General features: G+C 39.2%; 1 protein-coding gene across 1 annotated transcript; it reads left to right on the forward strand.

Annotated features, from left to right (window-relative positions):
• The first annotated feature begins 417 nt into the window (after positions 1-417).
• On the forward strand, positions 418-33251 carry htr7c (5-hydroxytryptamine (serotonin) receptor 7c). Its single transcript, XM_059336250.1, has 2 exons — positions 418-1160; positions 32201-33251. Exons 1-2 carry the CDS (start codon positions 709-711, stop codon positions 32937-32939), a joined length of 1191 nt encoding a protein of 396 aa, XP_059192233.1. The 5' UTR covers positions 418-708; the 3' UTR covers positions 32940-33251.
• Positions 33252-63970: the final 30719 nt, after the last annotated feature.

Here is a 63970-nt window from a genome sequence, read left to right on the forward strand (position 1 = left end):
CAGGGATTTCCAACCAGCTCAGTCTATTGAGGAGGCGATCTTACGTGTGATATTATGTGTGATTTTTGTGACATTAACTCATAGCCAGATATGAAATACACAAATGCTAGATTATATCAATATAACTGCGCATATAATGACAAGCCGCTTGGAATATTTATTCTCTAATTTTCTACATTAACAGTTTGGAGAGGGAACCCTGCTCCCAAAATGCATAAACAACCACTAAACTATTTATGTTTTTGCACGCTTGGAGTTCCTTGAATCCACTTTGAAAACCGCTGCTGTTTCCCTTATGTCAGTTAGGAGGCTGTCTGTGCGCCCTAAGTGATGCGTCACATGGATAGGTGCGGTTTGCGCAGCGCAACTCCCCAAATAGTCCATATTTGTTCAGTCAGTGAACTGAGAAACAAGCACTTCGGGAGCTGATAGATGCTGTAACTTTTTTTTTAATTTTGTAGTGTTGGAGTAGAAGTTTTTTTTCCTGTGGAAATGGAGCACGCGCCTGCAACACTTGAGACGGATGATTCTTAAACAGAAAGCAGCCTTATGAGTTGTTGGCAGCTGTGATGTGGTGCAGCTGCAACAGCCTCGATTTAAAACCGCTGGACAGGAGCCGAGAGCAGGTTAGACATATCCAAATATGCGCGTAATTGGAGTGCACTGGCGAGGCGTCCCTTGCACCCCTTCAGAGATCTCGTTGTCGTGATGTTCAATACTTCGGGAATTGAGCTCACTTTTAACAAGAAAGAGGATATTTCCGAAGTTATCAATGGCACTCACAGCGTCCTCGGCACCGCCAGTCCCACAGCCATGTGGAACGAGACGTGCGGGGAGCTGCAGGATTTCGGGCGCCCGGAGAAGATCGTTATCGGGGTGATGCTGGCGATCATCACGGCGGTCACCGTCATGGGGAACACGCTGGTGGTGATCGCGGTGTGCGTGGTGAAGAAACTAAGGCAACCTTCAAACTACCTTCTGGTATCTCTAGCAGTGGCGGACCTGTCAGTGGCCATAGTTGTGATGCCGTTTGTAATAGTGACAGACCTCACCGGGGGCAAGTGGCTTTTTGGAGAGGTGTTCTGCAACATCTTCATCGGCATGGATGTAATGTGCTGCACTGCCTCTATCATGACCCTGTGTGTGATCAGCGTGGATAGGTAAGTTTCCAAAGTTAGCAACTAAGGCTGCGTTCATATTGAAGACTGTATAATCAGAATGGCACCAAAATTACGCAAACAGTGCAGCTGCATTTAAAATGACACGCCGGAGACAAATATATGGCCTTTTATTAGCTGCTCTAAACCACTTCAGTGGACTGAGGGCAGGAACAGTTCAAGTGCCAAATGAGGTAATGAATTCGTTTTGGCGTCAAGAATAAATGCCTGATTCAAGATCCTCTGATTATCTGCGTGTTTGAAGCGACTGAACCAGAAAATTAATACATAGACTGTGATTAATTTATAGCACGCTTAATTAATTTGTCTGACCATGGGCAGTGTTTCCTGTAATTACGCATTTAGGATCAGTGCCCATCGACCTTACAGCTGCTATGACTTTGATACATGATTTCCCATCGTCCTACATTACTGTTATATGGATACATCGCACCTGCGCTGTATTGTTACGCCCCTTTAACAATAAAATTAAAGTGCTTAAGTAAAGATGACTTCTGAGTAATCTGAACTACAAATATTGTTTGTCTGTCTCAATGCATACACAGCGGCGATTTCAGGATATTTTGAATGAGGTGGCACATGGGGGCCTATATTGGCAGACAATGGGGCACCTGCGTTTTGTCTTATATTTTTAAGGCCACGCCATAGAGCACTTCATCTTGTTTTCTCCATTTAAAGGGTACTTTATCACATATTCTCCACTAGAAGGACACACTAGAGGACATTTCATCATTTTTTCTCCACTAGTAAGACACGCTAGAGGGCACTTTGTCATGTTTTCTCCACTAGTAGGGCAAACTAGGGCACCATTTAAGAGACCCTTTATTACATTTTAGCCACTGGAAGGGCATGCTAGAAGGCACTAATTATGATATTTTAGAGGGAACTGGTACAACCATGTACCCTCCCCTCAAGACACGCCCCTGTACATACATAGATATAAGGTGTACCATATTGGTATTTTGCATCAATACAGAGCTCACTTCAGGAGGAGTTTAAACTCATTCAACAAACTACCTCGCTGAAATTCTGTTGTGTGCTAGGGTGTTTGAATGTTGTCATGGAGATATTTTCTGTTATTAGCGTCTTTGAGTTACTAGAAAAGCACTATATAAATTTAATGTATTATTATTTGTTGTATGTTGGGCAAGTGTGTTGTATGTTGCTGTGTTTGGAATATGACTTATCGGTGTGTCTTTTCTTTATTGAAGGGACTGTGAAAACAAATCTACCTTATGGACCATAAAGTCTTAAGTCTACATTCTCCCGAAATTATTAATTCAGGTTAATTCTGGTTAAATAAGCACTCACCCACACCCATTAAGATCTACTGTGCATTTCAGGTATACTACAGCTTGTCACTGCTCATGATGCCAGAGCTCCGCCTGATAGCTTGTGACAAATGACACATGTCCACTGGTCCCACAGTAATCCATTATGAAATAAAAGTCAAGTGATCGGTGTCCTTGTTCTGCCTCAGTAACCAAATGAAGATAGAAGCACATTGTAGTATTGATGATCTGATTATTACTTCCGCTTTCATCAGGCGTTTTCAACTCAGTACATTACACCTGGCATTATACATGTTTCCTGCCTGTGGTTGCACTGAGATCAAGGGACTTAAGTATGCCTAAAACGCTATTGATATTATGGGAGGAACTGATTACAGATGTCATTCTATGATATAGTGTGATTGACAGTGGATAATAAGGTCAGCTGTGTTGAGGTTAACAGGCCCTCAGGGTGTTAGGTTTGAGGTCATAGAGGACACAATGATCACTGAAGATGGATGTACTGTGTAGGATTTATAGTGATAACAGTGATTTTTCCAGCTGGAATGACATTAGACCTTTCTTAGATAAATAACGTTATTGAGAAAGTTTAATTATTATATCATTATAGACTGTACAAACAATTCTTTACATTGACAACTACACTGCCATCTTAGAGAAGTAGTGCCACACTTTACTGCCTGTTTGCTGTTACATTTCAGCCACAAGATAAGGAAAGAACCACAAACTACCTTATGATGACACCATTTCTCAAGCCTTGTTTTCTGCATTATATGTCCTGTAAAAAGTTGCATATCTGAAAACATATACACTAATATATATTGTTATGTCTATGATGGGCCAATATCAGCCGAACTTGCAATAATAACTAGTCCATGTAATGACTTTATGTAACTGAATTACAAAATAAATGTAATTTGTTACACACACACAAAAAAAATTTATTCTGTTAAGGTGTTGAGACAAATTTGAGTGAACACCGCCAAGGTGAAGAAGGTTTATAAGGTCTCTATGTCCATACAGGCTCCATTCATTTGGTAGTATGTTAAATATTTTCGATTGGTTCTCTCATTTGCATTTGCACCGCCTCTCTTCTTCATCCATATCAATGCACATTAGTCTGCCAAGCCTGCAACCAGCTGATGGCCCTGTTGTCAGACAAAATGCTTCTCTGTGGAAATGGAACAATATTCCTTCGGAAATCTGAAAGAGCCTCTAAGATTAATGTACAGTATAAAGCTGGTTTGACAGCTATGACAATGCAGGAAACATTTACAGGCAATGAGCATGTAAACACCATATCCCAAATATGATCATACAGTACGTGGAATAACCCTCATAAATGGGTCCTTCATGTAAACACGTTCAATGCTTCTTGAAGGTAGATTCATACATTCGTGGCCACTCAGTTAAGATGAGTCTAATCATGAGCTGGCCTCTTCACTCACTATGTAACCAGTTACAGATCGTTCTGCTAATCCCTCCAAATTATCATCTTTCTCCATCATGACCTCAGCAAATGAGAACATCATCTAGATGTAAAAGAACTAACCTGAGTAGAGGGCTGCACGGTGGCGTAGTAAGATTGTCACAGGTTTGAATCCTGCTTGTGGTGAAGTTTGAATAGGAGGAGTGAATTAGAACATAATGGGCGGTCTATCTCTTTGTGTCCGCCCTGTGATAGTCTGCCGACCTGTCCAGGGTGTACCCTGCCTCTCGCCCATTGACAGCTGGAATTGGTTAAGGATAATGAATGAATGAATGAATGACCTGAGTAGAAATATCCAATGTCAATGTATTAAACCAGGCAAAGTTAGGAAAACTGGCACTGTCGGATCTTATGGCCATTGTCAGTGATAAGAGAAGTGAATTGCTCATAATATATACTCAGACAGGACAAAAGCACCACCTGTGTGCACACCCACCAAGCCACACCATTCTGGAGGATCTTTCCATGTCTTCCTGCTTCTTGTCGACCACAAGACTGACTGAGAATTAAAAAATAATTTTGAAGTCTTTTTGTAATTACTTTCATCCCCACACGAGCTGTACAGGCAGTGCTGCAAACTGTTTGCGCTGATCAGCATGAAAACAGCTCGTTTTAATTAAACAATGCAAAGCGTGTACGGCATATGATTCACAATGGGAATCATAGAGATAATTCATTAGGATTGGAATTGCCAATTAGATACATGATTAGCTGTAATTAGGGCTCTCTCACTGTCATTTAGGATTCCCAAGGACATGCATTGTCAAATTAAGCTCAACATTAGGGAGTGTTGCAAACGAAGCTCAGGATTGAGCTGGTTTGTTTGTGGGGTTATGCTGTCCCTGAAGACTTGGTGCTCTGCTGCAGAGGGGTATTGATTGACTCTCTGAGCTCCTTTAGGTTTACAGGGAGGAAGCTGCAAATACATACATGCCAATATGGACAATAATACGCTACAGTTGTGGTCCCTAGTATATGGGGCCAATGGATTTATGATCCTGCAGGGACTTGACAGGCTTCAATTAATGCTCTCAGAGAAAATGATTTCTATTTTTGGCGGAATGCAGAATCTCTGACATTCACAATCTACCTTGGGTCTAATCAGCACTCTATTAATGAACCTGGGCTATTAATATAATATAATATAATATAATATAATATAATATAATATAATATAATATAATATAATATAATATGATATAATATAATATAATATAATATAATATAATATAATATAATATATAAACTGAAATGATAAAGATTTAATACTACATTTTAACACAGGGCACTATGCTTACATGACAGGGTCTCAAGATTATCTCCAGGGTTACTTTAGCTATGTATTACCTCACCTTTATAAAGCTATGGAACAAAAGAATGATTAAAATCAATGCAGCAGAGCGTGAGTTATTCTGACTGTTGGTTTTAAGTGTAGGTGAAGCCCTAAAAACAAAGAAAAAGTGTCTTTCGTTAGAACCCCCTTTGTTAGAGAGTCAGAACTTTTTGCCAAGATTATTATTTATAGGCTGTTGTAGACACAGTTTTAAAGCTACAAAGAAGAAACTAGTTGTATATTATCTTGTTAGAAAATAATGCTCCAAAATTATGCAATTTTTTATTGAAAAACTGACATGGCCATTTTCAAAGAGGTTCCTCCACCTCTGACCTCAAGTATCTGAATTAAAATTGGCCATATGGGTACCAATGAGTCTCCCCTTTACTGACACACACACACACACACACACACACACACACACACACACACACACACGCAGTCTAAGGTAAATCCCACAAAGCGTTTCTTGTGCTTTATAAATTGGGTATCACTGAAAAGCTGACATTATTGTGGATTCAGCTGTACTGTAACTGTTCCTAAGCAGTTCAAATAGATGACAACTGTTCTGCAAGAAAATGGGTATTTCCTTTCTCAGAAAACAGTGTGAAAATAATATTCTAACTGTGGTTTAGTAGAAGTCTTAACCCGGTTACACAAGATAATCAAAGACGTTGTGAGCGGTTTCATGCAGGGACTATTTCCTTTCTACGATATCCATGACTGTCACCACAACGAAGGAAGCCTGATATCTCCAACACTCAATCTATATTGTTAAATAGCACTACAGGTTAGAGGAAAAATATGTATTTTTGATCTTGTGGTAAACTGTAACATGAGAAGTGAACAATATAATTAAATTTCTTTATCAAAGTATATACCATTTCAATGCAATACAAAGTCAACAGTAATCAATGCAAAATCACCTGTGATATTGTGAATGGATAAAATACGCAGAGGATAATTCTATGTAACTATGTTTTATCTCAGTTAACAATCAAATTAATTTATCCCATTCATGCAAATATCATATTCAAATGAAACAGTCCTGCTCGCTGATTTGCAACATTTCCCCCAATAGCCTAATATACATATCAAACCATAATACTCATGTCAAAATCTCTATTGTTTGACAAATCTATATTTTATATATTGGATTTGCAGCCAAGCCTGCTAAATGACCCTGTTCACGCTTGGTTTTAAAATGCATTGTGGGTGATTGGATCACATGTGGGCATTGCTAAATTCAAGAAAAAAAAGTGTAAATGCACCTGATGCTTTCAAGACCAGGATGTAACAGGAAAATATGTCATCAGTGCATTATAGAAGGAGATGTGTCGGTTGCTGCTGACTGCCATATCTCCGGTTGTACTGATACAAACTCTAAAGTCATTAGCCAGAATGTGGACGTAATGACTGTGTGCAAGGCCATTTGACTTCTAGCGGACATGACGTAGTCAGTAATGAAATTTGAGTAGATGTGGTCAGCTCACGATAAACAAAAGTGTGAATCGTTATGTGTCTTGGCTGTCCACCTGTATTTTGATTGCTGGAACAAATTTTAAAACAAAGTATGAATTGGGTTATTATGTATTATGTTTCTATTGGAAGTTACAATACCAACATTAATCTCAGAATCTGAATGTCCAACGTATTGCCTCTTTTCCTCACCTGCAATATGCTTATATAATATACTATAGCAATAACATCCCTTATAAATCTTAGATTAGTAGCCTTTTTCACCTAATAACAGTAAGGTCCTGAGTCCTGACGGATTTGAAGAAAAAGTTACCCGTCCTGTACTCAAAATAACTGCAGAATATTTTTCAGTGGTATTGATTTTGTTCTGTATGTGCAAATGCTGATTTATGGCTGTGAAAGCCATGCTTATGGATGAGTACCCATTCAGCACCTCCAGCCTCTTTAAGTGGAGATTCAACAGTGCAAATTGAACCTAACACACCGCAGCATTGACCCAGTCACATCAGAAGAGTCCGGTCTGAGTGTTGGGGAAGTGGATAAAAGGGAAGTTATATATGAATGTAGGTCTGCTCTTTCACTAGATATCCCAGCATGCAATGTTCGGCTTAGCCCCTTTCGTGCCCACTTCCCTAAAAAGTTGGTATCTCTTTTGGCTTCAGTCAGTTTTTACCTTCACTGAGAGTAATATGTTGTATGTTTAATAATTCAAAAGTCAAATATGAATGTTTTATTCACAACAGTGGGAGGAGAGGGTAGTCCTTTTCTGTAGTCCCTCAGACTTCGGAGAAAAGACACCGCAAAAGGAATGGACTTAAATTTGCAAATCAAATATAGCCCGGCTTAACTATCAGTGAATGTGTGGAAGATGGATGGGATGTAGGTCAAGAAAAAAAAATCACACAACTGCAGTAAAGTTTTCCACCAAGGTTCAGACTAAAGAAAATACAATGTAAGTGTAATCATACCCGTAAGCTTCTGCAGAGGATTTGAGGCAGGAAGTCATACTAGCTGGGGCCCTTAGATGGCAGCCGGGTTAGCCACAGCCTTCACATGCTTTCTACCAACTGGTGTGTTAACAGAGAGCCGAGGTCGCACATTGACCCGTCCTCCACGTTTGATGATATTTCTGTGAGGTTGGCGCGAAACTTCTCCCAGGAGAGACAGCGCTTGGTTAGTGCAGCTGGCGAACATCCACCCGCAGCAGCAACAGACACAGATGACTTGAACTAGCTGATGCATCCTCAGGTAATGTGATGTGACGCCTAAGCTCCGCTCTCTCAGGCACTATTCACTTCCCACTTGTCGGCCACCTCGCAGAATTGTGGAGGATTGGACATCTCCTGCTAGGCCAGTAGGATCAGATCAAAGACAGTTCATGCTTGTAAGGAAATGCTAAATCGGGACAGAAACTGTGTCTTGCTACTAAAAAGGATGTTACACTGAATTCTTATATCTTGTGATCACAACCAGTTTACAGCGAGTTCTACATTTTAAAAGGTGTCAAAACCACAAGAGACATTTCATGTTACACTACAGATGTTTCATACAAGCCACTGTCATCTATAAAGAGGAAACAATATTTAGACTTAAAATCCACCTCTGCCCACATCATAAATACAAGCACTTGTTTTACAGCAAAACTGCTGTCAATGAAAATATTTCAGAGCACCATTAAATAAATATGCTAGGAGAAGGCATTTGGCATGTTAATCATTGATAAGTGCTGCTTGTAGTATCAACCACAGCTTAGTTCCCGTTCTGTTTGACTGTCTGTTTGACTTCTATTACAGAAGCACATGAAGTGAGAGACAAATTGTCTGCTGATCATGTGGTCAGATAGTACGTTGTGCATGGGAATGGTCAGGGGTGTAGTGCTATTTGTTCAAGTATCGGAGCACACCTATTACGTGGAAGTGCATGCATGCACACAAATGGTTAAGTTGTGGCCTGTTTCAAAGGTTATGTACTATGTAGTTCCTAAAAAAACAAAGGGATTTTATTATTGATTATTTTAAGTAAGTGGTATTGTTCTGACCAAGCCCCCTGCAGAAGCGCAAATTTGACAGTATCCAAACATGGAACAGTGGAATTACAACTTTCGGGTCTGTTCGTGATGCCATCCGGCCCAAAAATACTTTTTTCCCATAGACTTACAAACGCCAGTTGATTTATAAGTGAATAAAGCTTTTGATCGGCAGAACCCCTGCGAAATGATTCGTTTTCCTCGAATTTGATCCATTTGGGTGCCACAGAGTGGAAGTAATTTAATACTCAGCAGCCAAACTTTTTTGGGCTTCATGTGCCCCAACTTTCATAGGAATTAATGGGGCTCCACCTCCATACATCCAAGGTTCTGACTCACAAAGCAAACTGTTGCTAAAAAAGAAAGGAAATGCTGTATTCAATTACTATTGTTTACATCTTTTTACAGCTGTGTTCCAGCTTCATCTGTTCAATTGACAAAAAATTAAAGGAAGTTTTGTTGCTTTTTCAGCTTTTTCTAGTTAACTGTCAGCAAGCCATAGATTGACAAAAAAATAAATTTAATTCACTGTGCCTTTCAAAGGCTACCGTCAGCTAACAGCAACTTTTAAGGTGGTGAATGTTTCTTGCATGTTACTCAGTGCATCAATCAACACACCTTAAATGTTAATATGACAACTTTGACCTCTCCATATGTTGTTATTGGCTCTTTCGCATGACATATGCTTTAGTGGTGATTGCATAATTGGATTTTGGAAACTGCGAAAATTCTGTTTCCTCACTTGGAGAAAAAAGTGCTAGAGTGGTGTTCTGGTGTACTCCTCTACACTTCTGTGAATGAAAATGAAGGGGGTTGAGATAACAGAGGAGAACAGAAAGTCAAAGGGAGGAGAGCAAAAATAATGGTTACTGTTCATCTCATGACTTTGAAATTGTTCTTTACTATATCCAGAGTACTGTCATTGAAAGTCAAGTTAGGGTCATTTCAAAGATATTTAGGTGACTGTTACCTTGAGGTTAGGAGCAATTTATCTTGTCTGGTGTAAGAAACCATAGTTTGAAGGCTTTTTATTTGTTCATTAGAAAAACAAGTATATTTAGCTCTGGCCTGTTGTCAAACGTATGCCAGCTCCAGCAGGTCCAGCATGGGTCCATCATGGTGTGTTGCACTGATGCCTTCTGGAAGTTATATATGCAGGGTGTTTAGAACAGGGAGTCAACAAATGCAGCCTACATATTTTTACCCAAACATTGATCTTTTAAAACCTGGCCAAGATTTGTTCCTTTTACCCAACCTAACTACCTAACCAAACATTTCATAACATTAAACACATGTTTAATAATGAAACTGCTGCATTTAGGTATGAGGTAGGTAGGTATCGGACATCGGTTGGAGGACTTGTTTTGACATACTGTTACACATTATCTGATTCTGAACACACAGAAATATAAGAGTGGGTTATGGACAGCTCAAGTCAATCATTTAATCAGCAACCTAGACCCTAATTATAGAGGACAGGGTCAGTATTCTTTCAAAAAGTATATTACACATCACTGTCTTCAGTTGTCAAATAACGGTAATGCTTGCATGTCATGACTAAATAATTCCCATCCCTACCTCCCACAGACATATTTTACACAGCCAATTCATCTTGGATTCTATTAGCTTTCAGATAATTGATAACAGTACCTGAATACCACTATAGAAGAAGGTAACAAGTGGTGGACAATTCCAGTGCTTGAGAAAAAGTTTAGATACTTCTGGACAAATATTAGTCCAACAAGTGAAAGTTGTTCAGATTTGGAGTAGCTGTAGTTGTATTGTTGCTACAATACATTAACAGAACCTAATGACTCTGAAACAACCTACTGGATGCATTGACTTGCTTGTAAAACCTGGAGTATTACATGCTGCAGCGTGATAATTAAATGCATAAAACAAATTTTACAGCAAAAACTACAAATTTACAGATAAAAGTAGCCTAGCTTTCATTTTCCCTTTGCCTTAATATCATTTCACCCTTGTTCTTCTCTATCTAATTACATCCTTACATTGCTCTCTGTGAAGAAAGCCTCCTAATTTGCAAATAGCTCAATAAAAAGGATATTCAGCGAAGGGCAGAGATGCAACATTAAACCAAATGTAATCACGGCAAACCAAGAAGAAGAGGAAGAAGAGGAAGAAGAAAACGATGGCTAGGATCTACACTGCAGAGCTGTAGGTTTTACAGCTAATGGCAACATGCTCACAGTGACAAAGTAGGCAGCATGCTGATGTTTAGCAGGTGTGTTTGCCAAGTTCACATTCTTAGTTTAACGTATTAGCATGTTAACATTTGCTCTAGTTATAGTTGTTGAGTTGACTCACCGACATTGCCATCCTTCGAGCTACGCAGCTAGCATGGTTAATACTAACCCTGCAAATGTGTTTTTGCTCTGCTCTTGGCTTGTTAAAAGTCACATCCCACTATATATTTTTTTTATTTTGACTATTTCCCCTCGTAGCTCTGTGGAGAGCTCTGGATGGACACTCCAGTATGAGGGCACTCCATACTAAGGGGAAGGGCTAAGGGTGAGAACAAGACAAAACCTTATGCTGAGAGGCCGGCCCTTGCCCTTATGAGGGAATTTTTGGTAGAGAAAAGTAATGAAAGTAAAGAAATGGCTACATGTGTTTAAACAGCACTATAGATTCATTCTTCACTGAGACATGGTCTGTGATTTGATTTATCTTGTTGATTTATTGGTTGTGTCTGTAGGGAGCCACTTAAATCAGATTTGCCCACGCAACTAATCAGCGAGCTCTTGAACCAGATCCAGCTATGCATCATATTTGAAGTGGTATTGATGGATCAAAGACTTAAAATTAAAATATCAAGCCAAAGTGCTTTCGCAAATGAAAATTAGGCTATGAAGGGGGTTGTTTCAGACTCTTCTGCAGATGTTTGTAATGATTTGCCTGCTTTGCATACTTTTTGGTTTGGTGGCATTGGTTTTTGTTTTGCTTCCCTGAACTGAAGGGCGTTTTATGAGCCCAAGGTTAGAAACACTTTTCTGAAAAGCTGGGATACCCAACTTTCATACGTCGGCGGCAGTATTGGTATGTTGTACTTCCTGGGCAGTTTGACATAATGGATGATGGATTAGTAAGCAGTCCACAGATAGAGATCTGAGTTTTATTTAGCTATTCCCAGCTTGTCACCCTATTTACCCAGCAATCTCCGGGGGAAGGAAGAAGAAAAGGGCAAAGTGCTGAGTGACTTTAGTGTGGCATAAATCATGCTTTGTGTTTGGCATAACAAAGGTGGGGTCCATTATTCATCAAGATTGAACAAAGGCCCAACGAGCTTTTACCAGGCAGTGAGATAATGGGTTTCCTGTTGATGAAACTGAGAGGCTGCAAACACACAAACACACATCATGCTGTGGATTGCAGATACTGTGTTTTGAACATTAAGCATATTGCTGCTGTCACACAATAACTATGCAGCTCAAGTTTTGGCATTTCGGTTTACCCGTGCACACGAACTGAATGTTCATACTTGCCATTGAATTAGGCCTGATCCTTTAATAGTCCTTTAAACCATTACCGAGGGGTTTACTTTTTTAAAGCAGTGAGCACTTTTTTTTTGCATCAGTGTGTATTTATGCTTAGAGGGAGTATAAAATATAAATGTCTTTATTTGAGCATATGCAGTACTGTAATGCTGCCAAGGCTTTATGAGGTATCAACTCATAAAGGCAATCATTTGAGACAATTCAGTCATTAATGAATTACCTCATATTTCTCTCACTGACACGTCCCTTTTAATATGTTCAGTGCTAAGCATCAATCTGTTGTAGTTGTCAGTTAATTCTAAACATCACTCCAAGAGTATTGTATCGGAAATGTTTACTGGATATAGTTCAATGTGACTTTATAGTGAAAATTCTACCTTTCACTCAGGTCAGGTTGATGCTGAGAAGTTAGTGATCTAATCCCCAGCACTGAACAGAGTTTGTATACCAGCTGTGAAATAGAAAGTTGAGTACCCATCACTGCCAAACTGCCCTTGAGCAAGACACTGAATCCCAGAACTGACCACTAACTGGGTCACCGCACCGTAGGCAGCCCTGCACTATTTGAAATGCCTGTGACAATGAATGTGACATACTGGAAAGAGGAAAATTCCACTCACAAGCAACATCAAATGCATTCCAGTGCATTAACAGTTGAAATTGAATGACAACAGTTTACCAAAACAATCGTAGCACAAGGTTGTTTTTGAACTTTCAGTTATATCACACTGAACATCTGTAATTCAACTGAGTAAATTCCATAGAAGCATCTTTGGACTAGTTGCATACATGCTGATAATCAGAAAAATAAGTAAGAGACACTGGCATGTTGGCCAGTTATAGTAACAAGTCCTTATACACAAATGTCAGAATAATTTGTTTGCCAATGTCTTAATATATGACCGTTCTATGTAACATTATAACGCTACAACAGCCACAATTTTAAACACATGGCTGCGAAACAGAAGTACTTGGAAAGGACCATAATTACTTACTTAGGTTGGGGTACGAAAACAACTTGGTTAGGATTAGGAACAGATTAGGCATTGGGTTAAAAGGAGCATGTGCAGCAGCAGAGAGCTTGAAACATGACCAATACTTGCTGACATGAAAGAAGAATTAAAACTGAAACATCCTAAAGACCTCTCTCCATTTTTCTCTCATAGATGGGTTGGATGGCCAAGTTGACTTCTTTTGTTTCCTGTTTGTAACCTCTACTTTTTTGTACTTACATTACAACCATGAGTAGTTTAAAGTGACAACTCCTGACGCTCCAAAAGGTCGATGAAACATGGCTAAATTGCATTTGTTTTTTGCAACATTTTAAAAGTTTGCTTAAAATTCCCTTGGCAACTGAATGAAAAGATGTGTCACAGGATTTGAGAACTCTGACTTAATGGGTGTGCTGCAGGTAAAGTAATGTGTACTGTGAATGTCTGTACTGAATCTCATGGCAATCCATCCAACAGTTGTTGAGATATTTCAGCCTGGACCAAATTGAATGACCAGCAAATCCCTAGTGTCACACAGCTAGTGTTGCTAAAAATATTAGCTTTCTACCTCAGACCTGTTTGCCAGTTGTTGTGTGTGTGTGTCTGTATCTATGAGGGTGTACAGTACACAGAGGATCAGCTCCAGTGAGACAAGACAGTGTGCACTATATTTACTTTGCTCTGTTCCACTGCAGAGTTCAAAACTGTGTATGGTTTTGTGTAAATTTGAAACACCTCACATGTTTTTTCAGCTGACCTTTTAAAGCTGAATGCTCAACATACTGTAGTGTATGTAAATGTTGAACCAGTGATGATGGGCACAGATGGATGACTTTGGTTTAAGTTAATCTCCCCAGAATCTGGTGTATCTACTCTCAGATGAATGATTTTATGATTTTAAACCAGCAGGCTAGTGACATCTAGCCCACAGCAGACTAAATATACTGTTAACAATAATACCCCTTAATTTCTTTTGTTCATATTAAGCTCATTGCGCATTTGAGCATTATGACTACAGTACTACTTACACTACTGTTTGTAACCCATCATTATGTGTACTGCATTGGCAACACAACAGTGACCTTTATTTCACCGGATCAGTATTATCAGTATGATTACCTTGTTGTCATAGCTGTGCTTGCTCACCCATAATGGTATTTTGTTTGTCTGTCTTTCAAATTAGCCTGCGGGAAAAGGAATCCTGTAAATGTACAAATGTGATACTGTGTGATACTGTACATCTAAATGTGCTTCGCCAGTGATAGAGGTCGTATTACTTTCCCTCTTACTGCTCATAGGCGAGATAAACAACAGTATAATCACTCTTATAATGAATATTCCTGTCAGTCATAGTTTTGTCTGGTAGGAGCACACTGTGCTCTGACAGGAACATAGTTTCCACCTCCATATCTTATGTTCCGATGTATGTCATCTGGTGCAAAATCAAATTATATTCAATTCACTTCCTTCTCCGGAAAAACATGGAAAACATTAATATCAGTCTTGCTGATGTAAGCAGTGAAGCTGCTGTCTTTCCCTTATTGCTTCTGGCATAGATGAACATGAAGTATTCCCTTTGTGCACTTTCCCTTTTTATTTTATCTATTGTTTCTTTATAGAGTACTACTACATTTTTTGATTTATAGGTTGCATATTTGCCATTAAAATTACATGCATATTTGCCATTAAAATGAATGTCTTCTTCCTGAAGACAGAAGGCATACTGGAAACCCAATTAATCATTTAGAAGATCACAAAAGACTTATATCTTTATGTTAGGAACTGGAGAACACACAATTGCAACAGAATTTAATAGGTTTTTTGTATATGTTGTCATACGTCATACATATGCTTTCCAGATGGAGGGCAGCTGACTGGAAGCAGGTTCTCAGGCAACAAGCACTACTACTGCACAGATACCTGTGATTTGCACCATTTACGGCTGTTCCAATTGATCAAATGGGTGAAAACAATGACTGCTTTTAGAGTCTAAGTAGTACCCAGAGAAAATAATTACAAAAGAAATTCACTGTGAAACAGCAGTAGACGTGTATGAAGGAGCGGAGTTTAATTAACATTAAGTTTAAGTGTTGTATTAAAGGCTAACTCAATTGGCATTCTTTTCTGTGTTTTTGAAATAGAAAAACCCACTCAGCCCTAGCAAATAGCAGTGACGTAGGTTAACACAGTAAGCTATGAACGCTAGCACTCGCTGAGTCAGTGTTACCTGTGCTGAGCTTGGAAATCACGGCAAAGAATACACTGCTGTGTATGCCATATTACTTCATATTTGAAAGTCATACAATAACACAACCACACTAACCGAATGAGGTTAGACCAGCAACTTTCATGTTCTACAAGGTAAAATTGCTGTTTTTGTAAATGGAGTCTGGTGGCTTTGAAGAAAGCATAGATAACAGCTTCAGTTTCCCACCGTAAAGGGCTGTCTGACAGCAAGGTAAAGGGGTGATCATATTCTGAATGCATTGAACACTGATAGTGATATTTTTGAGCCACCAGACTCCTTTGACAAAAACGTAATTTTACCTTGCAGAACACAGGAGTTATTTGTTTCACCGCTGCCTCGATCTGTTATATTGTTTGTGTTATTGTGGGTCTTTTGGCCTCAAATTCACACTTCGCATCCACAGAAGTACATTGCTTAGCTTCCATGCTGGTATCCAGGGAATAGGGAAGATACTGACTGCCATAACACATACTGGCTATGGATGAGGATTCTGTATCTATGGATATACGTATGTGGCGACGTCTTCATGTAGAAACCTACATCAGGTCAGATGGTAAAAAGTTTTGAGAAGGGTTCGGAAAAGTAGCATTTCAATGCTAAAACATACATACAAGATGTTTTAAATGAACAATGTAAAAAGCACTACTGGGAAGCTACAGAATGACAGACCTCTGTGATTGACTTTGGTAGGAAATAGTAATTAGAGTTAGATACTAGCTAATAGCCTAACACCTGCATTGCATCTATGTACATTTTTGAGTTGAAATAGTGATATGAACAGTCATTCTCTGGTAAATTTATTCACCTGGCTAAAAACAAGACATCAGTCATTCAATATTACTTTGGTTCTGTTTTGTGGACCCAACTGCACACATATGGTAAATGGTTATAGCTTGTCCTCTAGACTCGTCAATCAGTCAAGTTGATGAAAAACTTGCTTTTTTTAATTTTGCATTGCTCACATTCAATATGAGTTTACATTTTCAGACCATAGACACCTGGACATCTCTGCTTTTTTGATAATGTAAATGATGCTACATTTATGAGCTATTTAAACACTGAGACGAGGCAACTGTTGCTCTATATAGGTAAATCTATAAGGAGAGGCCCAAGGCAAGGTAAGGCTGTTTTTGTATAAAGCACACTTCAACAACAAATCAATTCAAAGTCAGTTTACATTACATAAAAGGGCATAGAGAAGAGTGTTGCTACTGGGAGAGAGAGAAACAAACTGTAATATCAATCAATTCTATATCTTGTTAATTTGGGGGAAAGCTTTATTGTGTGGCCTTATAGGGTGAAATCCTTGGATGGTGATTATTTTAGAGATTTGAAATACACTGCAATTAGGAATGACACTAAAAACGTTTTTGAAAGATGGAGGAGGTCTTTTGCAATTGAGGGTTGGTTGAAGTGGGAATTTGATTATAGTGGAATTACTATCGAATTGGACAGGTTTGATTTGGGTTTTTTGTCTATTTGTACAATGTTGTTGTGTTTTGCCACTTCATAAAAAGTGGATCTGTGAGATATGAAATAGAAAATATGATTTATGCTCTATAAAAATTCCTGAAACAACAGGTTTGAACCTTGAATTGCGATGTATCAGAACTACATGTCGGTGTGTGTGTAGTGTGGTGTATTTGTGTGTGTGCACAAGATGAATTCTGAGGTTGAGTTCCTAAAATAAATAAAGGTCAGTAAGAGAATACAAGGTGGAGAAAAAACCACAGTCCTCAACGTTTGCCGTCATGTAACATGGTAGTGTCTAGTGATTCAGGAACAAGTTGGATACAACTCCTCCTCACTGTCCTTTTCCATTTGCAGAGCCACAAAATGATGGCATATAATGGGCCGCGCAGCTACTTCAGCTACACTAACTGCTGGCTAGATGCCAAATTGGAAGAAAGTGAGTCGGCTCAAAAAGGAGCTGCCTGTGGTATCCTTGGTAACTAAAATTGTTCAACATTTTTTCTGAAAGGTCAGAAGTAAAATGGGAGGAAGTGGAGAATGAGATTCCTCCCCCACATCTGAGACTTCCTCTAAGCTTATTTAATTTTCGAGGTGTCCTTTGAGAGAGAGAGTGCACTTGGCGAGAGGACCAAAGGGAAGGTGACAAAGATGGAGGGGCTCTTCACGCTCGCTCTCTCACATCATCATGACAGGAAAAAGAGAGGAAGATGGACTCGCTGGCACATACTTATTCACCTTCCACTAACAGACTTGAGTCATTGTATAATAATGAAGAGAGAGTTAGCACACTCATTAATATTTGAGCGAGCATTTTGGGATCTAGCTAAATGAGTGTGCAGATTTGGGGCTGTTGGAGAGATGCTGACCACAGTAAAATGTACATTTGTCTGGCAGTAGTAGCACTCCACATGCTGTATTACACACACATTAAAGATTCTTTCTCAACATATCCCAGTGAGGCAGCGGCATGCATGTACTTTTACAAATTTAATTTTCCTGGTAGAAAGAGGTCTATAGAGACTTTGCAGCTGCATCACAAATGTAGTCACCATGGCTGCCACAATAATGCAAGTCCATTAAATAATTGACAGGGAGGGGAAAAAAAGCTAAATGCATAACAAGCAGCAATAATCCATTCAGAAAGTAAAAGTAAATGGTGTGATGAGGCAGACACAGAGAAACCTGGCTTGCAAATGTGTCTCATCCTGTAATACATTCAGAAAAACACCACATGCTTCGCCACCCAGTAGACCACAGTCACAAGGTATGACTGACTGATAAGCTTCCAAACAGTACTGGTCAAAAAATAAACCATCCTTGTTGTTTATGCATATGTAAATTTGGTGTTAACCTCATTATTTTTGCTTGCATAATAGTTATTTATAGGTGAGGCCATGAAAATTAAGGTTGTGACCAATTTGCTTCCGCTCTAGAATATTAACTACAAGAAACAGTAAGAAATATAGAGGAAGAGATCCTGGTCTATGTTTATTACAGAAGAACACTAGTGACAGGCTGCTGCACTTTGAATATCCAACATGGTCAATAAATGTAGTACTTTTCCACTTAAATATAACCACCATTATTTGGAGAACAATTTTGTGATATCTAAACATAATTTCCAAGAGACAGGGTTGTGCAGAGAGACAAAACATACTTGGGATATCATGCACAGTTAGAACGAATGATAAAAATGATTTGCATACACAAAGGTGATTTTAGAGTTAGCAAAAGAAAATATTTTGACGGGTTTGGACGAAAAAAATTGTCATTTGTGAGAGGTTTAGGACAAAAACAAACAAACATTCGAGGGAAATATATTACTTTTATGTTATTGTGTTCTCATTTAAAGGTATAATAGGTAACATTTCTGCATTGAAATGTCTAAAAAATAGACATCTACTATATATGTGTACATTATCCCAAACATTTACAACAACGGTTCAAGAAGTTTGTTATTTTATTCGAGGTAAAAGAGTGTCCATCTCGTTCCTCTAACATACGGAGAAACACAGCAGGCACAAGATGATACATCAGAAAGCTACAGAATTACACTCAGTAACAGAAATACAGCATTATTCTGCTACACAGCATATTTGTTTAATTAATTGTTGCCTATGTGCCACGCAGTGATCCAGCAGAGACACAATTTATTGATATGATATTGATATGATATGATATTGATATCAGTCCAGCTTACTACATGTGCTACTATAACAAATGGCTCATACCAACCACCAAGCCAATGTGTGCAGAAATGTCCAACATACTCATAAAGCTATTTTTAGTTTAGATGGTTTTGACCACAGATAACAGTGCTCGGATAACCCATTGAAAACACCACATAACGTTAGCTATAGTCGCTGTATGGGAAGTCTTGGCCAGTTAGCAAGTCAACGTTGCATACTTGCGGCTATATTTAATTAGAAATTACATAATGTGAATAACACAAATACAACTTTACTACATTAACTTGAACATTATTTTTGCCGGAGTGCCCTTAGGTAAATTTTCATTGGCAATGGTGGTTGTTTAACAATAAAGACAATAACTCCCATAAAGGCCTAGCCTGGGTATACCCAGACTGCCTTGCGCGCTCGAATTTGATTTCGAACCTCCAGGCAGTCTGGCAACTAGGCGATTTCGCTAGCCCTGTTTTAGGGATCCAATCACAGAGCGGGGAGGGACGGTGAGACGATGACGCGTACTACTCGGCACTTGGAAGCTTTCCGGATCCAACATGGCTGCTGCAGACGCGAAACTCTCTTTAGCTGTAGATGGTGTTTTAAATAGTTTAGAGTGAAAGTTGAAAGGCGAAAGGTCTCTCGGCAGCTCCGCTGTCCCCCGGCTCGGAGCCAGATCACCGGTAGTGGGGCTATTAGCGCCGCACGGGCGGTTTCTGCGGCTCGTTGCGCCGAGCCGGTGAGACCGCCGGTCACCGCCGGTGATCTCGCTCCGAATCGGGGGACAGCGGAGCCCCCAGAGACCCGCAGCAGCTTGTTTGTTGCCCATAAAATCAGTGGATGTGTGTGGCTGAATGACATGAGGGGGAATAAAGCGTGAAAATAAATAATCTTGCAGAAAGCGAGAACTGGAGAAGCAAAGCAGCAGCAACACTCTCTCACAGACACACACACAACAAACATCCATCTCTGTTGCTCTACTACGTCATCTGGTATAACTGATCTGATTGGCTAAGAGCTACCTACAGACGCTTTGATAGACATTCTAAGCGCCCAATAAACGGCTCCGGAGGATCGTAAACCACACCTCCTCTACGGAGAAATGCATTGAAGGTGTCCAGACCTAATCTCCAATGAGATTTGGTCTGGTGTTAGCCAGGCTAATAAAGGCCAGTTTTTTATTTTGATTAAAGCCCTTACAGCAGAAATGACATATGGTGTGTGTAACCTTATGACACCAAAGCAACCAAAACCAAACAAACATTTTACAGCATATAACCTGATATCTAGTGAAAAACATTCTCATCTGTGTGAAGAAAATATAGTTAGATGACTTTGTTTGACTCAATTCGTTCAAGCCATGGATCACAGATCAAGTTATATGTTTGAGTGCTTCTGAAGTATCTTGAGGACTGGAAGAGCTGAGAGAAGCTCTCTGAGGCTGCCATTATCAGAATGAAGAGGCTAAAACACTTGTGAAAGATCAGGGCCAGATGATGCTCTCAGAGTCCGCTGGGACAAGGAGTCCGAAGAGTGAGCCGAAAAGAGAAACAGCGTTAAATAATGTGTGTGAGGGGAATTGTAGTTTTTGATCTTAAACTTGAGATGAATGCACTGTTCTCAGCTATGTAATAAAAAATAGCATCAGCAGTAGCTAAATCAGGTAGTGTGGTGTTTTCACCTCATAGAGCCTGGCAGCTGATGGCCAATGAAGAGCGACTAACAACAGCTATAAGGGAGCTTAAGGGCATATAAATGTTTAATTAATTAATTGTGGGCAAAAAAGAAAAGATATATATATCAATGCTAGGTGATGGTCAGGAGCAGTTTGATATTAGGATAAATGCTTACGTTCTGAAACCTGTTCATTATGTTCAGTGGGATTCATTTTTTTATTTTTTGAATACATACATTATATATATATATATATATATATATATATATATATATATATATATATATATATATATATGAAAGTCCTGCACATTGTGCCTTTAACGAAAAGATTTTTAACTTAATGAAGTAGTTTGACATCTCTGAACCAGGCCAGCTGTTTCCCTTGCTTCTTGTCTCAGTTCAAAGCTAAGCCAACCAGCTTCATATTTAACATACAGACACAAGCCTGGTATTACTCCTCCCATCTAACTCTCAACAAGAAAGCACATTTCCCAAGATGTTGACCCATGCCTTTAATTAAATTTTGCCGACATGTTCAAAATATTGCAGCAGATGCACACAGCCTCATCAATGGTTTTGCATGGTTCAGTTTGTGGTGGAGGAATATATTTAACAGTGAAGACTTTATGCACCAATGATGATTAAATACTGAAAACAACAGATTTCTAATCAATTGCCATCTGCTGAAATTTCGATCTTTGTATTGTTGGACATTTTTTGTGTGTGTGTGTGAGCTAGGCTACCATTTATGCCTTAAACACAGCTTGCTGCTTTTTTATTATAGGATTATGTTTGTGAACAAATCCTTTCAACAAATTTGTTTTCTGCAATTTGGAGTGCATGCTAAATAAGGTGCTATTCCTCCGTCAACATTCAGTAGATGCAGGATGATGGTGAATTAAAGGAGTCAATATTATGGATTGGGGGTCAGTATTATCAGATGGTCTAACAGTGTCTGAAACCCTTGCACCCACACACACTTCTCTGATGCTGGAATAGGGCGTGCACCCAACAAGTTCTGACAAACAAGTCCACTTCAGGCTGAGATTGGCCAGGTGTGTGGAAATTAGACCAAAATTAATTTTCTTATGCAAAAACAAGTGGCACACAATGAATGTTTTGCACGAAAGATTCCTCCATCTCCATTTGATTGATTATTGTGTCTCAACCCTCACCATCCTGGCAGGTTTTTCAACCCCCCTTCAGGTGTGGCCGGTCAGGACAGCTATAACTTTCTATTGTGGTTGGATGGCACGCTAAATGAACAACTTTATATACACCACTGTTAAGTCACCCTGCTGTTCTTTTACTATGGGGTGATTGAAGCTGGAGGAATCACCTTTAACTGTTGTCTGTGATTGTACTCATCTGTGGTTTACTGAACTATCTTATATTGTGTTGAGTTTATGTGTTTTCGTTGCCATACGTCATCTATTCTATGACCCTATCTCTACCATTCTCTATTCTATTCTGTAGAGCTTGTAGACTATTTGCTTTGTTGTTCAAGGACACCCAGCTCTGACAGGGATGGACACGCTGACTGTTGGAAGGGGAATCCATTTATCACCATGGCACTAATAGCTGCCCATCATCTCTATTGCCGTGAGAGTCTGTAAACACCCGATAGGGACAGGTGGTGTGCTGTGTAGCGGAGGCCATAAAGTATCCACAGTACTGCTTTACAATAATTAGGAGGAAGTAAAACAGACATAAAAAAGGCATAAAGGCGCCAGGACTAGAAGTCAGACAAGTGGAAGCCCTGTTTCTAGGTGTGTCTTTCAAGTACACGGAACACTTCTGTAAATAGCTTACCATTAACAAAAGCTTACAACTGCAACAGGAGTATAAAGCAAAATATTATCGTTTTTAAAGGGTAGTCAGGGGGGCCATCTGTGGGCAGTTGAAGACCAGAATTATGTAGGGAACCTACAGGTTGCCTAAAATCCTGAATCATGTTAAGGATTATAGTTTGACATTTTATGTCAGATATGCCCCTGTAGGTAGTGACTCATATTAGTCCTTATAGGAAAATACAGTAACCTTTAAAATCCACTGTGTTTTAGAGATGATTCCAAACTAGTATTCAACAGAGTAGTATGTAGAAGAATATATTCATTTTTATCTTTTTGTCAATTGCTTTTTGTTTGTTTGTGGTAGGCACACAATGTATCTGTCTATTTCTTTTTTGCATTTCTGAATCTGTAATTGTAACAAAGATGTGCCAGGCTGCAGACAAGAAGAATATTTCATATCAAGAGGTGTCAAGTGGGAACTAAGGAACAATGTAAAATCTTTCAACAACATTTTCTATTAAGCTGAGAAAGGAAAGTAGAACACCATTTACCTTGAAGTCTTGTAAATCTAATCTTACAATAATAGGCAACTCAAGGCTTTGACTGGAAAATAAGGACAGAGGACAAAGCTATATAACAAGACCTAAAAGTCTACAGCCATGCCATTGGTAACATACTGATGTTAAGCACATCTGAAGTTTATGTGTTTGCTATCTTAATTTATTGTGTTAGCATGCGTTTAGCAATAAGCACTCAACATAAAGTAGGCTACAGCTGAGGAAGTTAAAGAGGACTTATTATGCTCATTTTCAAATTCATACTTGTATTTTGGGCTTCTACTTAAACATGTTCACATGCTTTATTATTTTCCTCATATTGTCAGTCTTAATCATAGACTTTATGAATGAAAATGACTTAGTAAACATGATGGCACCCATTGGTTTGCGGACTAGTGTTTTAAAGCCTCAAGTTTGGCCTTTTTGCTGTCACTATCTTGTTTTTTTGGACCCAGCAGCCGGGAAAACGATGTTATCAGCTAATGCTAATGGTTTTTAGGCATCGTTAGGCCTTTTTAAGTTCCAAAATGTTCACTTGTTAACTTAAAATAATAACTTTGAAAATAAAAAGGGCCTGGTGCTGTATAGAACACAACTTGACAACACAGTCCATGAACTCATTAGGAAAATGTTACTAGTAAACTACTAAATGTTACAGTTGTACTTTTTTTTTTTGCAACCAGTGGAATCGCCACCTGCTGGTCTTTAAAAAGAGTACAGGCATAGGGCACAATGGCTTCACTTTTCAGACCTGGTGATTGCAGCTTGTTCTGAATATATCAGTATTTATTCTCTGTCGGAAACACTTCTTTTCAGTACCTGCCTCTTTAAGCCTCCCTCCCGAAAAAGCCCAGTCTGCTTTGATTGGTTGAAACTTCTGGGTCTACTATATCTGCACTCTGGCATCCCTGCACCATCATTGCAGTTATTGGGGAACAACTGGAACAGCACTGCCGCACTTATTACCGATATAAAGTATAGTTGTGATATTACAACTTTACAGAAGTTCTGATGACTTGTTTAAAGGCACCGTTTCTGAATACAGTCTGTAATTATTTCTCTGTGAATTGCACATTTTGATACTCTCCCAGTATTTAAATAGCACTGTAGGGGTATCTGGTTACAGATACAAATTGCCTCCAGCAGGGGGCACCCTGGATGTAATGGGTGTCTGCTTATTTAGATCAATTTTGCTATCAGAAATTGACTAAATTAATATTCATACTTTAAATAAATTCAAGTTACTGTCGGGGCACCACCTCTTTACTTAGAAAGTGGAAAGATAGCAAATCATAGTAAATCAGTCTCATAAAGTTAACAAATTATCAATTTGGAACATTGATTATTAATTATGAATATAATTATAATCAAATTACCTTATTAATATTTAGTAACGGTTGAAGGAATTTTGGAGTTCTTTTCATAGCAGAGGTTTAGCGAATCACTCATTCATGTGCAACATTAAAAGGAGAAGTGTATTGATCCAAAAAGATATTTATTCTAAAACAAGTAAAGCAAGCAAAACACACACTAACTAATCTAAAAGACTATTTACAGTGGAAATGTGGGTGAAAGAGTAAGTAACAAAATGGCCGACCAAGGGTGGTCATTTAAGCAAATCAAAATGGCAGGAGCCATTTTGTTCTTGGAGAACAAAAGACCATGCAGCCTTGAAAGTCTATGTGTTGTAGGAAGCCAAATTAAAGTATATTTTATGTGGATTAGTGTGTGAGCAAATCAAATGAGTTATAGTTATTTTACATGTACAACTTAAAGTATGTAGAGCAAGATTATTCATACAACTTCAAATGATCTGGCTACACAAAATATCATAACAAATATACTTAACAAACAACACACAACAGGTTAACACCATTGATTAAAGTTTAAAAAACTCGTTCTTGCTTGTACTAACTGCCCAGTACTGTACCGCAGAGTCCTGAGTTGTAAAAGGGGGGAAGCAGAAATCCTTTTGAAGAAGAATCACGTCCTGGTTGGGTTTCAGTGTGCTCAGAGTCATTCACTGTTGTTGGCTCCAAAAGCTTGGTGAAGGTCTCTGTGATTATATTCAGTATAGATCACAGGCAGGAAACTTAGAGCGTGGTGGTGGGCCCAAGCTGGTTTGGGACCTTGCAGGCCTTCCAGTAGAGCTGGAGAGAGAGATAAATTGTCTGATCTACCTCCTGGAAGATCAGACCAGGACAGCAGCCGTGCTGTCCCTATGAGGGAGTTGAGAAGAAGAGCGAGAAGAGAAGGCTTCAGGAAACTTTTGTATCTCCTGGGAGTTGCACTTCCTGGGAGGGACAGCCAATGAGGTGTAGGTGCAGATACCTGTGGCCATGGTGATGGTGGGGGCGGGGGTCGTTTGTCTTTGTTTGGGGTTACCAAAGAAAGGCACCCATCTTAAAGCATGGAATCAAGACATTGCTGCCACTATTCTCAATGCATTCAGTCCATAAATCCAAATGAAATATGTGGGATACCTGTGACCCCTACAGCACCTAGACCTGCTTTATAATCAGCAAAGACATGGAAATATCACTATTTACATTGCAAGTGATCACTTATGTATTACATTTCCTAAGAGGACAAGGCGTCTGCACAAAATTTCATGGCAATCCGTTAACTGTTGAGACATTCAGCCAGGATCTAAGTGTTGGACCAACTGACCAACTAGCTTTGCTATTTGAGTGCTTACATTTCACCCAAAACCAGAAATAAATGAAAGTTTAATCTTGCATATAACAGCTTGTATAACATAATGTTGCCCTAATGACATGACACTGAAGTAATGGATAAGTAATTAAAGATCTATTAGGGGATTGGCTGCTTTGTCCTTGGCAAGATATCACTTGGGGTAAGTGGGAACATAAAGATAAGAGAGAAAATATGTGTTGACCTTTAATGCTTAACATTATAGTTGACTCAGGCAAGTGCAGCAAAACACTTAAAATCCTCAGTCTGTATTTAAAAAAATAATAATTATAGAGCATAGAATAAGTTCTTACTCATCCCAAAGCATACATGAGTTTGACCTATACACTTTCTGGTAAACATTTCTTTTGTTATGGATGGCAGTTCCCAAGCATCTCCTTCCACATGTTGGATAAAATAAGTGCCAACACTTGTTCACAGACTGTTTGACACCAGTCTGACCTAAGCTGGCAGTCCTGTGGCTGAAAGTAACAAGTAACAAATCTGAGGGATGAAGTACTTCTGTCCAGGGATGACTCAGTTTGGCTTATGTAAGCGTCTAAATGAGATATAAAAAAACTACTGCTGCTATTTTACTCACTCATTCAACCTTAACCTGAGCAGAAGTCAGAGAACAAAACAGAACCTGACCTAAACAGGTGCAAGTTTGTTTGATCTAAAAAGAAGAAGGCAGAATTCTGTTTAAAGTATGAAACAGATGGGATTACTCCTTTGCTTCCTTGTTGAAGAGGAAATTACAGCTCATCTCATGTTGTGCAGCGTGCTCTGTGAGAGAAGCAGCTCAATTTCTGTCTTATGGAAGTTCCTCAAATAGAATAGGAGAGCTGAAGCATTCCTTGAGGACTGAGGTTGTTGTCTGAAGTCGGAAAAATCCCAGAACTCTCACAAGACAGATTTGGTCCTCTTCAGTCAGCTCAGAATAAATACACTGTGATGACACTTTCTTTGAAATGAACACGTTTGCTGTCTTTCTTTTTTTTTTTTTTACCCAAAGAGAAAGCTTATTGGTTGTTCCATTTTGTATTATAAGAATAAAATAAAAACGCATTAAGAAAGCAAGTTTTTTTTAAAAACACAGAACACAGAGTGAACATTGGATTGGGTGTTTTCCAAATTTCCCCTTTTCCAGCACTCCCATTCACTTTATGTAGAACAAACCAAGCATGAACGCAATGAATACACACCACTGACTGCTGGGTAAAAAGCAGCCAGTTCTTGAAGAGACTTCAACTAGAATGCTCTGATTTCAGGCGATGTCTGCATCTCTGTGCCCACTTCACTCACACAGATAGACTATAATAAGAAAAAACATTCTCCCTAATATGGGCACGATTTCACTTTTTCACAGGCCTATTAGGGATTGCCCTCAAGTGCCTGACATAGGAATTCTAAATGTCTCAGTGAGATGAATGAGGATTCTCCAGTGGAGAGTTTATGTGGGGGAAAAAAGAAATGTGACAGGCTTCCCACCCGATCTGTTGCTTTCGTTTGAGGAGAACCTGTTCTAAATTTACCACTCCCCTACCCAAACCAGCTGCAGCATGGTAAATATTTCACTGTGTATCTCCTCTCAGACATAAAAGGTTTGAGAGGTGCTGCTGGAGATGACTGACGAATGTTGCACACCAGGACTGCTTACAGTGTTTCAGCGCAGAAATAGTTCACTTGACTGTGCCCTCGCTGGTAGTCTAGCAGAAGTAATGGAATTCTCCATTAGCTCGGGCACACTGTTTGTCAGTGGCAGGGTAATCCCCGAGGGCTGCTGTGGCTGTGGATATGTCCCAAATCCTCCAAAGATATGAAAAAACACACACTAAACTCCCTGTGTGTGTCACTGTCGCTGTTTAGTGCACAGTGTTTTCTGGGAGGTGATTATAATCCGTTGCCACTGTTTTGCATGATAATGTGCTTCTTCTGAGGTGTGAGGTATCCCATGCAGTTTTTAATGTTATTCATTTAATAAAATATGTTAGAATTTCATATTGTATTTGACTATAATCAGCTTCATATTTCAGATTCCATGCTGAAAACTGTTTTTTAACCCTATCCTACTGACGTTGGCAATTTTATTTAATCATATCTCACAAGTTCTTTATTCTATCGTCCCAATTTTTCATGTCATTTAATTTTTTCCTTGTGGCTTCATATCATGTGTATGATGTTTTTATTTTAATTAGTGCTTTTGAAAAATACCAGTGTATTGGAGTCCTGGGGGACACCAGTGAAAAGGACCCAATTTTAAAAGATGGAACTATTTATTGAGTTAATGTTTCTTTAAATTACTAAAAACTAAATGATACCAGAGGTAAAGGACATAACCTTGTAGGTCAGTTTCATGGCGTTAACCATGTAAATCTGAGTCCCTGACAAACTACCTATTCTGTTGTGTAGGTATGATGATGTGTTGAAGAAATCAGTTATTGTGCATATATTTCCATGTGTTTACTTGGCATGTTGTAGTTTTAATAGTGGTTATGTGCAAATAACCCTCCTCTTCCTGGTTCACATAGTTCAGCCATTGACTGCATAAATAATGGAGGTAGTCACAGTAACGTTACCCATTGGTTTGTGGACGGCCGTTTGAAGCATCGAGTTTGGCGACACCTTTGCTTTTTAAAACTGGGAAAGACTGGGGAGGCACGAGGACGGGTGTATCTAAAATTAAACTCATAACGCTAACACAAAATGTACGTTACCGACTGGAAAAATTGAACAGGGAACAAGACATTTTTACCTTAATAAACCTTTTTATGAACTGAAAAAACACTGTGAAAGGGTCAAAGTTCTGAGATGAAAACATGGCAAACAAGTTCATGGCTGTTTAGATGTACACAGTGCCGTGGATGTGCATTGTTTTGTTTCTCTCCTGATGACGGCTCTCTCGTTAGCGACCTGTCAACCAAAGGTAGCCACGCCCAACATGAGCTTCTTTATCATCTATTTTCTTCTAAATGGAACCATTATTCACACATTTACATTAACATCATATTGTCTTGAAAAACGGTATAAAACTAGCAACTGAGATCATAATGTTGCCACAAGATTTTTTCTGAGGTAATAAATCAAGTGAGTCTCATATAATATTGAGATAGATAAGACTGAAGTGCTTTTGCAACAACCATTGGCAACCCCTGTTTTTGAAGGAATGTGGGCTTAAGTTCCGGGTTTGCTTCACCGGTCAGACCCGGAGGTTGCTGCCTGAGGTCAGCAGATTATACTCTCTTTATATTAAAACAAATAAGATAAAATCAACTAGAGGTCCCACAGATGTTTGCATCAAGCTATGTAATGAAGTGTTAAAATGTATGTTTTCTTATCCAACCTGGCTGTCGTTTGTCTCCAAAGGACGGTGAGAGGATTGTTGTATCTGATGAGAGTGCTACTGAAAACAGCTCTGCCTTCGAAAGGGCTGAAGATGAGTCATAGGTTTGTGGAGAACTGTCCTCTACCCCCCACAGAAACACAAATATCCCCCCAAATAAGCACTCCAACTCATTATTGAATAATGCATTAAAAGAGGAGTGTTGCATTACTGGGTTTCTATTATGTATTCCTCAGAATTCCCACAGCATGGAGTGTACCCATCTCAGGATCCGTCTTGTATCTATTTGACATTGCTCGCTTGGATGTGTTCAGCCCTCCTGTAAAGCTTAAGTACATTTTAAGTGAGGGTTGTAAACTAGGCAACAGTAGTTGGAGGGATTGGGGGTTGAATAAACAGTAGTTATGTAATATCCAGTGAGCACAGCTAACCTGAGCCAAGGGATCTTTAAGAAGGACTATAATGGTGTTTATAATAGTTTCAGTGGGAACGACAAAATAGTCAAGTGATATGTCAAGTGACTTCTCTGGTATGTATTCTAATTTTGATGCCACTCTTTTCAATACCAAAATTTACTTACAGCAATGCAACAAAAATGTTGAAAAAAGTGAGTTTATTTTGACTGAAATAAGGCATGCATATTTGGCTTTTTTCTCTTGTGTCTCCAATTGCCCACTCCAGCTGCCACGGGCGACAAAATAATGACACCTGTCTCAGATAAATGATTGACGATGCAGTTGTTGTCATGGCAATGCTGACAAATTATGATATGAGTGGCATGTAGGTCACATGCCTCTAGTGCCCATCAAATTATACATGTATTCCAGATAGTAACCGGAAAAAAAATTGTGACTCTGTGCAGCTTTTCTAAGTTGATTAAAAAACATCAGATCTGTGTCAGATTTGTGTGTTTGTGTGAGTGAGGGGGTCGGGCTGGGGGTGCGGTGGGAATATAATCAAGTGCTTTCAACTGCAGTGCAGTTGTAGCCTTATTGTCCTTTTCCAAGTGATTTTGATCTTAATCAATACCACTTGCACTGCGTGTTGTCAGTTGTTAGCAAGCTTCAGTGTGCAGCAGAGATGCTGGACTACAGTGCCCCATGTTCTGAAGCCAGTTAGCTTGTGGCCAAAATTTCTTTTAGAGTAGTACTATTTTGTATTTGCATATAATGCTTTATGGCTGTCGTGTGTAGCAGCAAAGTTGAAAACGAACCAGAATGGATTTCAGGGTAATTTTGGTATTAGCAAAAAGTTATATGTCTGTAAGTTACAGGGGCAATCTATAAATAGTAGCAGGATTTCACTTTGTGCCAGCATTGCATGATTTACCAATTGCAAAAATGAAACTGTCCAAGATTGTTATTTCAGTTAAATATGCAATTAACTTTGCAACATCCTCAAAAGTGTATCATGAACTTTTCAAACTAAAATCAAGACCAGCACCTGAACTGAGATTTTGTGTTTAAGAGACTGTTCGATGAGACTGGTCCTCGTTGAGTCTAGCGTCATCCTGGTGGAGATTACTTCCCAGCCCAGCAGAGGGGAGGCACAGGCAGATATGATGTGGAATCGGGCATGAGCTCTGCACATGCAGATGAAGTGTCATGCAAGCTCCACGGCTAACCTATGTCAGGGATGTTTTATCATCATAACTCAACTATCCATGTGGTGGTTGGTAATCTGCCGTCTTATGTCACCTAGCTTGTTGATGAGAGAGCCGGCATTGGCAAGAAATATGCTGCACAGACTGCAGAATCTCAATTAAGATTAAGGTCTTAATTTTGGTTTATTTAAAAGCCATAAGCTGTTAACTGCTGTACTGCTAGCAGTGTGGCTGTATGTACTTCTTCGTCCTCTCTGAGGACAGACTGGATGCTTCTGTGATTCACTATCAGCTCTCCAGGCAGAAATGGTATTAGAAGACAGGATGGGCTGGAGCTAGCCAGTTAGCATGCTAATTTAAGTAGATTTCCCTTTAGCGCAGTACATAAATGTCTTTGACATAATGTCAAAACTGTTACTTCTTCACATTTTCTAAATGTTTTGAACTAAAAATTATCTTCCACATTTCACTGCTAATATGAATGAAGCAGAATATTAATGACAGATTCTACACAGTCTCATGGCAATCATAACAAGCACACAACATCAAGGCAATTGTATAACGTTTCGGATCAGACCTGACTTGTATAAATCGACATCTTAAAGCTGTAGATAAGAAAAGAATCTTGTCCAGACTGACTGAGCTGAATTTAATGTCCACAGTATTGATAGCATCGCTGGTGGACGACGAGATGAATTGGCCAGTGCTTCTCCCTAAAGCTTTTTATCTTGTGATTAACAATAGAGACGGAAACTAGAAAAACAGCCAGGAGTGTCAAATATACAGCTTTCATCAATGACGCATTTGATGCTGATGAAGGCTGTGGGCATGCGGCCAAACCACGCTGAGATGTACACGCTGTTTTATCTTTTTTGTGAGAATAGCGGCTATTTTTCCAGTTTTGTACAAATTCAAGCCTTTCACACCTCACTTTATCTTTATTTTCCTGACACCTCCAGCTGCTTATTTGAAACCACTGAGCCGCCTGTTTGATTGATAGCTCCCTCTCTACCTGCTAAGCTCCTCTAAAGCCAAAGAAAATCAGCTAATGGCCCACCAGGCAATGACAGAGCTTATGACCCCTTATTGAAATGTCTGTCTTTGAAATGACTGGACACGTATATGATGTGACTACACTGCAGTTTCATCTCAATGAAGAAAGACAGCAGATGTCTGTGCTTCAGCAAAGTGTCTAAGAATAATCATCTTGTTTTTGCGATGATAAAACTACTGTACAAAGTAATGTCAAGTGCTTTTAGCCCTTTGTTGGAAATCTGCCTGGAGGTTAGTACTGATACCTCTTTTGTCTCCTCTCCTCACAGATATCTGGGGATCACACGGCCCCTCACCTACCCAGCCCGGCAGAACGGTCAGCTGATGGCAAAGATGATCCTGGGAGTGTGGCTGGCGTCAGCATCCATCACCCTGCCACCTTTCTGCGGCTGGGCCAAAAACGTCCACACAGCCGGTGTGTGCCTCATTAGCCAAGACTTTGGCTACACCATCTATTCCACAGCTGTAGCCTTCTACATCCCTATGCTGGTCATGCTGGTCATGTACTACAAGATCTTCAGGGCAGCTCGCAAGAGTGGCGCCAAGCACCGCTTCACTGACCTTTCACGCCGCGAGCGCCTCGAAACAGTGACTAATGAGGCTCTGCGAATGCAGGGCCTGAAGCCGCCTGGTGTGGCGGAGGATTGCGCGGCATTGTCCCGCCTGCTGAACCGTGAGCGCAAAAACATCTCTATCTTCAAACGGGAGCAGAAAGCGGCGACAACACTTGGGGTGATTGTGGGAGTCTTTGGCGTATGCTGGCTGCCGTTCTTCATCCTGTCCACTGCCAGGCCCTTTATCTGTGGAGTTGAGTGTAGCTGTGTGCCCATCTGGCTGGAGCGCACGCTGCTTTGGTTAGGCTACGCTAACTCCCTAATGAACCCCTTTATCTACGCCTTCTTCAACCGGGACCTGCGCTCCACTTATCGTGACCTTCTGCGCTGTCGCTACCGCAACATAAACCGCAGACTGTCTGCTGTGGGCGTGCATGAGGCTCTCAAGGTCTAAAGCAGGGTACTTCAGCAGCATATATTGACTCTCAATGAGTGGGGTATGGTGGCCCTGTGCTTGTACACCTGGTGCTTAAAGGGCGACGTGTGCACAGCAGGCCTGTAGAAAAGACAAAGACTGACAGAATGGGAGTCACTGTTGGTGGCTCTCTGGCCCCTTCGCAAAGGCAGAGAGACAGCACTATCACTTCATTGTGTGTGTCATTCTATTTTGGGAAAGAAAATCATAGAGCGTACTTGATGGGCTATTCAAGTTGACACTGCTTTTGTGCATATGCCACAATTGCGTCCTGGAATCATGGAAGGATAATGTAGTGACAAAAGGAAATGACATGTAAACGCAATCAATCACTCTAGGGCTTTTAGATGGAGCACAGACAGCAAACACATTTCTGTATATTAACAAAATTGATGTTTGATAAGGAAAAACATTTGTTTTGTGGCACAGTGTCTTCTGAACATCTTCATTCCCAGATTAATTTCAAACAGAGAGGGATCACTTCTTATTGTGCTTTGAGACAGAAATAAATATTATTTATACCACTTTATCCACTTCTCCATTTGGTCCTCTCACTAAATTTAAAAGGAGCACCTTAAATGTTTCACAAATGTTTAAAATGCTGTGGTGCCAAGTGGAGAGAGGTGGGCGGAAAATGGTGTTAAAATGCAACATGAAAGGAGCATTTTCCATTCATGAAATCTCAGTGTTTGTTGCTTTAAAAAGAAACTGAAAGTAGTTTGTTTAGTGTCTGCATGAAACATACTTGTCTTACATGCCACTGTATACATAAATCATAAGAGATCCTGAATAGTGAATGACAGTTTGATAGAAGTGTTTTCCATGTTTCACACTTTATTGCACACTTGAAATCTGTATGTGTCAGAAACCATGATACTGTGGACATTTTTCACTTTTATTACTTTTGCCTTGATCGGTTTCATTACACATTTCGCTGCTGAATTTTTTGGTTTTATACAGCAAACTAAACCTGTTGAACTCTGCAGTTTCACTTTAAGGATTTACATGTTCTTGAGACTCTTCTGGTTGTCAACATTGTTTCGATCTAAATTTTGAATCAGGATGTGGTCACTACCCGTCTTACACCTCTCTCATTCAAACTCTTTGGTGATCTGTATGAACCCACGTCAAATGTCATCAGTCGAGCAGTGTGTGCTTTTTCTACCTCGATTTTTGAGATTTCTGTACATTTCCTCCAAACAGATGTACCGCTGTCTTGCATCATTTTGTAATTAACTGCTATTTTATATAGTGTAAGATCAATCTGTCTGCTGTGATTGCTCTGTTTGACTGCTTTGTCATCAACGTCAGAAACAAGCTGGGGAAGTGGCAAACCTTTTCATCACTTTGTAAATAAAGACACACTTGGTTAAAATGTCACCCTGGCCTATATTGGTAACCTCAGATGATATACATTAATGAAAATGTAACTGGTTCAGCAATGGTCTGCTGGAAGCCTATGAAACATTCATGGCATTTCTCAAGAATTAACGCTGAGGCCGTCATGCTACTGCAAGGACTCTGGGGATTTGTATGAGGATGGTGACCCAAAAAAGACGCCTTTATTCTCAGTCTGCTTGGAGCAAAATCTTTTATTCAGAGTGTGGGTGACAGCTGTCTGCTTGCTTTCATGACTGAAACTGTCCTGTAGAGACACAAGGACGAGGTAGAGCCTGACGTGTGCAATGTGTTGTGGTCAGAAAGTGTGTCGTTCAAACACTAAAACCAGTAGGGAGTTACACTTTGTCTGAAAAACAGAAAATGTTTTAAGTTAGCTGTCAGGTGTATAGTGTATACTGTACTGTGGTAACGACTTGTCAAGAGCAGGGTAGCCATACCCTGCTTTATCGCCTATTCTACTCTAAATGTGACCATTACTTATAAAATGAAAATAAAATGAACATCACGCTGTATTGAAGAAGACTCAAAACCAGCGATTGAGACATTAAATTAATTCGAAAAATGTTTACTGAGGTAATAAATCAAGTGAGAAGTAGAGTTATTTTCTCATAGATTTTCATACAATTGGACTTCTTTTCGTAACCTGTGGAGATCCTCTTTAGCCATTTTCAAGAATGCAGGTTAAAGGTGTGTCGGATTGGCTTCACTTTCAGACCTGAAGGTTGCTGCTTGTTCTTTACACATCCAGATAGAGAGGAACATTAGCATTAATTTGCAGTTGTGTTTTCGCCACCTAGTAAATGTATCAATATTCACTCTTGTTTAAGCTCTGTTTTGGTCTCCATCGACTCTTAAAGAAAAAGGTTACTTATTTTTATAGCGGATATTTGCTGCTAACTGTGTTTGTGTGTGTGTGTGTGTGTGTGTGTGCTGAGGAGGTAGGGTGCAGTGCGTTTGTCAGAGCTTATTAACTGAAAACAGCTGCAGCTGAAAACTACACTAATGAGGACTGTGTAAGTCAAACAAAACAGATAAGTTGCAGGTCATAGAACTAAAACAATGAGCATGTTCAAGCTCTTTAGAAAATTGTGTGATAATTATTTGTGGGTTCATTACCTAAAATGGACCCCTTTAGTACACATAGTCATTTGACCTATTGTTGAAAAAGTATTGATCCTAGAGACTTTAACGTGTTTATGTTCTAGGTTTCCCCAGCACCATTAGGTTCATTTTTTTTGTAATCCAGTATAAACATGTCAGGCAAATGTTGCTGAATAGATGTTGATCTGATGGTTCAAATCATTAAGCACCTGTGTGCAAATAATGCTAAATAAAAAGTGACATTTCTGTTTGTGTTTGCAGCATCTAACTGCTTGTTAAACTATGGCCTGAAAATCTTTGTGTTATCAGTTAAAATATCCCAAGCTTTTTTTTAAATATTCTTTACTATGTCATAACATAATATTCCAAAAAGTATCTACTTGTTTGGGCTGGCAGGACATTTGGCCAATTTGTGCATGTTGCCATCTGTCAGATGATTTGGTGGGACTGATCTCAATTAGAGCATAAGGACTTTTCTAATTATACTTTTCATTGTCACCACGAGTATCTCTCCAAGTCCACTGAACACTTTTACATAATTTAGCACAAATTCAACAATAACAAAAACCCCTATCACAGTCCCAGGGACAAAATCTCTTTAAATATTTGTGTTCTAATGTGTGTCTTTTTTGGACAGAAAAATGTTTGAAACTCCCTGAAGTAAAGAGCATGAACACGGCCCTGGCCAGCATGTTGACATTTTGTTTAGCACATGAAATAGCAGGCAGCTCTCGTGGACCCTCGTGCATCTCTCCTAAGACGTCCAGTCTCCCAGCAGCCATGTCAACAGGCGTTACTCTCGGGGAATGAGCACCATTGTGCCTGAGAGGAGTGCTTGCTCTCTCAGTCAGAGTAGCTCGCCTCCTGCGCTGGCTCCCAATGTGTGTCATCACTATCAGTGAACGGGAGGACAGGGCGAAATGTTGACGTGTGATGTAGTATACTCATCAAAGGGGGAAAGGATAGTAGCAGATGAGTCTTTCGCATATGCTGCCCACAGGCTCAGTTGCCAGCTCTGACAGGCTGTGGGGGCTGACGGGGAGCATATACTCCTGCTTTGCTATTTTTAATCTGCCCCAGTAATTAAGTGGGGAAGCTTTGATTTATCGTGGAGAAAAAGATCTAAAGTGCTCGATTTTACTATCTTGCAATGCGTCTCTTACACTCCATATGTAATGAGGAAAGAGCAATTGTTTAATGGTTCCTACAGCAGTTAGACTGGGGTGACCAGCAAGTGATGAAGGCAATGATTTGCCATATTTTTTACAAAACAAGTTGACTTTTACAGTCACTCAAATGTGAAATTGTCCATATGGACAAATCAATATATATATACTGTAGCATGAATGATTATAAAGTGTACGGAACACACATTATTTATCCATCCATCTTTATCTATCATACATGATACAGATTTCAGTAATTTGGTAAGTGGTTGTTTAATATCTCTTGTGTTGCACATGACACAAACAACATATGGACTACATGTTTTATATTTGATGACATGTTATAGGTCAGGTGTAAAAAAAGACAAAAATGAGATAGTGTATATTAACATTTACAATATGTTCAGTATGTTCAAACTTTAGAAGGTAGAAAATAAGGTGGAAAACAGGAGAAAATTCTACAAAAATATAATTATTTCCTATAATTTTTTCTCTTATCTTTTACAATTTCAAGCCTGTGAAGATCATTCAAATGAAACAGTATGAGAGGGAAAATCACTGTGATTGCAGTACTCACAATGAATAGACATGCAACCCATGATGAGGATATGCAATGCAACTTATTAAGGTTGATAACCACTCACATACCTTCTACACATTTAAATGAGCAGTGTGTAGGTTTTAGTGGCATCTAGAAGTGAGGTTGCAAATCTCAACCAACTAAATAGCCGTACACTCACCCTCCCTTTCCAAGCATGTTTGACAACCTGTGGTGGTCAAGGTAATGTAAAAATGCTAAGGTGCTCTAGACTCAGTGTGTGGTTTGACCATTGTGGCCTACTGTAGAAACATGGCGGTAGAACATAATGGACTTCATGGATTAGGATCTGCTCCCTATGTAGATATGAAGGGCTCATTGTCAGCTAACAAAAACAAAACTATTCTAAGTCTGAGGTGATGATATACTAATAAAAGTGTAGTTATTAATATTATATTCCATTCATGCCAATATAAAATTCTACACATTGGTCCTTCAAATAATGTTGGTGTTTGTCATCAAAGTGAATTGTGTGTGTCCTTGGGTCCAATAACTGTGTTGAAAGTATTTTCCCTTCCTTTTCAAACAGATTTTAAATATTGTTTACATCTTTATAGTCACTAGCTAGCCTTCACCTCCAACTCTCAATCAGTGGAATAGCATGAAACCAGTGACAGGAATACAAAGACCTATTGCTTTGCCTGGATCTAGTGTGCATCCATAATACCACTCATAAAAACATTGCACCACAGCGTTAGCAATGGGCAACCTCTGTAACTAATAAGAGAAGCAAATGTGGAAGTGCCTTAAACCATTCTTTCTAATCCAAGTGTATAGACATCTATGAGAAAATTACTCTACTTCTCACTTGATTAACCTCAGTAGACATTTTCCTAAAGATTTGATGGACTCACTTGCTAGTTTAAATTTTTATTCAATATTCTCAATTCCCAATTTTGTTGTATATTGTGTCTGTAAAATGACAATAAAGGTTATTTTATAAATTAGGATCTTCGTTTTGACCCATTTAGAGTCAACAAGTTGACAATAAAGTAATAAGTCATCAGGATAGAGGCATAACGATGCTTCTCCTTGGTACTGTGTACATTTAAATAGCCACAAACCGATGGGTGACGTCACTGTGGCTATTCCCTATTCTTAAGAATAGCCTAGAAGCACTAGTAGGAAAAGAACTGCACAAATTACAATGAAGAGCTTTCACAGAACAGCTTTTCCATTTGATGTGCACAACAGAGAGTGGGTTCCTTGCACTTGTTCATTGTCTGAAGAAGAGTAGAAGAACTGGGTGACATGGTGCCGCATATAACAAGACAGACTTCAAGCAAAGACAGTAAATCCAAGCAAAATGACAGAGCTGTCCAACACCCCACACTGTTTGACTGTCAAGTGACCACGAGCCAAGTTAAGCACAACCACTTAGCAACAAAGATTTGATAAAATATGTGACATCTGCTGGCTCCAAATGGCAGCGAGTTGTAGCTGTAGCTGTATCATATAAGTTGAAGAAGCGGCCATTCATTTAACCACAGCTGCAAAAAAGTATTTCAATTACCTACGCCTTATCAAGGTCACTCTCAGTTAATTCCAAGCACAGAGCGATGTAAATCAGATTTGTAAGGTAGTGTGGGCACATGTGTATCCAGCAGTTATATCCTCAAATGTAATTTGACCGTGAATTTAGCCTTGTTCCCTACTTTCCAATCAAATGGATGCTATAAATACCCCAGTAAACATGTCAATTATGCGTTAATCCGATTTATGTGGTGTGTCCTGAAATATCAACTTCCTCCCACGGTCACCACCAGCGGCCAATCACAGCACAAGAGCCTGCTATTAGTCTGTGCCACTTCCTGCGGGGATGGGCCTGTAGCAAATTAACATGCAGAGAAGTTATCTGCAAAAGTGTCAAAGTGACAGCTAAAATAGTTTTTTTCCCCTCATTTTATTTTCTGGAGGCAGCTTTCTGTAATTAGGTTCTGTCATACTGCTGGAAGGTAAATGCATGCTTTTTAAGGTTGCCAGCATCAAAGGAACTGTACATGAGGGCACCCGCCCCTGTTCACTTCAAAGTGAACACAGCAGATATCTGCCTGCTTACGTTTTATTGATTTTACTGCCATGTATGTTGTGTTTTATTCTGGCTGTGGAGTATCTGAGTGTTGACTCATTGCCGTGTATTTTCACACATGGTCACAACGCAGACTGCCAAGAATCAGAGCCCTCCTACACAACGAATATGGGATGAGTCCGTCCATTGTGTTTTACTGCAACTGTGATACAGATCTGTAAGTGTGTATGTGTTTAAGAGAGAGATTAGTAGAAAGCCACCCATATGTTCTCATACAACTGTCAACCATATTCCCTTAATATGTTTATTTTATCAAAGTACTAATCATTCTTGTTTTCAAATATTTTATTGTGCATTAAAAAAAACATTTTATGTGGATTTCCAATCAGTGTTCACAGTAAATTTAAATAATACATTCCTCAGCATGTCAGCAAGCAGCAGTTTTTGTTGGATGCTGTTACTGACCCCAACCTGAGCCTGTGTGTGGTACTATGCATCAAAGGTTTCCTCCTCACTTGGACAGAGGTGTGATGGAGACCTAATGCAGGATCCCAAAGATAATATGAAAAAGACAACTGAGAGGAGTTGTGCCGAGAGGGCAGATGATTAGTGAGTATTTTTTGTCACCTAAGGCTACTGAAAGCTATTTTGGAGGTTGCAGATTAGGGAAATGCTGAGTAAATTTAAGTAAGGCTTTTATTGTGAAAGGTAAGAAGAAGTGAAATTGTAATGTGCTGCCGTTGACAATGTGGAAAATAGTGAAGACTTGTTATCGTCTTGGTTCACAATAGTTTGGACTACAGAGTCTTTTGTTTATATTTTATTACTTGCATAAGAATATGCGCTACACAGCTCAAGTGCAATGCATCATGGAACATGTAGGCACTATTGGCATATGAGGAATGTATTGCTTCTGTGGACTTAATTTACCATCAACACTGATTGGACATCTTCATATAAAGTGGCATATTTTTCACACTGTTATCAATGCACATCAGTGTTTGAAGTTACTGTCACAGTTCTGGATTTCTGTTAAATGTTTTTTGTTAACTGGAAACTTTAAAGAAGCATATCTCACGCCTATAAAATGCTGCACTCAGGAAATGTGGCGTGTAAGGCATCTTGTAAACCTCATTTTCAGACAGACATATAATAAGCTCCTGCTGTTAGATTTTCCAGAAATTAAAACTCCCACTTGATGGAACTGCCTGCCTCAAAAATTGGGAAGGCTCCTCAAAATATAATCTGCCACAGTATGTCTATTATTAGTATGTCTAAAAATACTGTAAAATGAATTGTGGAATCCAGAAAAAAAATCATAAACCAAACATCTACATTAGATACTACCTACTCCTGCAAATCTAATCTAGTGTTTCCTTTTTCCAAGGCATTTTTGCCAATTAAGAGTAACACAAAACACTGGCCAGACTGGAAGCAAAAGAGATTTTTAATCCCTAGTTTAAATACTACAGTCCCCATAATGCAAGTCAATAGCGTTTTTCATATTTTTTTTCTCTCAACTTTTTCCAACTGGAAAGCTGCCTCCAGAGCCACAGACAACATTGCTTTCACTGTTCTATGGAGGATCACAGGTGTCAGAAACAGTAAAAAAGCATTTCATTAATTAATAATGAAATAACAACAAGATAATAGATGATGACACACTAAAATATTTGTTTACTAATGAATGTATTGATCTATAGATTGTATAGATTAATTAATTAATTAATTAATTAAATAATGAGTAATAAATTATTTGATATTATAATGGGCAATGAAAAGAGGAAATATGAAAAAGAATTTTCAAATGAAACATTAATCCATCAATAAGGAACTGAAATTAAATAATAATTTCCATAAAACAACATAAAACAGTAAATAAGCATGAAATAAAAAAATGCAATACATACAAAATATTAGAATTTAAAATATATTATAAAAGGCATTTTAACAAGAAACTAAATGGAGTGACAAAATTAAAGTCAATTTTATCAGGCATTTGAATATGAAAGGCAATTTCCTTTTCCCTGCTGCTTTCAGTTTGCTTTGTCGTTTGGATTCTCCTTTTAGCCTTCTCATGACATATTGCTCTGGGCCAAGTTATTAATTAATGAAATGCTTTATTATGATTTCCATGACACTTGTGGTCCTCCATAGAGAAGTGCAGCAGACCTTTGTGTCGAGCCCCTTTAAACCTTTTGTGCAGTCGACACTAGATGCCCATCATTTTGTCCGTATGCCCCACACAGAGTCACCAGTGCAGGTCAGCCACTTGTTACCTGTTAGACTACACTGATTGTCCTTTTCTGTCTTTTAAAAACAGTGAAAGGAAGGACAGCATTAGTCTGGCGAGAATGTAGATAATGGGCTGCTTATGAAATGACAGTAAATGCCTCGTAAAGAACATTATTTGTCGTGATTTATTCTTTGTCCATAATTGTCTGCTAGGCTCAGATTTAAAATGCATTACCATTCATGGAATGACATTAAGTAGCAGGATTGTTATGCAAGAGATAACAATGTGCAAAAATATTAAAGCCACTCTGTGTAGAATTATTAAGTGACTGTTGGCTCTTTCAAACTCATTTGAAATTCACTTAACTAGGTGATTAGTGTGCTAAACTTAGAGTGGAATGTAGTCAGATTCAAGCTGCGGTAGAACACTTCACAAAGGAGCACAATGGGAAATATTTGAACTTCAATGCCCAAAAGTGCTCACTGCATTTGAAGATACAGTTTGTAATTTTGCTGTACTTTAAATAACACATTTTTAGTTTGAAGAGATTTTGAGATTATCAGTTTAGTTTGCAGCTCAAACTTCCTTTGCATTGTGATTACTGGGTAGCCAGACATTGGGAGACTTTCAACCCACCTTGCTTTATTTTGTCAAAAAAGCTTAACATTCTCATAGACTACTCTCTGCAGGCTTAGGAAGTTCATTTATGTAAACAACACAGTATAATTTACACTGATGCACATTATCTAAACCCTTTCATCATATCTAACCAGGACACTCAGCATATTCCTATATGGATCAGCCTCAAAGCTGACTGTTGTTATCCACAATCCTGAACTGGGTTTTTTTAATCAACATTGCAATGTTCAGCAACAGAGCAGCTAATTGCAGTGTGTGTGTGTGTGTGTGTGTGTGTGTGTGTGTGCATTGCAGCCTGAGACTTGAGTGAAGTCGTGAAGTGTGGGTGAGGTGGGAACTAAATTGCACAGCTTGCCTATGTCAGTTTGTTAAGGCTCTGGTGCTGCAGCAGGGAGCCAAGTGACGACTGACAGCAGTTGGTCTGTGAGTGTAGACTCAAGTACACTCAGGTGTTCCTGTGCTGTCTAAGCCAGTTACAGCAGCAGTCAATCTGCACCTGCCTCTTGTCACTGCACATTGTTGCTGATCTGTGGGGCCAAGCCAGTGCACAGATTTCTCATCCTGACACCTTGTCTGACTGCTCTCAAATCTCAGCTCTGTTTGCTCCTGCCAACTCCCACAGTTCACTGCCCTATGGTCACTCAGGTTTGCTGTAATAGGTGAGGAACAAGAACAAGACAAGATGAAGGACTTTCTCAAAGGTCGCTCCCTCCATTAAGTCTCTGATTATGTGCTGGACAGTAAAAATAAAGCTTGAATAGATCATCTCATACGCTTTCCATTTGTGTTTAATTTCTCTTGATTTCCACAAATACTGTTTATTTTCATTTCTAAACACCCAGATATTTCCTCGGAAATATATTTTGTTGGTTTGCTACATACATCTTGCTTGTGGCTCTGTGAGGCTGCACCATAGACTGAATAAAAGAAGTGGACATCTTCACTGGCTGCAAAAAAAAGTCCGATTGTATTAGACATCTGTGAGAAAATGACCCTACTTCTCACTTGATTTATTATTACCTCAGTGAATTGCAAGTTTAAAGTCTTCTTCAACACAGCATGATGTTTATTATGTAGTATGGTCCAGTTTAGAGTAAAATAGATGATAAGTTGCCTTTTCTGCAACCTTTCAAGCAGGATATCAACATTAGCATCTTAATTAATATCACAGATAACATTAATTATGGATGCATCCTGTTAACTGAGCTAACGAGCAAATTTTTATTATAGTTATTACTGGCTCAAACAAGTGTAAAAGTCTGCATGAAATGCATTTAGGCAAAGTCTTGAGTGTGGGTCACTTGGCAGCACTCAGAACCCAATACACTGTTATTATGCATAGAATATGGCTGAAAATAGGTTTAGCATAAAAATATGCAATGTTTAATTGTGCACACATAGCTTGAGCCCATATGCGACATTTGCAAATTCATTCTCTGGGCACCTTGGATATCTGCACCACATTTCATGACAATTAATACAATTGTCAAGATATTTCACTAATTCATTGGGTGTCATCCTCTGAAGATCATGAATATCTGGACAAAATGTCATTGCAATTCATACAATAGTTGTTGAAATATTTCAGCATGGCAAGAGAAATGGGTATTTAATCTAAACAGCTCCAGCCACCACAGCTGACATTCAAAAGTATTCATACTAATCCATTCAAAAGCCATTCATAGACATTAGTATTCACTTAACAAGTTATAGTGAGTAGGGGCGGTCCACTGCATTAAGTAAACAGCAACCAAAACTGGAGTAAAATAATACAAATTATTTGTGCATTAGAACTTTAAAATTGTCTCTCCCTGTTCAGATGTGTCATTTATTGCAATATGTTTCCCCGTATTGATTTCCTTGACACTATGTAGTCCTGTTCTATGCTTAGATACTGACAATGACACACTGCCTCTGTGATATTCGTATTTCATTTATGACCTTTGCGTGGGCAGCGGTGCCTTGCAGAGGCTGAAAGCAACTCATGCAGCCCAAATGACCTTCAGGACAGCGTTGGTTACGGCTTCCGTCTTCAGAAATCAATGCACACTGACACAAGACGCTGGTCCTGCTGACTTCAGCCTTCATGTGGCATCTCACACAAGTGATCTGGGATTATTCATTGGAAAGCACAGCAGATTAGATCCAATCATATTAATGAATAGGATAGAAAATGTGTAGCACTGTCCACCTGTAGGTAGTTTTTTTGAAAAAGGACTTCAATGCATACAGATTCACAGCCATGATCAAAAATAACTGAATAGCCTGCAAGGTGACAGCATTTTTTACACAGAAAGCCTAGTCTTTCTGGAAATCAATAGAGCTGAAGCCTATTATCAGCAATACAGAGTGGTTATTTTTCACCATGAAGCCTTTCTTTTCTGAAGTTTTCTTAATCATAATCCTTTACAGTGAGTCAGATATACGTAATATAATATTCTTTGTTGGAAACCACATTGACACATTCTTTGTCCTGAATTAAAAAAGCACATTCATAGAACTCTACATCCACACTACACACATCATACACTCCTTCAATTGTACCTTTGGGTTAAAAGTTGCCTTAGTAACTTTCACTGTGCCATCTAGTAGAGACCTTCTTACAGGGTTACAAAGTGCGTAGAGTCGCTTTTATATTGCTCCATCATCATTTATCCATACACAAACCCTGAACGCTGATACAATGCACATGCGAGGAGGGTGGTAAATTAACAAATGTTCTTTTAATATTTTCTCTCAAATGCACCAAACAAAACAAACTCTCCTTTGCCAATGAATTCTGTCCATCTGGGCTGTCGACTTGCAGTCTATTCATTCAGTGAAGTTCCATTTTCTTTCCATTTTCCCAAGCCATGTAAGTGTGAGGTGGAATTGTCAACATCCATTACCCATGATATCATCAGAAGTGAGGACTTCCTGGCTTGGTCAGCAGTAGAGACTTTTATTTTGGTCAAGGTTATTGGGCGTACTAGGAAATCAGAAAGCCTGGAAGAGCTGTGCAATGCGTGGTTCGCAATCAGGATTTATTGAGGTTGGAGTCGCCTCCATTTGTGACCCCGTCTGCATGCAAGAGGCGAGGGCGGGAGAGCAGATTTAGTAGTTGAGATTTTCTCTGCTGATACCTCTGCTTGTATTACTCACCCTCCAAAGGAGAACATAGCACTGCTTGAATGGGTGAACTGACTTGTGCATAATGCACATTTGATAGACATCAGTGCTCCAAAATCAGCTAATGTGCATGTTGTTATGTGGGAGGAATTAAACAGATACCATGGATACCACTATCCTTCACTTTTATTTGATGTCATAGAGTCCTTTTTTTCTTCCTCCTACTAAACCTGTTTTATTTTGGTGAGCTTCCGTACTGAAGATGATAGAACATGGCCCTAAAATCACCCTGCTTTGGGGTTATTTTGTAATTAATATGTATATGTAAAATACTTGCAAAAATAATGTTGCTACTGAAGAACACCGACATGGTAGAGCAATAAACATGCGGTAACTTATTTGCATAATGCATATATTAAATGATTTTGTCATCTTACAATTGTAATACCACAACACTTGTATATTTAATACATACAGATTCCGTATTCTAACATTATCTGGTAATGAGTGAAAGGGTTTGGACAAAAATTAACCATTAATTAATTCAGAGAGAAACTTGAATCTCTCTATAGTAGTACCATACAGTACATTCAAAGGCTTACGTAATGATTCCTGTGACTCGTTCTTTAAACATTTAGATGCCTGCCGTGCCTCTGCATACATCAATTATTTTTTTACATTTTTTGTAATGTAGTGACCGACACATGCAAATCACTTTACACCGCTGTAGTAAATATGAACAACTGTGCATCTGCATTTGTTGTGATACAATGACTTTTGATGAAAACCTAGTGACTCAACAATTTTGCTAACAGCCGAAAGGAAATTGCAACAACACAAGACATATTCAAACAGCTAATTAATTAATAATGTTAGTCAACAGCGAGAAGGTCGGCTCGTGTCTTGCAACCTTTTATTTTGTGAAGCTCTCGCCAACAACTAATAGCCAATCTGAGATTTACTCTTGCCCAACAGCCTCTTACTTGGTCACTCTCTCCTACTCAGTCTCTTCGCCTCTGCCATGACGTTCATAGAGACTGCTGAATCTTGTTCATTTGCAAACTTGTCTGGCTTGGTTCAGACATGACACCGGCGCCTCCCCCCCTACTTCAGGCCTGAAAACTTCAAAATATAATACTTCAAATAAAGCTCTCTGTCCATCAGGAAACTCCAAAATCACTGAGATTTGAGACAGAGGAACCCGGGGACATTGGAGGGAAAAATAAGAAAGGATTCATTCAGAATCCAAATACTAGAGTGCTAAAACAAAAATTTGTGATGTACTCCAGTACAAAGTCTGGAACTGCTCCACAGATGATGAATTGCGAAGGATGCTATTGGTGACAATTGAGCACCAAGGGGAATTTCTAAGACCCCGTTAACACTAGGTTTTAAAATGCGTCTTGGGCAATCTGATCACAAGTGGTCATTGCTAAATGTTTAAAGTGTAAACAAGATTCAAGACGCATTGTGATCGGATCATTCATACCGCTTGCCAAGTTTCAGAACTATTTGGGTATTTAGAAATGAAAACAAACATCTCCAAAATGACAACTTTTCATGAGATAGGCAAAGCAGCCCTGTTTTAAGCTTCATAACAGTGATAGTCTTGTATCACGGCCATGCATAACATTGCATTGTTTCTGCATCCAAATGTGTTGGACAGAGCGCATGCTCTTTGTCATTGAGCACTTGTCTCCACTGTTACTATGACAACCAGTCTCTAATGTCTACAATGTCTACACACATTTGATCTGGCCATTTATAAATTATTAGCTGCATATCCTCATTATAATCCTCTATCTGAACAGCCAGCTGTCTGCGCAGACCTGACTAGAGATCAGCCTCAGAACATTTCAAAAACTCAGCTCCTCTATGTCAAGTTGCAGTGGCACTGAAAAACGATTCAGTGGCTCAGCCAGCTCAGATATCTCCAATCTCCAATGTCTGATCAGCCCAAGTGATAAACTGATGATTTCTCCTGGCCCTCCTCTACAGCTATTGTGAAATCCTCCTCTTACTGGTCCTTTAGAACTACTTGTCTAATATGTGACACTATGTCAAGTATTGTCTCAGGGTCCCAGACCATAAGAGATCCTAAACTAATTTCAGTGAGCACAGTATATTTGCCTCTCCAAGTGAAGTCAAGAATGAAGAAAAGTCTACAAGCCCTGAAATAAAGAGGCGTCCTGGCTACAGTAACAGCTGATGCTGCACATCCAGCTGTGTGTCTCACAGCTTGTCTCTGTATTGTTTTTCATTAAAATAGAGCTGTTTTGGATAAGGTTTGAACCATGAGATTTACATTTTGTTCCAAATTATACCCTCCAACAAACAGAGCAATAAACTACTACCCTAAGCTACTTTTAGTTTAGATGGCCTCACATTTCTGCAGCCAATGCACTGCTGTATGCTGTGAAATTTATTTTAGAATGACTAAGCAAATATTTTCAATGTGTAAAGTGGAGAGTGATAAGAGACCGCAGAGTTCCTGGTTAGTTTGGAAGTCAGTCTGCACTTGTCACAGCAGACGTCAGTCAAGGAACTCGTTTATTGACTGCCTGTGGCCAAAGTTCACAGACTAAAAAAAAGAGCACTCCAAATACAGCAGCAAAGTTAGACATTGCTTTTTTATCTTAAAGTAAAAGAGAACACGGATACTCTGACTTTGAAAAAGCCAATCACTGTGCTCCATTCACTCTGCCAGATGATAACATTTACAGTAATTGACAATGGGCTCAATTTTTTCAGGTCCTTTCATCCTTTTGTATTGCAAATATTGTATTTGTAACACCCAGAGTAAACAGCAGAACATTGATCCAAAAAATATGGCCACAGAGCAAACGCAGAGTTTTTTTTATTTATTTAAATAACCCAACAATAGTACATTCTTGACTGGGCAAGTCATTCACATGGCCTCTGTTCAACTAAACAAGTGTTTCCCTGAACCAAACAAGAACTGAAGATAGATGTAGTGCAGGCCTGGCAGAGCTTCAACATGGAAGATACCAAGTGGCAACTGTTCATTTAACAAACATATGAAACATTTTGAATCTTATCTGTACAAAGAACCACAACAAAAGTTTCTCTCTCATCATTTATGCACCGGCTTTATGGCTTCAATTGTCAGACTAAACATTTTTACTATATTACAATTCAAAATGAACACCAGTGCATTCATGGTTTGCTCTTCGCTTTTTCTCTTCACAGAGACACTCGACTAGGCAGCAATAAAACAAGGACAGCAGCTTGGTGAAGAGACCCTCATCTCTTGATAGAATGACACAAAAGAGCTCAAATGTTTCGGCATGTTTGGGTTACATCATAAAGAGCTGGACAGAGTCAGGTCCATCTGTTTTTAGTAAAATGGACACATTTTTATATTTTGTATGGTCTAAGGATGAATATGCACTTTAATGAAGCCTTTCATTGTATTGTTTAATTGGAGATACTCTATTTTAGAGTTTCCAATGATGCCAATGGACTTCAAGTGAATTTCAAATGAGGTAAATCTGCAGTATTTGGATAACATGGAGTGGCACTAAAAAATTAAGCTTTATGCATTTTGTATTGCTGGCAATACCCACAACATATTTGACAACCACTACATTTTACAATGGCAGATGTAACACACACAGCACAAGATTGTCAAAATGAACTCACTAAATAGTTATGAGGGACTTCCTCATAATGATACAGTAATTGTACCTGTTGAATTAATAGTTAATAGTCTCAAAATCATACATGCTATATGTATATGCACATTGTTTAAGCTGGGTGCGAATGCCTAGCTCTTACAGCAATTTAATTTCCCTTGGCACTGCCAACTCCACTCCTGGCCTGGGAGGGGTGTACTTTAGGTCTGTGTCCTTTTATCTGCAAGGGCCCCAATTTACACTTGTCATTTCAAGTGTTTTGCTTTGAAATCAAATCCAGATGTGATTAAAACACTTTTGTTTAAAATTCTCCAAATATGTGAGTGTTCATTGGCTAGGTCACAAATCTGATAGCAATTCATTATCTATCCCTGGCTACTTGCAATCCATTAACTTACATATATACATATTTATCACCTTACAGTTTTTCTCAGTCGCTTTAGTGCATTTCTCACATCACTATTTATATTTTGCACAACAGTTATTGCACTTCTCAAAACAATTAGTACAAACTGCAAAACCTAGTTGATAACCTGCAAAAGTGTGTCACTTGCTCACAATGGATAGCTCATTCCTCAAAAGCAAGTATTTATGTCAATGAAAGTGTCAGTGTCATCAAGATGAAAAGTCCTGACACCATGTTTATGAACAAGATAGTCAAATTACTTTGTCATGTTTTCATTATGGCAGTTTACTCTGTAAATGTTTTCCAATGCAAAAAAGTCAGATCTTGGTGACGCTACCTGAAAAGGCTCAAGACAGCACTATATACTATTTGCACAGCCATTTGAAAACTGCAGTAAAATTACACATTACTGTATTTAGTGAGGTAACTACAACACACTGAATATGTAGGTTTCATATATTTACTGCATATGCTCTTTGCAATTCTAATCTGTTCACAGAATTGTGCAAAAGAAAAAATACACCCTTATTTACAACAAACATACCCTTTGGAGAGAGCTGTGCACAACTGTAAACAATATTGCAGTACATATTGGAACTGAACAAACAACATACATAGTACTGTAAATCATTCATGCACATCCAGATTCCTTTCTATCTGGCTACATAGTTTCATCTACATCACAGCCATTATCATCTCTTGCAATGTAGCGAGGAAAGTATCTCCCCAAGTGGCGAATCCACCCTCTGCAGGACTCTGCTGTGATGTCATCACAAGTCATCCCCTTCCTCCCCGCACCCTCACCCCTCTTTCGCAAGGCTGACCTTCCATTTCTGTGTCACAGTATTGTAGAAATGGTCCACACTATGTCCTGCTTGGTCCATACATGCTTGTAAGGTGGGGGTTATGGCATTCAGCTCTGAGTGATTGTAGAGAAGTGGCTTATCATTGGTTGCAGCTAATGCTTCACACACCCCTTCTCATCAGTGAAAGCTGAGGTTCACCTGAGAGGAATTGTTCAATTTACGAGACATTTTCAGGAAAAAAAAGATTTTAAAAAATTCATTAAATTTGCTTGACAGATTTTGACAACTAGTTCAACATTTTTGTATGTAATGACTCAAGCAATGGAATGAGGACTATTCGTTTTACATGGAATGACTAGTCAGCATTCATGCGGCTGTTGGTAGCGCGGGTTGCCCACAGATCGGAGGGTTGGTGGTTGCTGATCATCCCTGACCATGGCAGCCTACATGTCGAAGTATCCTTAAGCAAGATACTGAACCCCAAATTGCTCCCGATGCTGCGTTCATCGGTGTGAATTCCCAATGGTGGCAGGTGGCACCATTTAGGGTAACCTCTGCCACCAGTACACTGCAAAAAAAGAAAAGTTGGGTGAACTCAAAATTTCAAGGCAACAAACTTTGATAAAATTTTAAGTTGGACAATTAAACTAAATATTTTAAGTTTTGTTTTTGAGTTTGCTCAACTCTGAATTCAGATTTTTGTAAACTCAACTGTAAATTGTACTAATTTATAATTTTACATTGTAATAACTTTTAATCCTTACTTCTGCTAACTTCTGCAATGTGCTGAATTGGCACGATTGTAACGCTGCTATGAAATGTCAGCTAAGGTTGTGACCACAATTTTGAGTTAGCATTGATACGCTAATCTTGTAGCTGTAACAAGCAACGCCGCTAGCATCAGTTAGCCGCTAGCATCAGTTAGCCGCTAGCTCGTCGTTAATGACCGAATTTCACCGCTTTCCTGCATTTCACAACAAAGAAATAAGAGTTAGCAGAACTATTGTCCCTTGTTGTGAACCCCAACTTAAAGATATAAGTAACAACAACTCACTAACTTGTTTTTGAGCAGACAACTGGCCTCCTTTGTTGTGCTAACTTACATTATTGCCCTAAATGTCAATAATTTATATTTCCAAGTTTTACCAACTTAAATCACTGTTTTAGGCCAAAAAATACAAGTTGGCTTTTTTGCAGTGTATGAATGTGTGTGTGAACGGGTGAATGAGCGCAGTCTGTAGTGTAAAGCGCTTTGAGTGGTCGCAAAGCGACTAGAAAAGCGCTATATAAGTGCAGGTCCATTTACCATTTAATGTTATAAAACAGCAGAGAGTTGTATGAAAGCAATTGATGCATGTACAAAAGCATTTGTAATTTGTTGGAAGGAATGAGTAACTGCTACTGTGATGAGCAAAAATGACTAAATGTTGTGGAGGTTGAACTAACTGTTGTGCAAATGTTAGTAGTGATGTGAGAAATTCACTAAAGCGACTGAGAAAAACTGTTATTAAGTACAAATGAGAGAAGGCCCAAGACGCACGGAGTGTAAATGGGAGATGCCAGGGAAGGGCTCCACTTTGAGAGCTTACAAGTTGGGTTGTTTTTCAAAAGAACTAGCATTGACAATGAAGTATGACGCATTGTCCAACCTTGAATATAAATATGGACAGCACCACTCTGCCATTGCAACTCACAGATGTGAAGTGCAGCCCACAATTTCTCAGGTACTCCAGCTTCCTCCCACAGTCTGACGACACACAGGTAGGTTGATTGTTGCCGATGAATGGTTGTCTGTATCGCTCATATGAGAAAACAATGTCTGGAGAATCAGGTCCAGAGGTGCCACTTCAGACATGTTGCACACCAGAGGTCTGTGTCAGACGTGTTCTCACTTAATAGAAATACTGATTTAGCTGAGGCATTGTAATTTGGTCAAAAACAACAAGTCTTGTCTTTCCTATGTCTAATGATTTTGGCCTCCAAATATCATTTTTGTAAATGACCCTCCTTCTTCATCTTTGGATGTTTGTATTCTTGTCTTGTCCGACTAATTCCGATATTTGCGTTCTAAATAATCAGCTCCTCTGGGAAATGTCTAGAACAGCTCAGGGTTGCAGTGCCTGTGTGAAAGGGACTTGTGTCAGCCCTGTAAGAATGTGGTGACCTGTTGATGGTGTGCCAGCTGGGATTACCCCCAGTCCCCCCACAGCCTTGAATAGGATAAGCAGTTGCCAATAATGGACAGATGATAACTGTCTATGGCAACAATCAGCAGGACCGATAGCAACATCAGGTGGATGTGAATGTCAGGAAGTTACAGAAATTGTCGGATACAGCCCAAGGCCGACATTTGATAGGTGTGGTTGTGTGTATGTGGGGGAGATCTCTTTTCAACCATCCAACAAGCACTTCTGATGAAACATACTGGCAGCTTAACCTCCTCAATGCAGGTGCACAAGCAACCAGTAGCATTAACCAGTGCAGTCATCGCTCACCAGCCTCCTTCACATAAACAATGCCATACCCTCAACTTTGCACCAACATGCAATTTGCGGAAAATATTTTTTCTTTTCTTTTCAGTTTTGAAGTTGTCAGTTGATATATCCCCCAGCATACTTCATCAATACAACAAGGTTAGATTATGTTCTATATTTTCTTCTTTAACATATTCCAAACACGTGCCATTGTTGATTCTGGGATATAAACGCGATCATTCACCATTCAGTAAAGGTTTTTTTTCTCTCAGTAGAACCCACTTACTATCCTAGGAATTCTATCCATATTGAATGATTCCACACCTCAGGATTTATGTCCAGTACTGTAGTGCTTGTTTTGTGCCATATATTGAGCAGTGTGGATGGATCCAGGTGAAGGCTAAGTGTGTAACACATGAGACTTATCCCAAACCTTAACCTTTTTCCTGCCATATTCCTGTGAGAATTTGAAAAATGTAAAAAGAAAAAAGAAATAAGTTAATAAATCGAATCACTATTGTTCAATGTTAGCAGTAGGTGAAACAGAGTAACAAAATTGACATTTATTAATAGAAAAAAACTTGCATATTATCACTTTTAAAAGAGGTGCTACAAACCTTGATCCCTCACTACCAACTGACTGATCCTGCTTCCACTGATATGGAGCAGAGAGCTGAATTTCTAAAGAGGATGAATCACACAATTGCATGAAAAAAATAACACCTCTCTGTTTGACACCTTCAGTTTTCACACTTCGCTGTTGCGAGATTTCAAAGTACCACAAAATCCTCACGGTTTGCTCTCTGGAATGTGCATGAAAATGTTGCTCCCTTTCAGGTCCAGCAGTTCTGTACAGTGATATTACACAAAGACTTGAGGCAGATGAGGAAGTCATCAGTGGGGAAAGCAATTGCACCTACAACAAAGAGTGAGTCTAGAGGACAAAACTGAATGGCATGGCAATGTCTTTTGGCCAAGGTAAGATTTAAATGGTCAGGTGAAGTCACGGGCAATCAAAACAAATAGACTGTCCTGATAAAAACATTATAAAAAAATTATGCAGGGCTTAAAATGAAAAAATAAGTTTATGTATTACATTGGCTTGTTTCTGTATAAACATCTTCATATCTTAAAAGGAACTAAATGATAGAATGTTATGGGTCACTGATGACGAAGACACTTTAGATGTTTTTATTCAGTCCTGATGTATTACAGAAAGCCGCTCCTGCATAGCAGAGATCTGAAATAGATTCTATTCACTGACATCACTTTTAAAGCCTCTGCACAACCACTTAGCCATACAAACCAACCAATGCATTCATTTTTTAAACTATTTTTCAATGCGCTTTCTGTTTTGTGATCACGCCTTGTCAAACATCCACTGAAAATTGTGTAATTGGAAATTTATTGATATTGCTGGAGAAGTGGATTTTGTGCTGAAAGTGTCTTTTAAACAAACCAAAAACTAACAAATAGATTGTTAAGAACAATGTTTTCTGATCGGACACCTCCGAAGTGAAGTATTGAAGCATGGTGGAATTATCTAGCTAACTAATGGCTAGCTGGCTAGTTAGCCAGCTAGCTTGCAAATTCTGCCATGCCTCCATGCTCCACAGGTTAAAGAAAATAAGTCAAGCATATTTGTCTCTCTCAGTAGCAGTGTGCTTTCCTAAACTGACAAGAGTGTGTGGATGAAGCAATAAATTAGTAAATTGTATTTATTAAGTGGCTGGCTAACATGATTCATACCACTGCTCAAAAGTACAACAGTCAGCAATAGCAATGGTAAACATGAAAAAAGCTGCTATGACCACCTGGCTACGCTGATTTGAATAGGGATACCCATTCTACTCTCATTCTATTCCTGTAGCTACTATTACTGCTCCATCTCTGGCAGCATGTCCTGTGGCATTTAACTGATTCTTGATGAAGTCTCTCTTCTTGATGTTTCCTTCCAGCTCTTGAAAATACTGAAACGCTGGCAAGCCATGGTTTTGTTTGACACCTATACATGCTTCTCCTCGTCCGGACAAATACAAGTATACAAGACACAAAACAAGCCTAATTATGCAGAAAGAGACTAAAAGTGAGATATTTGACCCCAAACCTTCTGTCTGGAACTGGAAATGGAACTGGACAATGTTTTCACCTAGTTCTAGGGGTCATTTCCGATAGTCAACACTACATAACAACTAATGTGTGACATTCCTTGAGGCAGTTCAGATTTCAGATTGATTCCTCTGGTGGAGTTCCCCTTTGAGGTGCTACTGAACCCATTGTTCTACTGCAGGTCATGTTGTACTTTTGGGTTTTAAGGCTGAATGGAAACTTTACTAATCTAAAAAAAAACCCCATTATGTTAAACTGTGATAAAGCTTGTGATATCAAGGGCTTATATGGCTCATACACAGACAAAACCCTGCAGCTGTTTATTTCTATTCAGCCCAAAGTTTTTACTCTCATACCGCTAGTTTAACAGTAATGCTGTGGTCTGTCAGATAGCCAGGTGATACCGTCTGGTGCTACAGGCAGGCATGAGGCCTGCCAGTGGCCCCTAAAGGTTACAATATATAAATGTGATCGTGCGCACATTTTGATTGTCCAGAAACCTTGCTGCAGGGGTTTAAAATATACTAGTCTGGCCTGAGGGTTGCCTTAGAGAAAGGACTATAGGTTCAACATTTTTCAATTGTTCTTCCACTGGGGAGCATGATATACTTCACAGATGGCAGTTAGCCTGTGGCACTGTGCAGTATCATGGGTCCAAGAAGAACATTTTATATAAAGGTGGTGTTACCTCTAAAGGAAAGGACATGAGATGCATGGACAATGAATATTCCCAGGGTTATATATGGGTTTCTGGTCAATCATTATGTTGGGATGGTTCTGCCTTAACAGTGTGTGTTACACACCTGCCATTCAGTTTATTTGATCTGAACCAGAGAAAAAAACAATGTTCTTGTGATGTTAATATTCACATGGGCTTCTTACAAATGAACCAAGAGGAGTAAACATGGAGTTACAACTTCACCTCCATTCTCATATATCAAGTTGCTAATCAGACTGTAAACAATGACTGGTGCAAGGGAGAGGAAGTCCTGCATCAGTGAACTGTTATCCGGATATCCACTGGCTATACTAGAACCTCAGAAGTATTGTCTCTTGTCCCTAGAGATTGGTACCTAACTAACAACTAAACCTGATAAGACAAGCCACGCCAAGCTAGGTAGTGAGAATATATTTAGCCTCAGTAGTTGACCGACATGCTAACATCAGCATATTAGGATGCTCACAAGGACAATGTTAAACCTACAACCCTGAATCCAAAGTAGTAGGGGCACTAAATATATCAAAAGAATATATCAAATTCAGAACAAGCATATTTATTTAAAACTGTTCAAACAAAAATGATCTTATAGTGTATTCAATTAAATCAGTGCATTATATTCAACAACACTTAACAGGCAAGCTCACTACAGTGTAACTGTACCAGGGCGGGTAACTGCCAGAGGAGAAGCAATAACTGGCGATGTAAAGTGTTACGTTTTATGGACCTTGTCGTTCTTTATACACTGTATCCTTGCTTTCTCCTTTGCTTTGATACTCTGCAACATCACTTTTGCCTGGCCTTCATAATGACAAGAGGGAGCTGCTACAAATGTACATAATGGCATTTTAAGATGCTTCACTACTGACCAATGGAGCCTTTATTTTTCAAATGAGTGTCTGATCTTGGTACTGGAGGAAAAGTCAAGTTGTCACCAAAAACATATTCACCATTATCATTATTTAGCAACCAAAATTGCAATCCTCAGACCCTGCAGAGAGATGAAAAAAAAGAGTTTGTCTCTCCAGATATAAAGAGCTTACAGAAGCCATTTGTATTGTTGACACTGTGTTGACAGGAAGTGTGGGAGTCAGACACTTTTTGTGGGTTGATCCTGTGAGGGTGAGCAATCAACTCATCCCACTTTATACTGAGCACTGATCAGGTAAAGGGGTTAGTTCTAAAATTATGCTATTCATCCTGCATTATACATCAAAAAGTGACAAGATTTAGATCACAAGATTACAACAAATGTTTCTGAGAAACTGAAGACTTTAGAGAGGGTGTTTCCTGCCTCCGAGGACTGAACATTGAACTTCAGGTGCCAAAATGGTAATGCAGTAAAATGTTTCGGAAATGAACATGTCAGTTCAATTTCCAGAGAGAAGCTCTCTCAGTAGCTTTGGCCCTCTTGTCTGCATCCTTAGCACTGACGCTAAGTCACATTTACATCTTAGTCATTTTGCGAGGCTCTTATGTAAAGCGACTTATAATCAGTGCTACTCAACTACTGTGGGAGCAGCTGTAATCACAATCACTGTATGCCTTCATCAAAAGATGAGGCCAGAAAAATGCTAAATTAACATCATGCTTAGCGGTTACAACACTCCAACAGCAGTAACAGCTGATAGAGCACACATGTCAAAATGTAAAGCAGGATCACATATTAAACAGATTGCGTGGCACTCATCTCTTTTGGGTCCATGTGTCTTAGTCAGAATAATTCATGTTGTTTCCTGACTTGATAAGGGTTAACATCTGAGCGGCAAGATATGCGAATCATTCTCCCAATTGTCCTATTCATTTCCCAAGCACGATTATATTCAACTTACACATGAATATTCTGCTGAAGTCCCGAAGCCTAATAAGAAAACATGATTGAGGTGCCCAGGCAAGGTGGCATAAGTGACTGGAGGAATAGATTTTCTGTCACCAATTCCATCCTCTAATCACTGCTGGATGCTGCATTTCAATACTTCAGGTATCAGCTGCTGTAGACAGAGAATGTCAAAGGGTGTGCGCCCAATCTAATCATGGATTAGGTCTCATCCCTTGAAATACAAATATTAATGCATCAGATCTCTGTATGTTTTAGAAACTCAGCTGATTTGTATTCAGTCTGCTAACTCAAATCAAGATAGCTGCTGGAGGAATTTACACATTGAATAAAACTTTTTTATCACATTAAAATGACAAAAATTGGAAATGAAAAGCAAAATCAGCTTTTTAAGAACATTTTAGAGAGTGCATGCAACCATATCCCAAGGCAAAGGGGACATACCGCATGTGCTGCTAGCTTGTTTTGGATAATGCATTTTGAAGGGAATGTATTTTCTGCATGGATTCTGTTTAATTTGTTAAATGCGACATTCTTATACTGTACACAAGTCACAGGTTAGTGGTCGGGGTGAATGGTAGGTGGACAAACTGCAGGACTTTGACATATCACACTGAGGTTCATGTTCTGTGTCCCGAATGTGGTTAGGTTTAAGACTAAGGTATAAGAAAGCAATGAGATTTTAGTTGTTCTGAGCAAGGAATAATTTTATTAAGGATGAAAAAAGATAACTGGAGTGAAAATCCCACTCACTTTCTCATGTCCACACACCTGGCCAAAAATAGAGAAATAATTGGATGCAGTAGAGGACGATGTAGGTGAGGAGGCAGGTGGGGAAGGTCAGGCAACTACAGAGCAGACTTCCACTCCAGTTTGTGTCTTCACTTGGAGGGTCCACCAGATAATTGTCATCCAAATAGTAGGGAGTGGAAGTGGGTAATAAAATCAACCAACAATCTACATTGATGCTGACTTATTGTCTGTGGAAGATACTTCATACAAATGTAGGTTATGTGCAACTACCTTAACACTACTACTCATACCTGCTCAAACTAAGTCAGACACTTAATATTGTCATGCAGACCATAACAACCTAAAAGGTTATTCAGTGTCAGATACAGCCTTCTCTAGTAGAAAACTGAATGTGTGTTCATTTAATTGTGAGTACAAAACAAGAGGGTTTTCACACAGAAATAGAGAAAACAAATGCCACCAAAGAAGTTTCAGAATAAGTATTTTTGTCCATATGAAATAGTTTTTGATTCTGAAAGATGCTGATACAAAATATTGGTTATAAATTGTTATGACAGTTCCTATGTCCTCCAGAGAGAGGGAATTTCTTCTTGCTGTATATACCCTACTCCGTAATGAAGGGTGCTTTGAGCTGTGAGTGTTACACTTTGACTTTTTGGAAATGGGGAGGGTTTGGCTTGAGAAAGGCCAGAGGTGTGTTGATGGATGGTGCAGTAAGGTGATAGGGAAATAAGGGAAAGTTAAAGAATATCTGGTAGACTGATTGAAAATGGCAATGAGGGGGCCTGCTCAAATGAAATACTTGTCAGTGAAATGCACAATCACTAATTAGTGACTTTGTATCATAGCAAAAACATTTTGGCTCTGATGCCATTTGTGGCTGCCATGTTTTGCAACTAGCAGTGAGCTGGGCTGCAGATGGTAAGACAAGGGTAGCAGCAACCTTTAAAACAAAATGAACAGCATTATTTTTTAACTCCATCTATCAATACATTTTCCAGGCCATAGGCCAGACATCCTTCTCCCATGCCACGTCTCCAGCTATTCCTCCAGGATCCCAAAAGCCAGGTAATGTATGTTCTACTTGCAGTGTGCTCCCGATCTGCCCTAGGGTCTCGTTCCAGTTGGACGTGTGCAGAATACCTTCAGAGGAGAGCGTCTGGCAGGCATTCTGATCTGATGTGGAACCATCTCAACTGGCTCAGTGTGAAGACTGTCAACCAAATCTGCCAATCTGCCAGTCAATCTCCCACTGCATCTTGTCTTCACTTGTAAGCATGTCTCTGACATACTTGAACAGAAACTCATTCTGAACATACATAAAGGTGTTCTCTTGCACTGTACCACACCTTTAGACTTCAGGTTCTTCAGATTTTGATTGCTATCACAAATTGGCACCTTTGCTGTAAATCCTATGATGACATTGTGGACACTGGTAACCTCAGCCTCAGGCTACATGCTGCAGGGTGGTTAGCTTATCAATATGGGTGACAAGTGTTGAGACATTGGGACATGCTATAGCTTTAAAATGAAAAGAAATATTCCTCTGGGCCGTAAAGACAACATGGCAAAGCAACATGGACATAAGATCCAGTGCAACATTTTTTAGTAATTTGTGCAGCAGGACAACATCTAATACCTGGGGTTTACCTTCACTGTCTATTGTAAATGTGACAAGACGATGATACAATACAGCGTAGCTGTCAAGCTTATGGTGTATCCTCTAGAAAATGAGGAAAAAAAACAGGGGCTAAATGTATTTTGCTCTGCTCAGTGCACAGTGTTTATGCTGCAGATCAACTGAGGCAAAGAGGATGTATACAATTAACATCTGGGTTTTCCCCAAAGGCGAAGCTTAAACACACTCCATAAGTGACTGAAATCACTCAGCTCACATTGCACATTAATGATCAAATATGCATGAGTAAACACAGTCTGAATAAAGCTGAAAAAAGGTAGTAGTAAATGGAGCTGTGAGAACAGATTAAAAATCCTCCTTGCTGGAGTATATAGTCCCACCCTGGAGACCCTGAATGAACAAATGTCTCGGAGGCGTGTGAGTGTTTGATTTGTACACTGCCGCTCCCCCTCCCCAACCTCTTTGCTATCCTCAAGGAGAATCAAGTGGAGGAGGGTTCCAGGAGAAAGTCAGGAAGCAAGGAGGAGCACAATTTATAGCTGTGTGCAGTGTTGCTCCGTATGACCATGAGAGAAAATACATCAAATGTGGGAAGAATGCTAGCAGAGGGAATATGAATCCAAGCTTTAATGTGTCAGGTATTGGGATGTTTCCTAAATATAAATTTACAATGATCTAATACAGTGGAAATACTCCTCAAGTTTTACTACAGGTCTACTGCTATTCATTCTATTCATCATACAATGTGTGACATGCCAGCTGCTGCTTGTGTTGCAAGTTTTCTCTGACTAGATTCAGAGTTTCCATCTGTTGTATCGTCTCCTGCTTGTGGCCGCTGAACAGCTGCACTGGAGAGGTTGGCGGTGGACTGAAGTTGTTGAAGGAGGGGAGAGTGTTACTCGAGTCCTATTTCCCACGCAGATTTTCTCAGCTGGTCAGAGAATTCAAACTTGGACTTTGCCAGCTCCATTAAAAAGTAGAACAGATATAAAATCTCTTGGAGCTGTACATGTGGCAAGATGATGAAGAGGAGGTGTCAGGATTTAATTGACTTTTACTAAAGGAATACTTTAGCATTCACCCCTTTAGTACCCTTATTCACTATCTTACTCAGAGGATCAATACCAATCTCATATGAAGCTACAGCCTGGAGACAGTTATCTTATATTAGCATAAATGTTGTAAGCAATTTGAAACAGCTAGCCTGGCTCTATTCAAAGTTTAACTAAAACAACAGATCTAAAACTCACACATTATCATATAATATCTTGTTTTTTTAATCCCTGAAAAAACTGACATGTTGTTCCTTCTGACAGAGCCGATGCGGCATCATCTTTGGGTACGGTATCCAGTTCTCACAATACATCCAAACTGCAATTTCTTGACTGGCCACTTGAGGCTGGCTCCAATAAGGGAGTAAATCCTCTTCGCACCCCTATCATAGGGTGGCACAGGAATGACTTCTTAAACCAGGAAGTTAGTCAAACGCAATGAGGATTTTTAATGGGTTTCTGGTTAGATGGCTGAAATAAGGTCTGTGGTTAACACAAGCTTAAGAGATGTTTGCGTTTTGTTGTACGACATAAAAAAGGTTAGCAAATACCCCCACTTGTGATTTTTTTTAACGTGTCCTTGGCGGTTGCTAACAAGTGGTTAAATGAGTCTAAAGTGGTTGTTGGGATGTTATACGTCATCACACCGGAGATGGACAGGAACTCTCTCACTAGTCTGCCCCACAGCCTCTGGTTGTGTTTTTCAGTGTGCTTGCAAACTCTTGTAGATTGTAAAACAATTTATTAGGCTACGGAGTCGCTAGCTTGTCAAAACCACTGTTTAGCTTGCTTATTTTTATATATTTCGTGCTACACTGGTAACAGAATCTGAGACAAAAATCACTTATTTGGTGATAGCTTTTTTACACTGTGACAATAGTCTCTGGATGAAACATTACTGTAAATTGTTAAATTTTACTCAATTATATGCTGGCTAGTTAGCTAGATAACTAACTGGGACACGTCAAGGCAACAAGCTACTAGCCAATCACTGCACATTAGGGTGGGAATAGTTCAGATTCAACTAATGATCATTTTCATGGAAAGGGTTAACTGAGAGGACTGCTAAATCAAACAGAAACAACCATTAAACATCCAATCCCATGGTGCACCTGTGCTGATGTTCAGGCACACATACACACATGTACGTAATGCTCTTAGATTGAACATATGGTAGGTTACCGGCTGTGGGTCCTCTGTGTATTCACTGACTATCACTGTTGAACCAAGAGGTTGGCTGAACTTCAGTTGAACTTGTTTTGCATAAATTCACGCAATTAGAGAAGGCAGAGCCACTACTGAGGAAACCAATTGGATAAGCACTTATCATAGTTTGCTTACAAGCACATAACTGGACAAGCATTAACTGTCCTACTGGCAGCTATGAGTGAACAGGGGCCGGCAATTTACAACTGAAAGCCCAGGGCAGCAGGCTGCAGAACCATTTTATTTATTTTTATTTAACCTTTTATCCCATTGAGATTAAGAACCTCTTTTTCAAGGGAGCCCTGGCCAAGAGGCAGCAAATACAAAATACAGTTACATATTTACATAAGACACAGACCTTAAACCATGGGAAAATGGTAATAAAAAGTATGTTCAAACATATTTAAGCATTATTTTGAATTCTGTGGTACATAAATGAGGCAGGTAAGCTTATCAGGACAATAAAGATAACACTTTGTTGGCAAAGAGTTCATTGATGGCAACTGAATACATCATTCTGCTGTTTGGCCACCAACGGGGATTTATTGATTCTCTTGTCCTGTGTTCTATTTCCTGCATACTGGTTGGTGTTTTAAAATAGGGATGAACAAAGCAGAGAAAAGGCAAAAAAAAATCTTTAAAGCACCTTTTCATACAGTCTGTCTACATTGAAATGAGGAAAGAAAAATATATATAACTGGAATGTGAGGAATGCATTTGCATTTTAAGTTTCTTTTTATGAAAATGTAATTGTGTGCTCACCTGGACTCCTCACAGGGAAATGGCTTTTATTGGAAAGGTCGTCTCTGCAGTGGCACGACCCTCCACCCACACATCTCTCTGAGGGGCCTCGCCTCGGGCTTTATCTGGGCTGCCAGCCCCACTCTCCACACACTTACTGTACAAACAAGCACGAGCGCATACACGCTCACACACTCGCTCTGTAATTACTGTCAAGGCAGGCTGTGGAGGAAAAACGTTCTGCAGCCAAGTTGTTCCATAGTCCTTCCAGCTGGCTCTGTGTCCATTTTGATTCACTTTATTCTGACTATTTTGAGAACAACAGGAGTCTGACTGATCAGACTGAATCTCAGGAACTGGATGGTAACTGCAGAGCAACCTGTTATGACGTTAATAACCCCATTTATTTGTGGCATTTTGAATTCTATTATTAACAGCTGTTGTTTTGTGACCGCTATATTATTATCACATCTCCAGCCTTTAAGGTAATCAGGCTTCCATTTTTTTCACTTGTTGCTGAATGACTACACATTGGATTGATGAGAGTGGAGTGATTGTTGCTAACAGCTACTAGATAAAGTCTGGAAAAAGTCCCATAACTCCATAATCTAATTAATAAAATACAATATACTAAAAACTCCCCATAATGATATAAAATTAAATGAGAGTACTGTCAAAGCACTGAGATAGAGATCTCAGTGTGTCCTTGTGCGAATACTGAGATTACGTTTCAACACATAATTGCAGGATAATATACCACCTGATGTTGTGTGTCCTTTGCTCACAATTATTCGTTTTATTAGTCATCACTCTTTTCATTCTATTCTTCTCACATTTCAGGTGGTAGTCATAAGCCTCCACTGGGCACAGAAACTCTGTCAGTGTGTTGTTTTCTGTCCGTGGGAGTGATTATTTCATTCACTATACAACTTAATCAGTGACTAAACATCTGAATATTTGTGCAATTTTAATTTGTGACAGATTGACTACAAGGGCAGGACAGGAATGTCTATTGTTTGACAAGCTAGCAGTCTGCTAGCGTTATTAAGGCTAATAGCAATACTGTTGTCTATAAAGTGGGGTCTCATAGACCCAGGCCAAGGGTGTTGCAACATATATTACCTTTTTTAGTAAGTTTACCTTTTTTAGTTTCTTCAGTGAAGCAAGAATACATAAGAGAGGAGGTGGAGTTGCCACCCTGTTCAAGGACAGCTTCCAATGCAAGAACATGTCTTATGGCCAGTTTGACTCCTTTGCCATTCAGTTAAAATCACCCTATAGAGGAATCTATTTGACCATCTACAGACCTCCCAAATATGATGCAAGGTTTTTTGA

Source organism: Centropristis striata, chromosome 7 (assembly GCF_030273125.1).
Source record: "Centropristis striata isolate RG_2023a ecotype Rhode Island chromosome 7, C.striata_1.0, whole genome shotgun sequence".
NCBI classification, from domain to species: domain Eukaryota; kingdom Metazoa; phylum Chordata; class Actinopteri; order Perciformes; family Serranidae; genus Centropristis; species Centropristis striata.

Bases quoted from the DNA above. Each gene is read 5' to 3' on its own strand.
- htr7c (XM_059336250.1), top strand. From the start codon at position 709: ATGTTCAATACTTCGGGAATTGAGCTCACTTTTAACAAGAAAGAGGAT. The intron at 1,161-32,200 runs GTAAGTTTCCAA...CTCTCCTCACAG, and splicing joins TGTGTGATCAGCGTGGATAG to ATATCTGGGGATCACACGGC.